Raw genomic sequence first — 72,089 nt, 5'->3', positions numbered from 1 at the left:
AGACGTTGACTTCGGTTGACCGTGTTAAATGGTTAATTACTAAAATAAATGTAACTTTACTAACAATGACCTAACGAGTCCTTAACCTTAGATACCGATCCAATGGCTGAACTTAGATCTCCCCTTACCTAAAGATCTGTGGCTAAGATATATTTTTTCTTTAGATATTTTGAACCGGAATGAGTTGACCCATCTGCTACCTTTCCTCTCGTCTTCCTCTACCAGACCAATGTAGTCAATTTCGCTCGTACCGGCCGATATATTGGCGATATTACCGGTACCGGTGGTTGAGCGATACAGAAACCATAATATCGCGATACGATATTTTGCTGATAATATCGGCCGGTACGGGAAAAACGATACACCGATTTTTATGCGATATTTGATATTGTCAGCGATATTTGACATTTACTGTAATTTATCAAGGTAGTTTCGGAATTCTAGGTGAAGGGAAGAGATGAAATCCCTAAATCCCATCGATACGCAGCCAGGAACTCTTGTTTGCAGGTGAAAAAACTTCTTTGCAGCCGAAAAACTCTTCTTCTCGATCTTAATGGCGAGATTCAATTGATTCTATCTTAACAAGAGGTTGGTTTTGATCATTAATCTCTTCTTTTGCTGATTTTGATGTTTCGATTCTTATACTGTAATCTTTTGAAGGTATATCAGTTTTATGCTTTTGATATACGAAGTTGAAGATAAATCTGGAAAGCATGTTTATGAGATGCAGTAAAATTATGATTCTATTTCAACTATTTCAAATCGATTATGTCAATCTTTGTTCATATTTTGGTATATTTTGGGGTTTTGAGAAAAAGATTCGAATGTGATTTGGTTTAGGATAAAATGTTTGTTTATGATTATGGGGTTTGTGAGGTTTAATCTGCTGTATTTAAGATTGAATTTGGAGATGGAAATGGTGAGTTCAAAAAATTTAATGAAATGGTGAGTTCATGTATTACTTGTCTTTGCTATTGACTGAACTGTAAATTTTTTCAAATAAGGGTACAGTTATTCTGTTTTTTCGTTTGAACAAGGAACATGAGATGCTTGTAAACCTCTGTCTTCTTATCACAACAAGCAGCAAAGCATGAAACCGTTGGTTTATCTATTTATCTTTTGTCTTTGATGATCCGAAAGCTAAAGATCCTATTTTTCTGGATGAACGTGATGACAATGATGAATGGCGACTCTTATGTTTTGAATGAACTTGTTTTGTTTTTGATGAATTTTTATCTTGTCTAATTTCGTGTGAAACAATATAAATTATAGATATAAATTTAGAACCGATATTGAACCGATATTTGAAACCGAGATCTCCCCGATACAATGTTGTACCAGTGTACCGGTCTTTGGCCGAGACAAACCGGTATCCGATATTAATTACATTGTACCAGACTACCTTCTTGAATCGGCACCATCGAGAAAACACAAATCAAAACCCTGACTGATGCAATCCCATTGTTTCTCTGCCATCTTCAACCTAATTTATTACCGTGTCACAACAACAACAACCAAACCATATATCAAACCCCACTTCTTCTCTCGATCTGATTCTAACTCAACGACAACAGCAGCTCAATTGCATCAACAACAATCTTTCTTCCTTGTTAAATTCTCGATTCATACCTCTATGACATCAAGAACATCTCTAATTTGTTCACTGCTGATCTTAACAGAAGCTTCATCATCTCTTTTCTAATTTCCGTCAACAGCACTCCCATATTCAATCAGATCGAACCCCAAATTCCACTCTGCTGCCAAACTAAATCTTCTTCATGTTCTCTGATAGAATCATCTTCAAACCCTAGTTCGTCACTATCTGAGTTCATCATTAGCTTTATCTCTTCTCTACATCTGTCGGATTTTAGCAGTGACAACCGCTGCTTTCCTCTCTCAACTTTTGTGTCTCAATTTCAGACAATTATTGAAATAGAATGAATGAAATGAACTCTCGATTCTAGAGTTAGCGTAGCTTGGGGTTGTATACAAGAAGGTATTTCTGGGGATGATTTAGTAAAAACATGAAGTTATAGAAAGGGAAAAACACGAAAAGTAAAATTCGTTCTTTGTCGCTCAAATGTTGTTTGAAGAAAGTCCAGTACGGGAGACATCGGAGTTAATGTCACTGTTGGATTAGTTCTATTTTGGCCTTGGATAAAAAAATGTTAGGTGTGTGCCACTCATGTGCTAACATCACTGTTAACTTCGTTAAATAATTAGCTTTTTTTTTAATAATTACTTAACGGAAGTCAAGATTTAACATGGTCAACCGAAGTCAACGTCATTTCCAAGTACCAAACACCAAGCTGGACAAATGTTAGACCAAACTCAAAAGTTGGACAAAACCTGAGTACCAAAAACAAAATAATCCTTATTATAATAAAGTAAAATACACAAACGTTAACTCCGATATACTTGATAGTGATCCTATAGAGTTTGGTTAAGTTTGAACCTATTATCAAGTATCACACTTTGGTAGTCGTATTGTCTCGATCTCGTATCCATAGACAATCACACAAAGTGTGAATACCGAAGTTGTTGTACTGTCTCGACTTTGTCCATAGACGATCACACTTGGTAAGAGGACTTATAGGTTGAAACTAAAAGATTGTGGTGTATTTGGGTACCCTCGTCTTTTCAATTGGTATCAGAGCAGGCAAACACAAAAAGAACTAACAATCTGTGTTTGGCGCGATCCAACCTATAAGAAATGAGTCTGCAAAGAGGTAAGGCAAAGCTGAAAATAGACTCAGTTAACGTATCACAAGATTTGGGAAAATCTCTCTATGGATTTAATTTAGCAAATGTTTAAAAGGGGCTTCTTCCATAAGTTCTACTTGCTCTTCTGAAAATATGCATGTATGTTCTCAAGAAGAGGTTAAGTTAGGCCTTGTATTCACAATCAATGATTCAGATTCTGAAAAATCTCTTCATAATGATAAAGAAGATATTGATTGTGTGAATATAAAAACATCTCATCTAAATGAACTAAGTAAAGAATTTATCTCATGTGCAACTAAACTCACTCTTGCACCAAGAAGAGAAGGAAAGCTTCTTGAAGACTTGTGTCATATGAAAGCTGAAAATGATCAACTCAGTCTTGATTTAACTACCCTGAAAGATGATTTAGACTCTCTCAAGATCATATCTTCCTCAAAGATCCAATCCTTGTAAGCGAAGCTAAGGAAAAGCATTGATCAAGAAAAGAGGACCGGGATCTTAAGAAAAACTGTAGCGGATGAATACAATGCATTAAATATCTCATATGATTATGAGATAAAGACAGTTTCCGAACATGTCAATAGGAAAAAATATGAAATACGTTCATTAATGTCAGAAAGTCAATTGGTTACATCCTCCCCGGATAAATCAATAAAATCTGATTCGATCTTTTCCTCGAAAAGAAAGAAGGATGACATCGAACGCCCTCGAAAGGAATTTTCATCTTCTAAAAAGGCATTTGTATTCTCTGGGAATAGAAAAATGAGTTATTTACATCAGAGTCTTTCATATCATCAGCATTATTACAGACGATGTTTTCATTGTGGAATTAAAGGTCATGTTGTAAGAAATTATCAACATTCTCCTAGTTCAAGCTCTGGAAGAACAACTTCTAGTCAAGGTTGTAACATGAGATCATTTTCGAAAGAAATCATGCATAAGTCTGATTTTCTTAGATCAAAGAATTCTCACACGAATTCTCAAAAGGGTTCTCAAAAGGTAGTTCATCACAAATGGAAAGAGGATCAAAAGACTAATAACTCATGGAAATGGATACCAAAGAATACCATGGAACCAAACAAAAAGAAATATGGCAAATTCTCCAGTTCATCAATACATAAGGTAATACCTAAATATCTTGATGATACTCATTTTTATGATAAGTTTGGTTTGTCTTACAAGAGGAGTAAGATCCCTAAGAGAACAAATAAAGGAAGATTCTCTACAACTCTTAAAGAGAATAATTTGTCTTAACTAGATACTTAGTATCTTGTTTGAATACACTGACTTATGAAGTGCCCAAACTATGTTTGATGAATTCAGTGTATATAGCGCAATAGTCTTAAAAACTTGCGAGATCTGTGGAAATATTCACAAGAAGGCACTTTCTTAAAACCTTTAATATTGAAAATTTCGGTTCTTTTATATTAAAGGAGAATATTTTTGATTTCCATAATCGGTGACCAAGTTTTTGGAAACTATTGGTATATATGTTTCGGTAATCTGTGTCTCTCAAAGGAAAAAAATCTTGTCTACGCCTCTGGAGCAAGAATTACGTACAATACAGATTATCATGCAAAGCTCTCTGCAAGGATTTCAGAAAGATGGCTGAAAAAATGGCGCGTGATTCTTCCAGGTTTTATAACTCCAATGGATTTGGAACCAACTCTTGCAATCATATCAATCCCTCATATCATGTGATTGATTATGAGAAAGAGTTTCATAAAATGGCACGAACTTGTGCAGAAACAAAATCAAAGGTTTTGATGTTGAAGCGTTCTCTTGAAAAATCTTTACTTGTTCAAGATCATCTTGTCAAGCAACAAGAATTACTTCTGAAAAGAGTAAATGAAGGAGAACCTAACATACTCAAGGTTGAGGAATTATTCTTCGATCAAGGATCTCTTCAAGGAATTCGGAGAATTATTCTTATCAAGCGAAAGAGATCTCAACATCATTAAGAGATTTGATAGGCATCAATGTTTTGATTTACTACAACTATTGTATAAGGTATGTTTTGAATAAAACTCTCATTATTTATGAATAAAATTATTATTTTATAATTTTTCTTGTGATAGTTACCGATTACATAGCTTGTGAATGAATGTTTATATTTTTGCTATGTGTATTCGGTTTATGGGATGTCTGATTTCGGTTTTCATTAACCTTAATATTCGATCTCATATGATGTTACCATTATGGTTTGCGTGGATTTTTGATTTAGCGGGATTCAGTTCTAGCCCATGCTGGTAGGCTTTATCAAAGGATCATAAGGTATTCCAATTGAAACTCATATGTGAAAAATCACAATATGTTGAATCAATTTATGTTTACATGAGTTGTATTTAGCATAACATCTCTACGGATGCAACTTTAAGAAATGATACTTCTGGGACCTCTGAGTGATAGTGAGAGATCCTTCATACTGAGTTGTATTTCTGGTTATTTCATTAGCTTTACCACATGATGATCGAATAGTGAGATCTCGAATCAATGTAGACTCCATGGAAATGGAAGAAAGTCTACGGGAGCGGAGAACCCAGCAGTAAGGAGTACAGGATGACGTGCAGTCCCCGGCCGTTTCTTTGGTGAGTTGTTAGCGCTCCTTGTGTCATGAATTTTCCTTTCCCGTGCAATTAGGATCACGAGACCAAGGTTTGTTATTTATTTTCAGACTTTTTCTCCATGACGGTCTTCAACTTGTTCCCGGACAAACAATTCAGGAATCCAGCACAAATGAAGAAATCGATGTAAGCATCTCTTTCGTGCAGGTGATCATGGCATCTCATTGAATGAAATAATAATAATTGTTGTCGATGTACCCAGGAGGAAATCATTGTAGATAATCAGCATGTTGACGAAAAGTTCTCTTCTTTGGGACATGAGAATATGGATAATTCCCGAAATCCCGAACCGAATGGAGATAGCGACGTTGCCGATGGAGATTTCGGCGTTGCTAAGCCTTCAAATGATTTAGAGACTCCCCCAGTAAGTATATCTTCTGTAATATCTTTATATAAGTATGAACTTGCTGATTTGTGAATGAATGAATGAGAATCCATGTGAGCGTACGAGTAATTTTGCTGAAATACGTCACCAGAAAATTTCAGATTTTAGCCTTTTAGTAAACACACTGTATAATCTTCGTCCGGAGTTGGATTTTCGCGATCTGCATATGTATCTTCAATCCCATAAAATTTCCAAGCTTTAACACAGAAGCTCTTTGAGTTTTGAGCATGTTTAGGGCCTGAAAAAGGCGAAACAGTAACTTCCAGGAGACTTTCAGAACTTTTTCAGATTGTATGTTGTCCAATGTTTTGGCCACATCTATTTGCTCGTTTCTCCGATTGCTGTAAATTTTGTATATGTTGTAGAGGACATTCATACTAAGAGAATGGTATATGAACCATCCCTAGATTCTTCACCAATTTCTCCCAGTTCGTCGTCTTATACAGGGCAGCGTAAAACTATCTCAGACGGGCTTGTTGTAAAACACTCTTGTTGTGTCTTTAGACCATTCACTTGTGTATTGAACGGTTGGTGAAGGATTTTGATGTCATTGATTCATTTGAGATCAGGACCCATTGATTGATACATGAGCATGGTGCTTGCAGCGCCATCTTGTTTCTGTCAGTCGTAGAAACATCACTTTCGAAACCCTGGTCACGGGACCATCACTGAGGTTGCTCTCAAGAGGGGGTGATGTAATGACCATGGTTTCATGTCCCGGTGGTATCATTACTTTTATGATGAATGATCAGCACATGAGAGTCTGGTGCCACGGGTCTTGGACTGTGAAACTAATCGCCATGATCAGTGGACTGTCAGTCCCCAGAATTTTGTCAAATCTCTCATTTTCGTTTTCCCTTCTTCTGGCGAGACCTAGATAGAGGAACCAGGTAGAAAAATTGATGTAAAGACCTAGGTGGTCGAAGTTGGAGGTACCTTGACGAAGTATTTAGCGGAAGGACCTGGTGGACATCGATCGACTGTGGAGGTTATGAATCCCGTCTAAGAATTGCTGCTTGCATGTTGTATGCTCTGGAAGCTGTATGAACCTCATACGACGTCGGAATTCGATGCTTGACCACAACTTTTGAAGCTAAGAGACTGAGTTATCACATGAGAAAAGAATCACTCAATTTGGAGTTGCACAGTTCATACAACGAAGCGTGCACATTTATAATTTGTAATCCCGTACAAATTTTTCAGATTTCGTAGACCTGACGGTAAAGACCATATCTTTCAGCTAGTATGCCCGATTGATGCGCCCTTTTGGTATGTTGTAGAAGAGACATAGACGAACATCTTTTTTTGAGGAGGAATTGTCCCATTCCTCACTCATTGGTACGTTTTCGTAAACCCATAGCCTAAAATGTGTTGTATCTCTTTTGTGGAAGCGATGAGAGCATCTTGTAGAAGGCTTTGGTTTGTGCCCGTCTGTCTTGTAAGCTTTGGGAAGACGTTCATGTTACCATGTTTTCAGGTCTACACATCTTGATATGAATCATTAGGGCTTGAAGAAGTACAATCCATAGAGAATGGATAGTTGATGAAGCCGGATGTTGCGCTCGAGACTGATGCTGAGATTACAACTGGAAGTTCTCCATAGATTCTTGTTGATGCTGAGACCATGAATAGAATTCCTCCACATGCTGATGCCGATACTATGATTGGAGTTGACACAGAGACCGAAGATGATAGTCTTTGCTCTTCCATCTAGTGGGCATGCACAAACTAATTGGTGAGTTGAGCATTCCTAAGATGAAGGTGTATTAGGATTTCAACTCAAATTCTCATGATATGACTTTACTGTGAAGTGGCTTCGTCATGGAATCAATGTTGTTGCGCGGTAGATAGCAGCGACAGTCTTCATTCTGGATATGATTGGTGAAGAGAGGAAGTTCCCCAGTCGTGCAGGGGATTTTGATGTAGAGTGGTTCCGTTTGACGACGTTTCATGGAATCACATCAGGTTTCCATGACTTGTTATGTGGATAACATTTATTGAAATATGTTGAATTGATATTTCCAATAAAATCAAGTCCCAAGTGCATCCCTCATTCACTTAGCAGAGTTGAAGGAGTTTGTAGCATCAATTGATGAATGATGTTGCATCTGCTTTAGAAGTCTTATCATGGGATAGTGAAGGCTTATCGATTGTAATTCAACTATACTTTGATCGTGTTGGTGTTGAACCAGTGTGTCACGTTGAGATATTGTGCTTAAGCTAGAGGCACTATTATCGAAGGTGTACTCTTTGATTGGGAGTACAATTCGAAGGCTTCTTATATGCTTGAGCACTGAAGTGTCGAATGTCTTAGGCTTGATCGTCTCGGCCCGTGTATCTTCTGTTGATTCGGAATTCCGCTGCGATAGCGGGATTCAACACTTGTGCAGACATCAGAGATTTCTGATACCCGTGGACATTCCTACAAGTCTATGGAGAAATGCCCAAAGTGTTCTTTTCCATGCTTATATCATCTATCAGTAGTGAATGCCTCAGTGAGATGCTCGATTCGAAGCGATGTCAGATTCAACCACTTGGTGAAATACTAATGCGGTGAATCTACCATTTATAATGTATTGCTGAGTTGCTAGCAGAATTGAGTCCCCATGCTAGGATAGCATGTGAGGAAATAAATGACATAGACATGGAAGGAATGAGACTTGCCTAAGTGAGGAACCTCTTGATGAATGTCTATGCATCTTTTGCAGGTTCTTGCTTCAACCTCGTCAGAGTTCGAAATTTCTCCAAGTGTTTTGATGATGGGTTGACGAGTAGCTTCTTTTTGAGTGATGCCTACGGCTCTGAGGGTTTTCAGTGGAATAGTGTTGATAGAAGTGACATCATCGATCAACGTTCTCTCAAATTCATTTCCTTGGAGATTGACTGCGGTAAGTAGTCCCCAGTCGTACATCTCTTTGTATGTGTCTAAAGGCTCAGAAAGTATTTCCGGAATGGATTTGATGACACGATGTGATTCAGAGCTGTGAGCATGTCTTTCTTTTGATCTCTTGATAGATAAAGAAATTCGCAGATGTGCTCGATCAATGACTGAACTGCTTCGTCGGAAGGTTGCTCGGAGAGATTAAAGTTCTATGATTCTCCATTTCTTCTTCGGTCGGCTCTCTCCTTGTGAATGAAAATTTGGTTGCATCATCTTGAATCTAGACTTCTAGTAACTCGATCACTTCTTTGGTGAGAAGAGAGAAGTTTGAGTATGTCTGATCATTTCCCCATTTGTCGATGTAGGGTTGAAGTTTGTGCATTTCAGGATTGTTCATCCTCTCTTTGCGCTTCTGAAGGAACCTGAGAGATTTGAGAAGCATGCTTGTGTTGTGGTGGCTCGGCTTTCCTTTTGCTCCGTCCAGCAACAACGTTCATGGAAGGTTGGAGATTTTACTGATTTTTGACTAGGCGTCAGATGCTTCGAGATTCCTCGACCTTGCAGACTTTGCGCTTTCCAGTAAAGCGGGTGCAGTAGTTGTTGATCGCTTGGCTGCTTCATGGAGTTCTGAGAAAGTATGGAACCTGAGATTTTCCAGCAAAGCTTTGTAGACTGGGATCATCCAGTTTATGCACAAATACACCAGTTGTTGTTCAGTAACGTTGGCATCATGGCAATCCAAAGCCTGAATTCTGAACCTCTTCACATAGTCATTGGGATTTTCAGCGTTCTTCTGTGCCATCCTTCCTAAGTCAGAAAGAGTAATCTGCTCAGAGACGAAGAAGTATTTCCTGTAGAAAGCGTTGACCATTGCTCCCCAATTGGTGATGCTTCCTTTTGCGATGTTGTTGTACCAGGTATATGCTCGGCCCATCAGAGATTTTGAAAATTATTTCAAACGGACAACATGATTGTGCTCATGTTCGCCTAGCGATTATAGGAATTGAGAGACATCTTCCCTAGCGTTCCTGGTTCCTTTGTACAGTGTGAACGTTGGGAAAGTGTATCTTTTCGGGAGAGGGATTCTCTGTGTGGCAGCAGGGTACGGAGGTTGATGACGATGGACAGATGGTGTTTTTCCTTTTCCTCGATCCTCCATGAAACGCTCCAGATCTTCACGAGTGATGAAATCGGCAAGCTCCTTTGCTGGCGGGTTTTCTGCAGTTTTGTGTACTTCATCATCGTCAACTACGTGGACTGGAACAACTTTAGGGTCAACAGTTGAAGACGTTTCTTTAACTTTTCCATTCTCCCGAGCCTTTTTTGACATATTGTCAGTGAGAGTTTTGAGATAATTGCACAACTCTTTCTGAGTGTTGGACATGTCAATTTGATTCTTTGCAAGAGTTTCTTGCACCTTCATGAGATCACCTATGGTAGGTGGATTCTCCCTGATTTCTTCGGGAGACCGGCCGAAGAGAGGATTGTCTCCAATGTTGGTTTGCGGAGGAGTGATATTACCAGTACCGATGTTGGAAGCAGGAATAGTTTCTGGAGTACCACCGGTGTTGCTAGTGCTAGCATTGTTCGGGTTAGGATTTGTAATTGAACCTGACCTAAGATCAACCATTTTGTGAAAATGCGAGATTGCAACCGAGAATTAATCTCCCACTGTGGTCGGCAATCTGTGGATGAGGAAAAACGATTTGCTGGTTTTTTAGGGAAGTGAAGAGACGAGCGTGTTGTCGAGACTCCTCAACCGAGCAAACTGCTTAACCTCACAAAGATGCACTGCAAAGGGAGTGCTTAGATTCGAGAGATCAATCTGTAGTACTCCGGACTAAACCAAGTCAATGGTCGTTCCAGAGTTAATTCGGTCGCAAAGAGGGATATGGGTTGATCTGTAGGAGGGAAGCTGAGAATTGTGTGGGATCAGTGATGATCAAAGATTGTGGATGTGTTGAAAGTTTCTGCAATTTTCAGTGAACTGATGAGTTCGAATAAGTTCTGAGAGATTGATGAATTCTTGAGAGTAGTTACTCGAGAAATTCGACAATTGCTGATAGCTAGTGATCATTCGTTGTCTTCAATCATGGATTCAGAGACTTATTTATATTATCAGAGTCGTGAACACCTTGATCCCTGTAAGTGTGACGTTTCTTGAGTGAAAGAGTGGGAAAATGGAAGATCGTGGTAAAGTCAGTTCCATGTCGTGTGGAGACTTGAATGATCGTGCACCCACAACTTTTCTAACTCCTTCAACTGTTGGCACGACTTACACACATTTCTCGTTGTGGATGAATCCACATGATGTAGGCCGCCAGACCAAAACCCTAATTGATATCCCCCAATTTGACGTGATTGATGTCTCACGAATCTTGGAGTCTGCATGACAGACGTGTATTAATTAGTCAGTTGTTGACTGATTAGACAGTGAGTCTAGGTTTTGTTGAATCGAGAATGAGTGATGAATGCTCAGCGATTCATGGATCGAACATGTAGTTCTCTGAAATGATGTCAATATTGTAGATTCAGTGATGAATTATTGACCAGTATTTGAGCGACTGAACAAGTATTGCTCGATTCAGCGATTTATTGAATATAGAGAATTTGACGAGCAACTGAGCAAGTATTGCTCAATTCGACAAATTAATGATTATTAATAATTTGATGTGCAATTCAGCAATTTTTGCACAATTCGACAAAATACTGAACATTGATAATTTGACGTGCAACTGAGCAAGTATTGCTCAATTCGACAAATTACTAATATTACTAAATATTGATAGCTGGATCAATATTTGAGCAACTGAGTAAGTATTTCTCAATTCGACGAAATATTTATTGGTGACCTGACCCAATAAAATATTAAAATATTGTTAGATTACCAAAATTATATGATTAATTAAGACGTTAGTTGCTGAATCCATCATAAATTCATTAGTGTTTGAATCTCGCTCCGAATAATGATTCGTAGAACATTTATTTGAAACCTAATTTCATATCAATTATTTGTTAACTGATGAATCGCTGAAAATAGGTCATGAGTGACAGAGGGACCGACCACATGAGATATGGCGTCCATGTGGTGCTCAGTGCTCGAGTGAGCATGCACCAGGGTTCTCAGTTGGAGAGTTGGTGAAAGAACGATGATTAAATGCCGGATTCATCATTTATTGAAATATTGCTGGGTTCAACATTTGATAAAACCTAAGTATGAAAGATGGGAGACCGACCAAGAGGGCATGGGGCCGACTCTTGGTGATCACGAGACCAGATGTTGGTCGTTTAAACAATCCCCAGGTTGGTTAGAGAGAATTTGGGCCCAATATGAGCAATTGAGCAAATTAGGTCAGAAATATGAAAACGTGTGGGACCGACTTTGTGCAAGCCCTAGGGATGACTCTAGTCGGTCAAGAAGGCATGTACGTGTTGCCGTGGTGTCCGTGTCTCCATACTGAGAGTTTCAATATTTTCTGATGTGCGTTCGGGCAACATTTTGAATTTTCAGAAGAGTTTCATCTTGACTGAAATTCTTGATTTTTGTTGGAATGAGCATGTATGCTCAATTGATCAACATTTGGTAAATATTAAAATAAGAGTACTTTAACATTTAAAATTTCCATGAGAGGCTAGTCGGTCGTGTGACCATGTTGGCTTTTGGTTTTTCATGATTTGAGCAAAATTTGAGAGATTATGACGAAATCAAGATTTTTGCTCAAACCAAGGAGTTTCATGATTTGAGGAAAATAATAATTATAAAAGACTAGGGATTGCAAGGTGTGGGACCGGCCACAACTAAGGCATGACCGGACGGCTATGATGCCCGGTCCCACAACACTTTTCCTAATTTTATATTAATATTTTTCATGAAATCGTGATGTTATGGAGAAACCATGAGTTTTCATTGAAACGGAGGAGTTTCGTGAAATTGAGGGATAATAATTATAAAAGGCTAAGGATTGTAAGGTGTGGGACCGGCCACGACTTGAGCATGGCCGGCCGACTAGGTTTCCCGGTCCCGCACACCTTTTCCTATTTTATAATATTATTTTTCATGAATCCATGAAGTTATGGAGAATTCATGAGTTTTGCAAAAACAAGGAAAGTTGCTAAAACCAAGGAGTTTTCATGAGTTCATGAAATAACAAAAATAAGGAAAATAATGGGAGAGGCATGGGACCGGCCACGGCTAGGGCATGGCCGGCCGGCTGGTGGGACCGGCCCCATGAGCACCTCCTCATCTGTCCATATTTTTGGATGCTCGTTTGTGCATCCGGGTGATCAGTCGTGCATCATTCCCGAGTACACTTGCACCATTTTTGTGGGGCTTACTCAGCGATGATCCAGATGCCCGATTGTTGAGTATTTATTGCTAATTTATGAAATTCAATGGAGAATGATTCATGAAACTGAGTAATAAAAGTGAGTAGTTGTTTATTATCAATCCATAGGATCAGCCGTGGATTCGACCATGAATTCGGAATAATAGAGTCGAATATTACATTCCATGGGATCATGGATTCGGCCATAGAATCAGAGTAATTAAATATTACTATTTCATGAGATCAACCGTGGATTCGATCATGAAATCGGAGTAATAAAATTATCTATTATCATTCCATGAGATTAGCCGTGAATTCGATCATGAAATCGGAATAATGAGATGATACAATTGTTTATTGCCATTCCATGGGATCAGGTCGTGTATTCGACCATGGAATAGGAGAAATTGTTATCGCCATTCCATGGGATCAAGCCGTGGATTCGACCATGGAATAGGAGCAATTGTTATCGCCATTCCATGGGATCAGGCCGTGGATTCGACCGTGGAATAGGAGCAATTGTTATCGCCATTCCATGGGATCAGGCCGTGGATTCGACCGTGGAATAGGAGCAATTTTTATTTCCATTCCATGGGATCAGGCCGTGGATTCGACCATAGAATAGGAGCAATTGTTATTGCCATTCCATGGGATCAGGCCGTGGATTCGACCATGGAATAGGAACAATAATAGACCATCATGGGAATTCAATGGTAAATGTCATGGCATAATTAATCTATTACAGAAGAGATATTAGCCAGTTAAAGCGTCACATTCATTCTAAAATGCTGCATAGTCAGGGAGTCACGGGTGTTGTTTACGACCTGAAGACGTTGTTGAAAAAGCGTGGGTCTAACAACACCACCCAATAATTCGATTAGCAATCTGTATTGTCTAACTCCGAAATTCTTTGCTAGAGAACCAACTAGACATTCAGACTCAATCTAGATAGAAAGTATCTCAAGGAGTTAATATCTCTATCTCTTGATTTAATCTTACTCAAGCAAACTGCGAGTCTCGATTAAAGAGAGATAACTTGGACGGTACCAAAGAACAATGTCCAAGGATCAATCAATATCAATCAACAACCAAAGGTTGGATTTCCAATTGATGATCTTAACGCACAACCTGTATTATTTAAATTATATAAAATATAATGCGAAAAAGAAATAACACAGACACCAGAAGTTTTGTTAACGAGGAAACCGCAAATGCGAAAAAACCCCGGGACCTAGTCCAGATTGAATACACACTGTATTAAGCCGCTAAAGATACTAGCCTACTGCAAACTAACTTCGGACCGGAGTATAGTTGAACCCCAATCAGTCTCCCACCGATCCAAGGTACATTTGTAATCCTACGCCTCTGATCCCAGCAGGATACTGTGCACTTGATTCCCTTAGCTGATCTCACCCACAACCAAGAGTTGCTGCAACCCAAAATCGCAGACTTGATAATAAAAAGATCTGTCCCACACAGAAAAGTCTATCAAAGGATAAATATGTCTCCCGCAGATAAACCCTAGGTTTTGTTCCGTCTTTTGATATAAAGTCAAGGTGAACATGAACCAATTGATAATCCAGTCTTATATTCCCGAAGAACAGCCTAGATTAATCAATCACCTCTCTACAATCCTTCCTGACTACACAAGAGGATTGTCGAGGAATCGCAAACAGTGAGACGAAGATGTTTGTGACTTCTTTATCTTTCCTATCGGAGAACTCCCACGATCTCAAGCCAATCAACCGATTGTACTCGTACGATAGAAGATGCAAGATCAGATCACACAACTACGATAAAGTAGTATCGGTCTGGTTTCACAATCCAAATGAAGTATTTAAGTAGTTAACCTGATTTTAGAGAAGAAAATCAAAGGTTAATGGAGATCGACTCTAGCGGGCCCACTAGTAGCACACAGACGTGTTGGGATTAGTTTTGCACAATGCTAGATGTCTCCTTTATATAACCTTCAAATCAGGATTTTGCCTTAGGTACAAAGCAATCCTTATTCACCGTTAGATGAAATTCTGATTTAGATTCAAGCTAATATTTCTCAACTGTTAGATCGAAAACTTAGCTTGTCACACACACTTGGGTAAAATTTTACTGGGTTTGTGAAAACCATGCCCAAACGTGTACTTGTATGTTGGTTCAACATAGTAACCCAAAAAGGTTAACCATATGAGCATTTCATATTAACCTTGTTCTTCTTCACCATAACTAGTTCAATTGACTCAAATGAACTAGTTAAAGAGTTGTTCAATTACTATGAGATCTTATGTAACTACACAAGACACAATCGAAACAAAGATGATTCGATTCAATTGAATCGGTCATGAAATTTATAGCCCCGGTTTTCATAAAGCATTCCTTAGTCATTTAAGTTTCATGTTCAGAGCACATCTTTAGATCATAACCTCTTAAGTTCACAAACAAGTTTGCGGACTTAAGTTAATCGGTTGAGTTTTCCAAACTCAGCAGAAATTCTCGGAAAGAGAACTTCCGCCAGTTCGCGGATTGAGTTCGCGGACTTAGCACACAAACGAGTTTTGGAAAATCCAGCAGAAATTCTCGGTCGAGAACTTCCGTCAGTTCGCGTACCGAGTCTGCGGACTGGGTTTGCGGACTTGGCAAGCCAATTCCACAATCCTCCCGATTTCTCTTGATCAACAAAGTTCGAAAAATTCGGTTCAAGGAATACATGGTTATGTAGTCTAAACTCTCATTTCAATCATTGAGGCATTCTCAGAGGACGCTATGTAGCCGTTATTCACATACCGATTCACGTCAGAGCAATTCTCAAAGTGATTGAAACTTTTCATGACTTTCGTCACTAGGTGAAGATAAACTTGATCAAAGCGAAACGCTTTACCAACACATGATTTCGAGATATAGATACGCAAGATATACTCAACTCGAAATATCAAATGTGTATGATCTAGTCTATATAGCACACGACTTTTGTCTCATAATAAGTAGGAGATATAAGAGATAGACTTTTGAGTGATAGATAAGTTCAAGTCTCCACATACCTTTTTGTTGATGAAGTTCCACGGTTCCTTGTATAGATTTTCGTCGTTGTATGATGAATCTCCATGAAGTCCTTGAGCTCAACTACACTTTTCTATTCTAGTCAGAGACTTATCTATGTAGGCTAGAAATCAAGACTTATAGTTTTGATCACTAACATTGACAAACATACTTGAGATAGCAACACATGCGAGGTTAACCGAGCTATGCTCTAACAATCTCCCCCTTTGTCAATTTTAGTGACAAAACTATTAATATATATGGAATACAAAAAAGATAAACTTTAGTGGCTCCTATTCCATAGTCTAATCTTCAACGTTCCTTGAAATCTTCGTCCTTCCAAGTACTCCAATGATCCCAAAGGTTGTAAGTTTAGCACCATCGTTGTTGAAGATCCGTAGCTATAACAATGAGAGAAATCGAGATTCTCGATCATTATTATACAATGTCATTGTATTATTATGTAACATCAAAGTCCAAATGTATCACGACTTTAACAATAATACTATGGTGATATGTATCACTCCCCCTTAGTCAATACTTCATCTCGATCATGGAAACCACTCCCCCTTACACAATGATCCGAAAACCATATGTATTTGTAGTGTGAACTAAAATATTTCTCTCCCTTTTTGTCAATATAATTGGCAAAGGTACAAGAATGGGATCATAATGAAATTTCAACAAGAGACATTTCATGACCAAAAGAAAAATACATACCAACTTAATTTAAATGCAATCTAATAGCCGAAGCTAACAACATTCATCAAGGAGTTTTAAGATACACGATAACCCCTATAAAATTCTACCTCCGCACACCCCGCAAGATATTACCATTAAGCACAAGTTCAAAAGAACTCTCCCCCATTTGATGTCATTCCCGAAAGAACAACAAGAGCGACCTTAATTTCGAAAGAAAAGAAGGATTTTTTAATTGGACACCAAAAACCATAGGAATGATTTTCTATATCCAAAGCTCAACCAAATTAATCACAAGTAAACCCATGATTAATTCAATTGAAAACGCAACTAAATCAAACCACAAAAGTGATCAATTTAATTGAAAGTGCTCAACATAAGTAAACTTACGGAGCTACGACTAGGTAATCATACGGAGATGACTAACTTAATCGTGCACATTCTCAACATAAGGAAAACCTTACAGAATATACGACTACATTAACCAATAGAACATGATTAGTATAGCCGTTCATATACTCAACACAAGAATTTGTGGAATATATAAACACTCAACTAGATTAATCACAAGAGAACCTATAATTAATCTAATTGGAATACAAACAACCAAACTAATCACCGAAGTAATCAATTTAATTATTTTGGGCTCAACATAAGAGAACTTATGGAACCCCGACTAAGTTCATCATAGAATATGACAACCTTAACCGTACATGTACTCGACATAAGAAAGAAAACTTATGGAGTACAAACTAAATAACCAAACTGGTTGATTAATTTAGTTCCTAATGCTCGACATATAGCACCTTATGGAACAACCAACAAAGCCAAGGTAAATCGACTTAGTTGTAAGGTGCGCAACATAAGACACACAATGGAGCCTTCACGGTAAAACATAATAGAATGGATCAATGAAGATCAATACTGTGGATAACATACAAGGATCTATTCTATTTTCCATCATAACGACATAATAGACTTTATCCTTGTCGAACAAAAGATTTTATCTTATTTTCCATCAAATACATGACTGCATAGGCATAACTTTTGTATATGTCAAAAGTCCATTCGTCCTTTCATAAATACGAATACCGATTCATGAACGACTTTAATTTTGACCGCAATATGGGACCTTCAAGTTCACGGACGCAAACAATACATATCCCATAAAAATATTGCAATATCACAAACCATTAAAATACTGCAATAAACATCATCCTCCAAATATTTTTAGAATTTAAAACAATAAACCTAAAAAATAACACGAAGATGAAAACGTAGGACATAGATATGTGAAATCACAATAATGTCTATTCCAAACTCTAGTAATCCTTCTAAAAAACAAGAATAAATTCTCATAAGAAGTTTCCTAGGCATCAAGACAAACTCGTAATGCACGTGTAAGATGATTTGTCCTTAGAGGGTAGAATCAATATTTTTCGCCCGAATTTATACCAAGAATAGCTACCAAAGGCGTATAAAAAGATTTTATTAACAAATAAGATCATACAAAGTCACTAACAACCATGCACCATAGTTCACATAAAATCATTGTGAACATTCAAGAATTTCATAATAAAGCGTACTACTGCCCATTCTTGAACTTCCTTCTTTGTGATTCACCAACAACATTCTTGTAAAAGATACAATGAGCTTAGAATAATAGTACTCCAAGAATCCAAGTGCCCAAGTTCAAGAGAGGTGGAACAAGTGCAACGAAACAGAGCAAAATACTCAAAAACAAGAGTCAGGACAAATACCAATCTTAACTCATCCAAATTTCAAGTTTTATCATATCCATTTTAAAGATAATTTAAAAATAAAGAGAATGCAAAAATAATGAGGTCATTCCGAGTTCGGACGAAGAAATTAAGGCCAAAACAAGCTTATCGAATATCGACGTCTACAGGAAAATATGCATACGGATTTGCACATGAATTTTTCAAGTCTGCGAACTTGAGCCAAAGTTTGAGAACTTAAACCCATGGATTTTGATTTTAAAATATGTTATGCATACTTGGTATGTCTACCATGAAGTCCAAACATCCCGAACTATTATTTTCAAACCTACACATAAAAGAACCTTAAACACATATCAAGTTAGGTAGAAATGAACAATAATCAAGGTACATGGATCATTATAAGTACTCAAACAAGTAATAAAAACATAAAACTTTCTCAAGTTTATATACATACCTTTTTAGAAGAATCCATTTGAATTCTACAGCCTTTCCGAACATAATCTGTGCGCCCCAGTTGTTGTGCTTCCCTCACCGTATACATAGCAGCGCATTTCTAGGTGAGGATGCATTTTCAACACAAACAAGTTGTGTTGAGGTGAACAATGTCTTGCTCACCATGGCACCAAGAAAGAGTTTCTTTCCAACAACTCTTAAATCTTGTAGTGTTGAGAAGCACCCAAGGAACTGTTTTTATAAGTCTATCAAAGAACTTCAAGAGAACCCAAAAAGATTTGTGTTTCTGATTTCTTGTTTTCCAACTTATAAAAAATAATTTCTGCAGGTAGTTTTTAGTACTGCGAAGGGAAACTCTTTTGATAAAAAGAGACGTCCTAGATTCTTCATAAAAGAAGACAATACTACTATCTTGATGAAGTATCAGGAATTGAGCAACAAATCAATTCATGCTTTGAGGTGATACACTCAGATGACTGAGATTTAAAATCCTCTTGTAATTCGTTTAGTTTATCACAACTAATTGGATTACGCAGAGGAGGAGCATTGCTCTCACTGATTAGTAAATCAATATCAACCTCAACATGAATATTATTCATCATAACTTGATTTAGCCTGTCAAGAGATTCTTGCTCTTTCTGGAGGTATAACTTAACATCAAGATATAAGCTCTCAAGCTTCTTTTCAAGCACTCAAAAACACTTCAAGGGATTTTAAACCCGGTGGAGGTTTAGATAGAATTTCTTGTACAGATTTTATTAAATCAGTCATGGAAGAGAATTCTGAAATCCCTGGATCTGGTGGTGCATTTATTGAGATAACACTACTGTCCATAGAGTCAGATCACTACAAACACAGACTTGTAAGGTCTTGAGCGTGTTTGCCCGCGCTGATACCAATTGAAAAAGCTGGGGTCTAACAACACCACCTAATAATTCGATTAACAATCTGTATGGACTAACTCCTAAATACTTTGCTAGAGAATCAACTAGACAGTTAGACTCAATCTAGATAGAAAGTATCTCAAGGAGTTAATATCTCAATCTCTTGATTTAATCTTACTCAAGCAAACTGCGAGTCTCGATTAAAGAGAGATAACTTGGACGGTACCAAACACCAATGTCCAAGGATCGATCAATATCAATCAACAACCAAAGGTTGGATTTTCAATTGATGATCTTAATGCACAACCTGTATTATTTCAATTATATAAAATATAATGCGGAAAAGAAATAACACAGACACCAGAAGTTTTGTTAACGAGGAAACCGCAAATGCAGAAAAACCCCGGGACCTAGTCCAGATTGAATACACATTGTATTAAGCTGCTACAGACACTAGCCTACTGCAAACTAACTTCGGACCGGAGTATAGTTGAACCCCAATCAGTCTCCCACTGATCCAAGGTACAGTTGTACTCCTACGCCTCTGATCCCAGCAGGATACTGCGCACTTGATTCCCTTAGCTGATCTCACCCACAACTAAGAGTTGTTGCAACCCAAAATCGCAGAATTGATAATAAACAGATCTGTCTCACACAGAAAATTCTATCAAAGGATAAATTTGTCTCCCACAGATAAACCCTAGGTTTTGTTCCGTCTTTTGATATAAAGTCAAGGTGAACAGGAACCAATTGATAATCCGGTCTTATATTCCCGAAGAACAGCCTAGATTAATCAATCACCTCTCTACAATCCTTCCTGACTACACAAGAGGATTGTCGAGGAATCGCAAACAGTGAGACGAATATGTTTGTGACTTCTTTATCTTGCCTATCGGAGAACTCTCACGATCTCAAGCCAATCAATCGATTGTACTCGTACGATAGAAGATGCAAGATCAGATCACACAACTACGATGAACTTCACAATCCCAATGAAGTCTTTAAGTTGTTAACCTGATTTTAGAGAAGAAAATAAAAGGTTAATGGAGATCGACTCTAGCGGGCGCACTAGTAGCACACAGACGTGTGGGGATTAGTTTTGCACAATGCTAGATGTCTCCTTTATATAGCCTTCAAATCAGGGTTTTGCCTTAGGTACAAAGAAATCCTTATTCACTGTTAGATGAAAACCTGATTTAGATTCAAGCTAATATTTCTCAACCGTTAGATCGAAAACTTAACTTGTCACGCACACTTGGGTAAACGTTTACTAGGTTTGTGAAAATAATGCCCAAACGTGTAGTTGTATGTTGGTTCAACATAGTAACCCAAAAAGGTTAACGATATGAGCATTTCATATTAACCTTGTTTTTCTTCACCATAACTAGTTCAATTGACTCAAATGAACTAGCTAAAGAGTTGTTCAATTGCTATGAGATCTTATGTAACTACACAAGACACAATTGAAACAAAGATGATTCGATTCGATTGAATCGGCTCATGAACTTTATATCCACGGTTTGCATAAAGCATTCCTTAGTAATTTAAGTTTCATGTTCAGAGCACATTTTTAGATCATAACCTCTTAAGTTCACAAACAAGTTCGCGGACTTAATTTAATCGGTTGAGTTTTCCAAACTCAACAGAAATTATCGGAAAGAGAACTTCCGCCAGTTCGCGGACCTAGCACACAAACGAGTTTTGGAAAATCCAGCAGAAATTCTCGGTTGAGAACTTTCGTCAGTTCGGGGACTGAGTCTGCGGACTGGGTTCACGGACTTGGCAAGCCAATTCCACAATCCTGCCGATTTCTCTTAATCAACAAATTTCAAAAACTTCGGTTCAAGGAATACATGGTTATGTAGTCTAAACTCTCATTTCAATCATTGAGACATTCTCAGAGGACGCTATGTAGCCGTTATTCACAGACCGATTCACGTCAAAGCAATTCTCAAAGTGATTGAAACTTTTCATGACTTTCGTCACTAGGTGAAGATAAACTTGATCAAAGCGAAACGCTTTACCAACACATGATTTCGAGATATAGATAGGCGAGATATACTCGGCTCGAAATATCAAATGTGTATGATCTAGTCTATATAGCATACGACTTTTGTCTCATAAGAAGTAGGAGATAGAAGAGATAAACTTTTGAGTGATAGATAAGTTCAAGTCTCCACATACCTTTTTGTCGATGAAGTTCCACGATTCCTTGTATAGATCTTCGTCGTTGTATGATGAATCGACATGCATTCCTTGAGCTCAACTAGACTTTTATATCCTAGTCCGAGATTTAGCTATGTAGGCTAGAAAACAAGACTTATAGTTTTGATCACTAACATTGACAAACATGCTTGAGATAGCAACGCATGCGAGGTTGACCGAGCTATGCTCTAACAGTTGTTGCTCTCAATCTACAAAGAACCGCCTGGATCTATATACGGTCTTTCTACATAGTCAGGGAACAGTGAGTGTCACTGACGTCCTAAAGGCATTGTTTCTCTCAATCTACGGAGAACTGCCCAATTGTTCTTCTATGTAGAGGCGGGTCTCTCTCATGTAGTCAGGGAACAGTGAGTGTCACCGACGGCCTGAAGGATTGTTGCTCTCAATCTTACGGAGAACCGCCCAATTACGTTATTCTACATAGAGGGCATGATAAAATGCGTGGTACTGAACGCTCAGTTAGTGGAGGCCTTTCAGGAAATATATTCATCATGGCTTCGTAAAATATGAATCGTCACATGCCTGAATCCAACTCAGAAGCATGCAATATCATGATTTTACAGTTTCGTCCTTTGTTGAAAATCCACCATCAACAATCCTGTGCTGAGATAAATTAAGACTCTTTTAATTAAGGTTTCTGGTTTTATATGCTTTAATTACCAGCAATTGAATGCATATCTCTAGAGAATACAAATTAGTAATGTGCATTTTCTAATTGGAGATTTTCTATTGAGAGATTTCGGAAATATTGAACAATCATTTATTGGAATTAGGAAAACCGAATCTTGACATTCATTAGATATCTTGATAATTTTTTCGGTTTTGGAAATTCCTTGATGTCCAAACATCCTTGGTCTATAATACCTAAGTTTTCATTTGAACCAAACTATCCTAAGAGCCAGGCAAACTTCATTTCTTGTTGTTTCTGGTGGAGTTGTCTAATCAGAGAAGAAGTATCCTAATTAGGTGAAATCTCTTACGATCGCTCGTTTAAAGACTTCTGTGGGATCAAGAAGCTCTACGAGTACCGTAATATGGTAAATATCCTGGTAACTTGTGTGAACGATCACAAGTATTTCCATATTGAGGTATAACGGATCATAGTGATTGGTAGAACCGATTGGACCCATGTGTGTGATTTGATATTTGATCAATCACATAGTTATCTTGGAATACAGGTCAACCAATTCTAAACTTGTTTGGAAGTGCAGTATAACCGATTCCAAGAATGTAAATCCATGTAAATATGGAGGATTTACAGCAAAGAGATGTCAACATACTTTGAACATGTACAATAACTCTTATCATTTATTGTTCAATGACATTTCTTATTACTCAAGGAGATCATGTGCAGAGATAAATTAAGAATCTTTTAATTAAGGTTTTTAGTTTTATATGCTTTAATTACCAGCAATTAAATACATATCTCTAGAGAATAAAAAATAGAAATGTGCATTTACTAATTAGATATTTTCTATTGAGAGATTTTGGGAATATTGGACAAGCATTTATTGGAATTGGGAAAACTGAATCTTTCCATTCATTGCATATCTTGAGAATATGTTCGGTTTTGGAAATTCTTTGATATCCAAACATCCTTGGTTTATAATACCTAAGTTTGCATTTCTAGCAAACCATCCTAAGAGCCAGACAAACTTTATTTCTTGTTGTTTATGGTGGAGACGTATAATCAGAGAGGAAAGTATCCTAATTAGGTAAAATCTCTTACGACCGGTTGTTTAAAGACTTCTGTGGGATCAAGAAGCTCTACGAGTACCGTTGGTGGGGAACTAGATAGTTGCAGTGTTATTAGTTTTCGATTGATTTGATTGACTACCGGTTGTTGAAACTTTGATTGCACCTAGTTTGTTTATTCTTGAGAATTTCCTCTTCTGATATAAGATTCACTCAAACTAGATCGAAGTATCGACGAGATATTTAGAACTGTTGTTAGATCTAAATACATCTTGTGATATTCCATTATTATCATATTCCATTCTGTGTGTGATTGATCACAAGAGATTCAAGTGGTGTTGTCCAGGTTATTTTTGAAGATTAAAGAAGATTTGAAGACAAAAAAGATTTCTTATTAGTTCTCATATATTTGTGTGTGCACAAACCTTGATCGGCTGGGATCCAACTAGAATCGGATTTATTCGATTGATTAGTTTCCTGAGATCGGCATCACTTTATAGTTTATCATTGAGATTTATATTGATTGATTGTGAATCTAAACTTAATTGATTTGGTAGTTATTGGATAGATTGATCTAACCAGGCAAATGAGTTTATTAGATTAAACGGAAGAGCCTTTGCGTATGACTTGAGATATCTTTATCTTGAAAGAACCAAAAGAGTTGTTACCAAACAGATTTGTTGTTCCTTTACTGTTTGGAATACGATCCAAAATAATTGTACCAGTGCGTGAACTTCGAAGTCGGAAGCGCATGGATACTGAGGAAACTAAGTGAACTAGGGGTAGTTGCTTGGTCACAACTACACGAAGTTGGTGTAGATTTTTTATAGCGGCTTAATTCTTAGAGTATTCAATTCTGGACTAGGTCCCGGGGTTTTTCTACATTTGCAGTTTCCTCGTTAACAAAATCTTGCTGTGTCTTTTACTTTGATTTCCGCATTATAACTGTTTATTATAATAAAGTAAAATACACAAACGTTAACTCCGATATACTTGATAGTGATCCTATAGAGTTTGGTTAAGTCTGAACCTATTATGATCAAGTATTACACTTTGGTAGTTGTATTGTCTCAATCCCGTATCCATAGACAATCACACAAAGTGTGAATACCGAAATTGTTATATTGTCTCGACTTTGTCCATAGACGATCACACTTGGTAAGAGGACTTATAGGTTGAAACTAAAAGATTGTGGTGTATTTGGGTACCCTCGTTTTTTCACTTTTTAGTCCCACATCGGGGAGATCATCTTCTTAAGTTGTATTATTCCATTATATAAACAAATTTCTCTACTTTTGGAAAATTGAATGGGAAAGGGGTTTCTTTATATTTTAGAGAGACCCCCAAGGGAAAATATTTTATATTTTCTTTAGCGTTCGCGATTTTCCTTAAAGGTTTTTTCGGAGTTTCCAAGCTCAAGTTGAGCATCTACTACATATGCTAGTAGTAGGTGTAGTAGGGTGTTTTATCTTGGACATATCCGTCCTGTGAGGGCTATAGCATCACTCTTGAGTGTAGCCGGGCGCTAATGTCTTAATGACAACGTGTAAAACACGTGACTCACTATGTTTTTCCAAAGTATTGCCTTGTTTTTGTTGCGGAGATTTGGGGAGCTTGTCTGTTTCGTTAAATCGATCACTTCCATTATAAATGAGCTAAGTATCAATAACTTTTGCTTATTTGATTTGTCTTTGATTTTGATTATTGCACCCAACATAACCTCACAACCAAACTTTAACTAAATATTACTGATATTAACCATTATCAAAATATTCACTTCCCACAAGATAACATCAGCTATTTAAAAAAAATAGCTCTTACCAGCAAGTTTTTCAAAAAAAAAAAAATCACTAAGTTAGACTAAAATATTTTTCATCTCCAACAAAAACAAGAGTCGAAAGCCTTTAACCTTACTTGCGATATGGATATGATTGTTAATCACCATCACCATCATTTTGAGAGGCAGTTCCATAACCATGCATCCCAATAACAGTGTCGTTGTTTGTATAGTCGTCCGTCTCATCTTCATCAGACCAACTTCCCCTTCCCCTCACATTAATCCTCCTCTTTTTTCTTAGAATAACCCAAAGAGTATCTGTCATTATTCTTGTAAACACTCGACGATCGGCTTTCTCTATTAAATGGTTTTCGTATTCATCGGGCACATTTATTAGTTTATCTACGTCGGGACTAGCAACCAAAACCAACTCGTGTTGCAGGTCCATAGGCCAAGCCTAATGCGTATATGCCGAGGAACTTTCGCAAGAGATGCATAAGATTGTACATTATTGATGTCACTTTGTAGGAAACATGCAATATCTTATCCGGGACATGAAAATGGGTGTCACATTTGCCTTTCCTTTTAAATGCATCAAAATGATGCATTCTTGGTTTAACAATGTAATAACAATGACACCTATGCATCACTAAGCCTTCTCGAGTAAACAAAACGGTATAATGATGCTTTCACATCAAATATGCTTTATCGGCTAAGATTTGTAGCTTAGAGATGCATTTCTTCTTGATGTACCTTCAACCAACACCCCTTCCGTTATGTCTTACTGATATTTCTACAAATAAGAATTTGGGAGGTGTTGGACATGTACCTAGTCCCACCCTTTTTGCGACATACGAAAGCCAAGTAGATGCATATCTCGTGCTTGGCCAATGCTCAACTTGAAAAATGCACCATTTCTTTATCCAGTGTCCCCTCCCTATATAAGTCTTATTCACATTTCTACACTTCGTAATTTGGGAGTCGCCAGACACCCATGACCACCCAATTCTGTTAGGGGATAATATTCGACGAAATCAGCATTATTAATGCTTCATTCGATACGCATCATAGAGAAATGTTGCATTTTAGGTAAGGAACAAGCATAATGATATCGTAGCATCAATATTCCCAGTTGATGCATCACTTTTGTGAAGTGTGCTTAACAAGTTTGAGTTGATGTATATTTCTCTAAGCAACACATCGCACACTACGTACCATTACCAAATAGTAAATTCTGCAATAAGATAGTGTGCATCACAAGTTCGGGGTGATGCATCATTATTCTCAGTGACGCGTCATAAGGGACACACCATTGTAAATGGTGAACTTCGGAGAAAATGCATCACTTTACCAAGTGAGCATCACAAGGTTGAAAGGACGATTTAATGATGGGTCCCAAAGTATGAAACACAAGTTTGTGATGAAGCTTCATCTCTTTTAATGACCCATCCCAGAGTATATGTCATGCGAAAAGTGAGGGTGTTACAAGTTTTATTCATTAGGTTCACAAACTTACCCTTTTAGATTTGTGAACTCAATGTTAAAAAAGTCTTAGAGAAAATTCTCTTTAATAGGTTCGCGAACTCAACGTATTAGGTTTGCAAACTTAAGTGACTTATTAACTTTATATTTGAGATTTAAAAGCCATAGGTTTACAAACTCAATTCTTAGGTTTGTGAACTCAAATGATTGTAAAAAAAAATAGCAATAAACTACTAAAACAAAACCTTACAGACTCGAGAATGATTTACAAGCCTTGAGTGACACTCATCCTTCTCTCTCAAGCTTAGTTTCAAGTTCTAGACAAGCAACTGCTTAAAAGTCCAAATATCACTAGACTTAGCAGAAGCTAATCCGTGATAAAACCTTCTTTTATTACGATCATTTACTAAAGTCTTCGAGTTTTTCTACGATGGATAGATATATAGATAGATAAATGGAAACGAGTTCGAAAGGAAATACTATTCTTCGTTACTTAGAAGTTCTTAAAATTGATGTCCTCGTTTAATATTCAATTCTTCGTCCGTCTTGAGTAACTAGGAAAATACTAAGACTTTATCGCATAATCAATTCCAAACCGAAGCTTAACAATATGGTAAGATAAATCAAGAAATTATTTTGGCATCTAAACTTGACAACATACTTGACATACCAAGTGTATATGACAAAATATATCATCTACCAAAGAACTGACAACTAAGAGTTGAGACACAACTCAACGTCGGTTGTCAAAAACTCAAATCACAGGTCGGAAACTGGAGAAGAAACATGAAAATAGACACGAAGACCTGAGTATAAAACCAAAAGGCTGAGAAGAAACTTGACGTTTGCAGTTGAACTAAGACCAGAAAGCCTAATCGTTCAAAGGAGGGATGTCCCAGGTCCAAATAAGCACAAGGCAGGAAAAATAATTGGATCCCTGACGTCACATGCTCATGAGTGGATACTTGAGATATAAGTTACTCACACGAAAATCCATATATTCGCATAATATATACAGCCAGAAAGGCTCATAATACAAACAAGATTATTCATTAATAAAAATACACTCTGGACGTTGTTTCTCTCTCTTCTGATTCTCTCCAAGTTATTATTCATTAATCGACTTAAGAAGGATTACAAGGGTTTACGACTGCATTTGCTAAGATTATCCATCATAATACGAATAATGTTGCATAAATGTGGACCTTATGAGATGGTATGTGTTTGGCCTTAGATTGTGGTGTTTGAAAGCTTATTGTCGCGAGTAACTCTTAATCTTCCATTGTTGTGTTTAAGAATGCACACTAGTCTAAAGTCTTGTGACATCTTGCTTAGAAATATTTGTTCTTTTATCTATTCGTTTTGATCTATGGATCTTTTAACATCACTAAAAGGGAATTTTGTAGCAGATATTTTTTCAAGAAAATATATTTGTGAATGAATATATATATTGAATATATTGGCTTACACTCTCCCTAATTTTTGCACAGTGTTTCGTTTACTGATGTATCAGAGAGAGCTTTCTCCAAATCTGTAAGGCTCGTTTAGCATTTGGTTGAATATATCCGGTTCACCAAAAAATCACAATTTTTTTTTGTTTCCTTACCAATGTCGTTAAGTCCATCAGGAAAAGCTTTCCCCCAATACATAAGGCTAGTTTATTGTTTGGCTGAATATATCAGGTTCACCAAATAAATAAATAAAAGGGGGAATTAATAAAATGCCCATGTGAAGAAATGCATTTACTAAAATGCCCACGTTTTTTTCACTTTTTAGTCCCATTTTATTGGAAAAACGTCTAACGGACGTTAGAGGACAAACGACCTTTAATAGGTCATGTTAAAAGACACCGTAGCGACCGAGCTGGATCAACAAGTTAGTCTGAACTCAACCGAGTCCTCCGAGTTAGTCTGGACTCAACTTGACACAGTACATGCATCTTGTGACTCGCTATAAACCAGCATTGTTCATCTTCTTCCCTAATATCCCATTATTCATTAATCAACCCATTGTAGGGCTCCAATGAGCGGTGGAGCATTATCTTAGTGATTTCATTTTCTCTTTTAATCTCTCACCAATCAACACAAAATTATAAAGAAAAACATCACCACAATCAGAACCATAAACCTTACTATGAACCCTAATTTCCGAAATTATAAACTCCAAACAACAAATTTCATCAATTAAAAATCATGAATAACCGGTAAAATTACAACTACCCAATTAATAAATTAGCAAAAGAAGTTGATATAGATCAAATCCCCAAAAAATTTCAAGCAACTAAACCAAATTAACAGATCTTACAATTAAATTTCATCTCGACTTTTCTCAAAAATTAACCCACCCAAACAATCCAGTCTTTAAAAATATAGTAACTGAATTCAAGACCAATATACGATGCATTATTATTACTTCTGTTTGGAAATTAAAGACCTCTTCCACTGCTTCCGTTGTATCCAATTTTTTGTTCAATCTTGTAGATGGGGAAAAACGATTTGCTGGTTTTTAGAGAAGTGAAGAGACGAGCGTGCGAACGAGACTCCTCAACCGAGCAAACAACTTAACCTCACACAGATGCACTGCAAAGGGAGTGCTTGAATTCGAGAGATCAATCTGTAGGACTCCGGCCTAAACCAAGTCAATGGCCGTTCCAGAGTCAATTCGGTCACAAAGAGGGAGATGGGTTGATCTGTAGGAGGGAAGCTGAGAATTGTGTGGGATCAATGATGATCAAGGATTGTGGATGTGTTGTGGGTTTCTGCAAGATTGATGAACTGCTGAGTGTTGAGTTATGTGAATAAGTTTTAATTGAGTTGTTGTGTAGAAGAATGTTGTCCTTTGTCCTCGATTTTGGACTTACTTATATTGCCATAATAATGAACACATTGATCCCTATAAGTGTGACGGTTTATTGAGTGAAAGAGTGGGAAAGTGGGAGATCGTGGTGAAACCAGTTCCAGGTCGTGTGGAGACTTGGTTAACTGTCCACCCACTACTTTGCTAACTCCTTCAACCGTTTGCACGACTTACTCATTTCTCATCGTGGATGAATCCACGTGCCGTAGGCCGCCATACCAAAACCCTAATTGATATCCCCCCATGTGACGTGATTGATGTCTCATGAATCTTGGAGTCTGCAAGACAGACGTGTATTTAATTAGTCAGTTGTTGACTGACTAGACAATGAGTCTAGGTTTTTTTGAATTGAGCATGATTGATGAATGCTCAATGATTCATGGATTGAACATGTTAGACGTACAATTCTTAGATATTGCTCGTTTGAGCAAATATTGTAAATTCGAGCAACTGAGAAAATATTGCTCAGTTCGACGAATTACTAAATATTGATAGTTGGGTCAATATTCGAGCAACTGAGCAAGTATTTCTCAGTTCGATGAGTTATTGATAAATTTCTGAATATTGATAGTTGGATCAATATTCGAGCAACTGAGCAAGTATTGCTCAATTCGACGAATTATTTATTGGTAACGTGATCCAATAAAATATTAATTAAAATATTGGTAGACTACCAAATATTATATAATTAATCTAAATGTTGATTACTAAATCAACATAAATTTATTAATGTTTGAACTTGCTCAGAATGATGATTTGTGGAGCGTTTGTTCGAAACCCTAATTTTTGATCAATCGTTCGTCAATTGATGAATTGCTGAAAACAGTTCATGAGTGAGGGAGGGACCGACCACATGGGATAATGGACGACCATGTGATGACCAATTTCTAGAGTGAGCGTGCACCAGGGTCCTGAGTTGACCGGTTGGTGAAAGAATGATGATTAAATGCCGGTTTCATCATTTATTCAAATAGTGCTTGTCTGAGCATTAGGTAATAAAACCTAATTTATGGAGAGGTGAGGGACCGACCAAGAGGGCATGAAACCAACCATTGGTGGTCGTGGGACCAACTGATGGTCGTTTGAGAAAATTCCAAGTTGGTTGGAAAGAGTTTAGACCCAATATGAGCAATCGAGCAAATCATGTCAAAATTATAAGAATGTGTGGGACCGGCTCCTTGCAAGCCTTAGGGACGGCCTTGGTCGGTCAAGGAAGCATGCGTGTCACCATAATGTTCGTGTCTCAGTCCTGAGAGCTTCGATATTTTCTGATGTACGTTTGAGCAATATCTTGAAGTTTCAGAAGAGTTCGATCTTTTGACTGAAATTCTTGATTTTGCTCGAATGAGCAAGTAGAACTTTGCTCGTTTAATCAAAATTTGGAAAATATTAAAATAATAATATTTTATTATTTGGCGTGGGTAGCCTAGTCGGTCATGTGACTATTTGACTTTATGGCCTTTTCATGGTTTAAGCAATATTTGAGAAAATATGAAGAAACCATGATTTTTGCTCAAACGGAGGAGTTTCATGAGATGGGAAAAATAATAATTACGAAAACAAGGGATTTCAAGGTGTGGGACCGTCCACTGCTAGGGCATGTCCGGCTGGCTAGGTAGCCCGGTCCCGCAACACCTTTCCTTATTTTATTATTTTTCATGAAACCGTGAAAATATGGAGAAACCGTGAGTTTTGCTCGAACAAGGAAAGTTGCTTGAATGAAGGAGTTTTCATGAGTTCATGAAAATAAGAAAATAATAATAAAAAACAAAGGGAAGAGGCGTGGGGGACAGGCCATGGTGGCATGACCGGTCGGCCGGTGGGCCCGGTCCCTAGGCGCCTCTTTATTATTTTTATATTATTTTCTCTCTCCTATTTTGTGTAGGATTCCTCATTTGTCCATATTTTCGAATGCTCGTTCGTGTATCATTGTTGAGTACACTTGCACCATTTTATGGGGCTTACTCAATGGTATTCCAGATGCCCGGTTGTTGAGTATTTATTACTAATTTATGAAATTCAGTGGAGAATGATTCATGAAACTGAGTAATAAAGGTGAGTAGATATTTATTATCAATCCATAAGATCATCCGTGGATCGACCATGGATTCAGAATAATAGAATTATTTATTACTATTCCATGAGATCAGTCGTGGATTCGATCATGAAATCAGAGTAATGAGATTATATATTACCATTCCATGAGATCAGCCGTGGATTCGATCATGAAATCGGAGTAATAAGATAACATAGACTATTTTCTACGAATTCATTGGCGAATGTCACGGTAGAATTAATCTATTGTAGAATCGAGATATGAGATAATTGAAGCATCATACTCATTATGAAAGGTGTATAGTCAGGGAACAACGTGCGGCGTGCAACGTCGATGTCCTGAAGGCGTTTAGCCCCCTCAACAAACAATTATGTAGGAGAGATGCCTGAATCTATACACGGTCTCTCTACATAGTCAGGGAACAGTGAGTGTCACCGACGTCCTGAAAGCGTTAAGCCCTCTCAACAAACAATTATGTAGGAGGACCTCCCAATCATTCTTCTATGTAGAGGTGGGTCTCTCTATGTAGTCAAGGAACAGTGAGTGTCACCGACGTCCTGAAGGCGTTAAGCCCTCTCAACAAACAATTATGTAGGAGGACCGCCCAATCATGTTATTCTACATAGAGGTTATGATGAAATGCACGACATCGAACTGTCAGCTAGTGGAAGCCTTTCGATAAACATATTCATCGTGGCTCTGAGAGGAATGTTCACTCAGTCAGAGATCTCGTAAAACACGAATCGTCACATGCGTTCCTGAAGCCGGGTCAGAAACATGCAATATCATGATTTTACGATTTTGACCTTTATCGAAAATCCACCATCAACAAATCTAAAACAGAATTGCATGCTCTTGCAGAGTCTTTCAACAAAACATCTCAGTTGCAAGAGATTATTGTCAAGCAACAAGGTTATCTTCTTGAGGAAATTCACAAGCTAAAGATTGAGAATAAAAATCCACCTTCATCAAGTGCTGAAGATATGAAGGATTAACTTGCTCAAAAAGATGAATAAGATTCACTTCTTATTAGAATAGACTAATCAATTGTTGATTTATTTCAATGGTTGTGTAAAGTATATTCAAAACTCTCAACAATATGAATGATTAAGCTTTTATTTAATTCCTTTGAGTCATTCTTTTTGATGGCTTCGATTGCATTGCTGATGTGAATTAATATCTTTTATAATTTGCTTTCGGTATGAGATGTTATTTCGATCTACACTAACCCTAATTTCCGATCTCATATTTTGGTGATCTCTTATGATTGGTGTGACTTTTTAATATAGCAGAATTAAGTTCTAACTTTTTTAGATAGGCTTTATCAAAGGATCATGAAGAGAGACTGTTGAAACCTCACGCGTGAAAGTCACAATGATGCTATTATCGATTATTTATGGCCTCCCTGATAATAATATATGCTTATATGCAAGTGCGGGTGGTTTTCTTCCTTGTCAAATTTATTTTGATACGTAAGGTTGAAGATATGATTCTCATGGAACAATTAACAAAAGAGAAGATAATAGTGAAAGAACGGAGAGAAAAAAAAAGGCAGTGTTGGTTTAGTTCCGTTACGATTCTCTAGGAATTCAGTTTCTTGTTAATACTACCATGAATATAACTCCAAATAAACGGTGGATGATCATTATCCTTAAGCACCCAACTTGTGAGTCGTTCATTAGTGGTGGGCTAATTTGTAATTGCGCCCATTAAAATATCATCTACACATAAGAAACTAACGTTGTCTACGAGATTTTAGCGTAATGGTGGGTCCGGATGGAATTTCTAACAACATGGACATTAAATAAATTAAGGAAAAATGTGGATGTTTTTTTAAATGCCTTTCTCCACATGGACACTTTTTTGAAATTTCCTAGTTGCCAACGCCGTTTAGTCATTGATATTCTCATTCTGACGAATTAGATGTCGTCGAATCAGTTGGACTCTCCTGAGGGAGTCACTTGAAGTATGCAGTCCTGACCACATCACAGCCGCACCGCATACCAATACCAGGCTTTTTTTCAGGTCATCAGATTTCGTCCCATAGCCCTTTGTCCTTACTATCCCCCGACGGTTCTGCGGCTATATATAGGGCGTTCTTAAACACCAGATTTTTCTTCTACAAACGAGAAAGGGAAAAGCGGGTGTAAACTCTCTGAATTCTTGATAACTAGCGCAACCTTCTCAATCTAATAGTCGTCTCACCGTAGAGGGAGAGAGAGACAGAGATAGAGAAATGGCTGCAACAGGAGATGCTCAATCAGCTAATAAATCAATGAAGAGAAGTTCTTCAGTGACGAGAGAAGCAGGGGATCAACTAATAATTACCCCATTGGGTGCTGGTAATGAAGTTGGTCGTTCTTGTGTTTACATGTCTTACAAAGGAAAAACTGTTCTGGTATGCTTCTTCCTGCTTATTTTTCAAACTTCTAGGTTTAAAAGTTAGGGTTTAGGGTTTCTTATTTAGGGTTTTAAATTGTTCTGATTTGTTTTTTGTTGTTGTTGTTTTTGTTTGGCAGTTTGATTGTGGAATTCATCCAGCTTATTCAGGAATGGCTGCTTTGCCTTACTTTGATGAGATCGATCCTTCAACCATTGATGTTCTTCTTGTTACCCAGTATGTTTGAACTTTAACTTACATTCTAAGTTTTCACTTCTGTCTTGAAATTTGTTGTTTTCTGAATTCGGGGTGTTTATATCGTTACACTTAGCTTATTTGATGCCCAATTTTTTTTTAAAGTAGTACGGCATTGGAAACAATGAAAAGCATTTAGCTTGAATTGTACATCAAAATCATCAATCTAATGAATCTGCAAATGCAAAGCATATTACCTATTCAGAGATTATCCTCTTAAAATGTGCAACATTTTTTTCTAAGCAGCTCTTGGTTTCAGTTTGTCTTGAGTCTTATGTATGGTAGTTCGTGCAAAAGAAATGCTTTAGTCTGGTTTCTTTCTGCAACATTATTTCCCTGTTTCAGTCATCAATTTAACAAAAAAAAAGTCCTGCTTAGTTTGAGATATGAACTTACTTCTTTCTACTTTATGTAACATTTACGCTGTATTGCGCTCCTTAATTTTCCTAGTGTTCCCCCTACTTGTGAAGCACAAAAAATATAAGAATTATGAGAAAAATTAACTGAAGATGCTCTTTATGGTGCAGCTTTCACTTGGATCATGCGGCGTCACTTCCATATTTTCTAGAGAAGGTCAGTATTCCTTATTTATGAAGTAAAACCCCACCTTGCTCCTTGCTTGTAAACTGATACGTGCTAATTTGTGTATCAGACCACCTTCAAAGGACGCGTTTATATGACTCATGCAACAAAGGCTATCTACAAGTTGCTTTTATCAGATTATGTGAAAGTTAGCAAGGTTTCAGTTGAAGATATGTTGTTTGATGAACAAGACATTATCAAGTCCATGGACAAAATAGAGGTACATTCTCAATAACCATGATAATAGACATAGCTTTCGTGTGGGTTGTAAGTTATGTGAAATTCAGTCACTCAGATGTAGTTGATTTCTTAAATGTAGTTAAACTGTTACACACTAGGAGAGCGTGGGTTTTTGGATGTCACCGTCTGGAACTGGCTCTGATGTTTTAAATTTTGCTATCTGGCCTATTTTTTCTTATTTCTCAAATCTTTGTCGATGATCTCTGTAGGATGTGTTTCATTCTTGCAATTTACAAATTGTTGGATACAGAACCTTGCACATTTTCAGTACCCATATATAACATACAAAACTAAAATTCTTGAATGTTGTGCTTTATATATTCCATGGTTAATGAAAAGAAAACAACCAAATAAGAAATAACAGTTGCCGACTGTTTTGTTTGTCCTTTTTTTAGTGAATACAGATGAGAGGGCTTAACTCTCATTTTTGCCATTCATCTGTACTTCAGTAAAAAATAAAATAAACATTTCAAAAGTGTGTTGCTCCACTCTGCAATAGTTGCTTACAAATAAAAGAAATTGATTGTTAGATTTTCAAGGTTCCCAAAATCTTCTTGTTTTTCATGTTACTATCGACTCTGTGCAGGTTATTGACTTCCACCAAACTCTAGAAGTGAATGGAATTCGCTTCTGGTGCTACACTGCTGGGCATGTCCTTGGTGCTGCCATGTTCATGGTTGACATTGCTGGAGTTCGGGTACTCTACACAGGGGACTACTCACGCGAGGAAGATCGCCACCTTCGTGCTGCCGAAACTCCTACATTCTCTCCTGATATCTGCATTATTGAGTCAACCTACGGTGTCCAGCTCCATCAGTCACGGATTGTACGGGAAAAACGATTCACTGAAGTAATTCACTCAACGATCGCCCAGGGTGGCCGTGTCCTCATACCAGCATTTGCCCTCGGTCGTGCACAGGAACTGCTTCTTATTCTTGATGAGTACTGGTCGAATCACCCTGAACTCCACAATATTCCAATATACTATGCATCCCCTCTTGCCAAGAGATGCATGGCTGTGTACCAAACCTACATCAACTCTATGAATGACAGGATCAGGACTCAGTTTGCTAACTCAAACCCCTTCGACTTCAAGCACATATCGCCATTAAAGAGTATTGAGAATTTTCAAGATGTGGGACCATCAGTGGTGATGGCAAGTCCTGGGGGTCTACAGAGTGGTTTATCGAGACAGTTATTTGATCTGTGGTGCTCTGACAAGAAGAATTCTTGTGTCATACCTGGGTATGTAGTCGAAGGGACCCTTGCAAAGACCATAATCAACGAGCCCAAGGAGGTCACCCTCATGAATGGTCTCACTGCGCCGCTCAACATGCAAGTGCATTACATTTCTTTCTCAGCCCATGCTGATTTTGCACAAACAAGTACGTTCCTGAAGGAGTTGATGCCCCCTAATATTATTCTTGTCCATGGAGAAGCAAACGAGATGGGTAGGCTCAAACAAAAGCTCATCACACAATTTGCTGATAAAAACACTAAAATCATATCTCCAAAGAATTGCCAGTCTGTTGAAATGTACTTCAACTCTGAGAAAATGGCCAAGACAATCGGAAAACTAGCTGAGAAAACCCCAGAACCAGGCGAAACAGTTAGTGGCCTGCTAGTAAAGAAAGGGTTTACTTATCAGATAATGGCTCCAGATGATCTTCATGTATTCTCACAGTTATCCACAGCAAATATCATTCAGAGGATTTCAGTCCCTTACACTGGTGCCTTCGGTGTGATAAAGCATAGGCTGAAGCAGATCTATGAGAGTGTTGAATCACCACCAGATGAAGAGTCCGAGGTCCCTAGTTTGCTAGTGCATGAAAGGGTTACGGTGAAGCAGGAAACAGAGAAGCATGTTTCTGTGCAGTGGACGTCAGATCCAATCAGTGATATGGTCTCAGATTCGATTGTTGCTCTGGTTTTGAACATAAGTAGAGAAATGCCGAAAGTTACAACAGTGGCTGAAACGGCTAAAACAGAGGAAGAAACAGGGAAAACAACAGAAAAGGTGATTCACTCTCTGTTGGTATCACTATTTGGCAATGTCAAGATTGGCGAGCAGGGGAAATTGGTAATTACGGTCGATGGGAATGTGGCCCATCTTGGTATGACAACTGGGGATGTTGAATGTGAAAATGAAAGTCTTAAAGAGAGGGTTAAGACAGCTTTCCGGCGGATCCATAGTGCCATGAGACCCATCCCACTCTCTGCATCTCAGACTGCAGTTTCTCTATAGCATCCGCAGCTCTGGATTGCGGTTTCCGGTTCGTAGTTCCTAACTGGCTCTGTAGATTATAATTCTGATCATCAAATTGAGGTGCGACTTACCTTTTGTATTATGCAGAACCTTTCAGTGTGTCTGTGTATTTAACTTTAAGTGCCTCGGATGCACTGTGAAGGAAATTCATCTCTTGTGCTTTCATTACCCACATCTGTTTAAGTAGACATCCTTGGGTTATTATTATTGTTAAGAGTCCAGGGTTTCGGTATCACTGGTAAATGTGTTTCCTGGTTAGGGATAAAACATTACCTTGTTCTGAATGGTGGAATTTGTTTAATTTAGTTTGTTCTTATATTTGTCCAGAATTATAACACATTTGGCCTGTAACGCCGAACTGGTAGCTCTTTAAAAGATTTCTTATATTTGTCCAGAATTACATTTTGTCCAGAATTTGTTTAATTTAGATATCTCTGTTCCTACAGATAACCCAGTTGAATTATGGATAAAAGAGGAATTATCAATTATGAAATGGTGAACAGCAATTAAACATAAATTCGATTGTTCTGCATAAGAGGATTCACAAATTCTAGCACAGCAAACAACTGTAGCTTTCATTCATAGAAACAGAAACACACTGAGCTTGAGCTTTAAACACGATTACCCTAAAATCATTCCAACTCAACCTTACCAAATTCATAAAGCGCATGAATTTTAAACACGACTACTCCATAAACACTCCAATCCAACCTTAGCTTGCCTCAGGCAAGTTTCAATTTCTTTTGGTGGGTTCATACCCAAATTCTTAGCTCGTTCCCAACGAGCCAATCTGGTCATTCCGATGCACGGTCCATACTTCATGTTCATGTCAAATTGCCTCAATATCTCTTCATTTTCATTGTGATCATCTACAAAACAAACAACAACTAGATTATTTCACAACTCTTCCTACAAAAACAAATCAATTAATTTTTCCATTTAAAAACTCATTCTCAAATACATTCGTCAGACTCATGCAGATAACTTTCAAAACCCTAGATTCTTAATAGCACCCTTTCAGCACCTCCAGATCTAAAATCATTATAGTAAAACATCAAAAATACCCCTTCTAATAAAACTGATTACTTTTTATTTTCTGCTTCTGTTTCAGAAATTAGGGTTTTTCAGGAAAAAAGAAGAAGAAAGGAAACAGACTTTCTTATCTAAGAAGAATCTACCAAATCTACAAAAAGGACCCTTTATTCATCACTTAAATAAATTAAGAACCCTAATGAAAGGTCAGTTTTTCATTGAGAGAGATTACCTTTGAGGTCGAGGGAGCCATGAGAGATGAGAGCAGATGGTTGTGTTTGGTCAGAGCCAAGAGTTGTTGCAGCTTTCTTGGAGAAAGATGAAGAAGATTTGGTAGTTTTGTTATTTGGTTTGGTAACTCCACTACTCTTCTTCTGCCTGAAAAATCCCTTGATATCACCTTTCGACCCCATTTTTCTTGCTGGTTTTCTCTTTCAAAATTTCAAATTGTTTTATGTCTGTGGGACTATAGAGTATAGACTACAGGAGGGCTTATGTTGTCGTTATCAATGTAGTTAATATCGGAAATCGGTTCATCTCGGCGGGGACCGATACACTGGTACGATTTTGTATCGGGGATATTATCGTTGAAATATCGGTATAATATCGGTTCTAGATTTAGAGACTATAATTTTATATTAAACATTTTCTCCACACATTTTCGGATAAGATATAATAGATAACATCAATTTTATCAAAAAAACAAAAGAGTAACTTTAGTAACTTGCTTCGAGAGCTACATGCACCTCTACTACCACCTGGAAGACTTTCTTCGCCAAAATTACCCTTAAACTTTATAGAAAACGACCAATACCGTCTCATATCGGGAAATGTAGAAAAATTTCGTATTGACCGATACGGCCGATATTTGACCGAAACGGCCGATATTCGACCGATACGGCCGATATTATCGGGCGAATATCGTATCCCCGATATCCTTCTTATCGTATCGTTCTGGGCTGATATCCGAAATATCCCCGATATATCGGCCGATACGGCCGATATTGACTACATTGGTTATTATATAATCACACGCCCCAAACATCCCCCAAGTCGGAAGAGATTCAAATTTAACCACGTGTAATTTTTACCGAGGTTAGTGTGGACCCGGAGATGGGGTTTGTGATCTTTTTCCAGCAAACAACTTGACCGGTTTGTGATCTTTTTCCAGCGTACAACTTAACACGCCATGTGATTCTTAGATCAGTTACTATGGTAACGTAAACTCAAAATTTTGTTGAGCCACCTGATGGTCAAACGTGTTTCTCCACTATGGAAAAGCAGGACAAAATGAACAAATTTGATTTTTTAGGACCTCAATAGTATTTTTTTTTAATATAAAATGTTTTGTATGATAAAGATGAAAATAAAATAAAAAATTTAAGTGAGATAAAATAGGATGAAGTGAGATAAATTATGATGAAGTGAGATAAAATAGGATAAAGTGAGATAAAATAAGGTTAAAAAGTAGTAAAATAATCAGGGATTGTACTTGGCGTCAATCCAAGAGTCGCGGGCGTCAATCCAAGTGTCGCTGGCGTTTTTTGCATGAACGCGCGTCATTTCTTCTGACGCTAGCGCTAGTAGGGATGGCGCGCGTCCTTACAATAGACGCGCGCCTGATGTTTCGACTCGATGTTCAAATGAACAGATCTGTTCATTTGAACATCCATTTTCTGTGTTTGTTCATTTCATAGTGGAAGCAAAATGAACAAACTCCATCGGAATTGCCCTTAGGCCGGTTCTTATATACCTTGCAAATGTAAGGATTTGGCACTTTTGTGCCCATTATGAATATGGCAAGGTGGCAAATATTACTAATTAAGTGATAAACATGTCACCCAGCCAGTCGCGATATAGTCTCTGGCGAGCGATTGAAACTTCATCACTTCATGTCACTATATCGCTCGGTTAAGTTTTTATCGCTAGTGGCTTTATCTTCATCGCCTGGTACTATGTAGTTCACTCAGTGGTTCATCATTCAACGGCTAAAAACTAATCCTCTATAAATATTCGAACTCATACAATTCAACTTATACCTTCTCTACACCGAAATGGTTGGTGCTTTCTCGTCACTCGAGAAGAATATGTTGCTCTTATTCGATCCTGGATATCAGTTGAAAGTGACGGAGTTTAACCATTTTTAATTTATGGGACAATGTGTTTTAAAGGTTTAATGAAAATTCAAGAAAAACCAATGAGAGCCTTCAAAATAGATTTTCCTTTATCAATAAGGATATGAGAAATTATGAGAAAATTTTATGGATGATTATCCATCAGTGAACAAGTGAGTATCTTAATAACTTTTTACTTTTTTTTAATGATTCAGTTTTATTTATTTAAAATTATATTAACTTATTATTTATCTGTTTTTTTTAAATTACAACTCATTCCAAATTTGTTGAAGCAAACAGAATACGGTTTAAACATGATGAATGATATGAACTTTATAAGATTCATGTGCATGGATTTAATGTTGATTAAGTGCTGCAATAATATTGTTATGTTATTCGATTGCATTTTTTTAATTAAATGTTAGGTCTAATTAAAACTTAATGAAATGTAAAACCCCGTTTGGATTTGAACATTAATTTTAAGATAATTTTCATAAATAAAAAGAAAACAACTACATCAAGCACTTGAAATTAAATTACATTCATAAACTACAGATTTTCCTGACCGTTAAAGATCCATCCCGTCAGCTTTTCCGGATCAAGTGTAGTGTTTAACCTAACAAATAACTCACCGGTTTGAGTCTCACTTGGTGGTTGAGTCTCATCAAGAGAATCATCTCCAAAACCTTGAAGTAATCTGAGGGGGATTATTCGTGCGGAGGAGAATACGATAGAAATCTTGAAATGGTTGAGCTTGAAATAAGTGAAATCCTGATATGGTTGAGAGAATTGTGGTATAAAGAGGAGATAACTCACTGATTTGAGTCTCACTTGGTGGTTGAGTCTCATTAGGAGAATCATTTCCAAAACCTTGAAGTAATCTGAGGGGGATCGTTCGTGCGAAGAGAATATAATAGAAATTTTGAAATGGGTGAGCTTGAAATGTGTGAAATCTTGATGTGGTTGGGGCAATTGTGGTATAAAGAGGAGATTTCCTAGGTGCTTCAATGTTCAACCCACCACTAGGAGTCAAAGTTTCGGTTAGAAATTAATTAAACAAACCTTCATGAGTTGTTTCCATGTCAACGATTTCATCACCTGCTACAAGTTGAGTATCTACCACTACATTTGGAGTATAACGAAGACTTTAATGAATTCCACGACTTCTCAAACTTCTCCAACTTCCACCACTAGGACTTGAACTTACGGTACCACGACTTGAACGTACACCACCAAGACTCGAACCTACACCACCATGAGTTGAACCTACACCATCACTACTTGAACTTACACCACCACAAATGGAATACCCCAGAGTAAATATGTCATATATCATGCTATCCCTAAGTATTTGCATCTCATGGAATCTCTGAAAATCCCTTTTGAGACCTTCATTACTAATTGGAACAATAATACTATCTCCCTACAAAGATATAGTCTTTTGTTCCAGAGAAAATGGCTGCCCAGTCGACGATGAACCCATTTGATTATTGGGATACCAAAATACGCCGATTTTCTATGGTGGAGGTTGGGAAGGAAGATAATCTTCACCAAGGTGTTGATGGTGGATTTTAGTTCAGGGCTAAAATTATAAAACCAGATTTAGTGTGCCGACATCCTGCAAGGGTAAGGCCATTTGACAAACGATGAGCGCATAAACCCTCTCGTTCTATTTATTTGAAGCAATTCAATAGATATACAAAATTCACTCAGAATAGTGCATGTAGCAACATTCCTAAATATTCTGTGTATTTATAGCATTATTAATTAATGCATGAGTTGCCTTGTATTTCCTGTGCTGTTCTCAGCAGGACTCTCATTATTGGTGCGGCATGACGACTGAGTGTTTACTCTTAGCAGAGTAACACGAATCTCCAAGTGTCAATAGTGAGGTATGCACGAAATACCCTCAGGCCATACCACTATTAACCAAAGAGAACCCTGTGTCGGTGCGCTTATGCTAGCCCGATCGAGCATGTTTAATTCCCTAAGGGAAATATGTACTGTCCATGCCAGTCTCAGAAATGATCACGGCCACGCAAGTTGGCCGCATAATTTAACTAGCCTAGACGAACCCTAACAAGAGCAAGCAATCACCGTGATGTTCACCGGAGGGGCCGCCTATGCCGTAACCGTTCGAACACCATGCTATACCCTTAACGCCTGTCAAATGACGTCCCCAAAGAGGGATGGCCGCGTTGCTTTGGGGAAGGCTCAAACGAGCAAGACCGCTCAAAGCAGTCTTAAAATCATCATGACCGTCCAACTTCACCAGCCTGGTTGGACGGATTAGATCATCCCACAATTGATCAGTGAATTACTAATGCACACATTAGCGGGCCCACTCCTCATCCACCTGATCGGTTTTCTCACGAACGATCCCTAGGGCAATGAACGCTTGCTCTAAGTGTGGCTGACGTGATGCTTAAAGGGTCGCGGAAATCCCACTAGCGTCTTAAACCGATCAGAACCATCCAACTTCGCCAACATGTTTGGATGGCTTAGATCGCGCCTAGAATCATCAAGGAGGTGCACATACGTTCACCGTCAGCCCAACGTGGGCCCCACACAATCGACCTCTCCAAAGGAGAAACATATCTTGCCAAACCGATTGGCCAAAGTCACGCGTGCGTGACCGTTTTAAAACCCTAATTAGGGTTTGCGGCACTGCATAACAGTTCGATCGCGTCCATCCATCTTCGCCAGCCTAAGCGAAAGGTGTAGATGTAGACTTAAGAGGTACCAAGAGTATCAACGTGATCAGCGTAGGCCCACCTATGCGTGTGACCGGTTGGCCTAGGCCGAGAGCCTCGAAGCGCACGCCCAAAGGAGGCATGTCACGCAGTTCCCAAATCCTTTGCGGCAAAGGATTTCTATCGCAAATCGATCACGACCACTCACCTTTGCCAGACAAATTGAGTGGCCTAGATCGCACCTCCGCGAGACAGAGTGGCGTGGACTTGTACATCGGCAAGCCGTCTACATGCATGCCCGGTCGGTCCCACCAGAAACTTTTTCCATGCTTGATTTCGGTCAAGATAAAGAGTGATGCTTGCGCACCTCTTTAAAACCCTAAAATCTATCAACGGTCGCAAACGTGTGCCGCAGATCATCTCGTCCTTCCAACTTTGCCAGCTTGGTCAGACAACCTAGGCTAAGAGTTAAACGACCAATGAGGCACCTTGGTGATCATCGTCCGTCACTCTACCATATGGAGTGATCGGTCAAGGGATGGCCCGCCCATGCGGCCTTCAAACGATCACTCGAAGATGGTTGGGCATGCAGCTATTTTAATACGCTTAATCCACGACTTACTCCGTTAAGATTTAAAACAGCGATGCTTCATACATATTGATTGTATTCGATGCATTACATGCATAAAGTATACACGATATTTCATGAATATCGATTTCTTAAAAAGCTCAATTATTTAACCTAGCACCGTATGCTGCTTCCTGTGGGTCCCACGATCCACTCATTCGAGACATCAAGCATGTCACAAACTAGGGGATACTTACTGGGGTATTGGTATGGCGGTTTACAGTGTGCGGCGTGCAACGTTCCCATTTACAAGAACGTGTCAGGAGGCATGGACGGTTAAGGTGATGAGGGAAGTGGGCCAAGACGTGATCGTATAACCACCTACATGACCCCACTACTCCATCACTCAACTTCCTCCACTTCTTACGAGATGAAGGTTTGCGTTCAACGACTTGTATAAATAGGTCCTTCACCTATTTTAAAAGAAAGAGAAACCAAGTGTTGTCACGATATCCAGAAAACACCCAGAACTGATAGCTTATATTGTGCAAGCCAGTTCAACATTTTGATACAAGTCATAAACAACCAACACCTTCACAATTTCAACACCTTCTTCACTTCCCTCCCTAAGATCAACCCCATCTCCTTCACTTTGTGACCGAAGCAAGTATGGAACAGCCATTTCTTGGTTTAGGCCAGAATTGTATAGATTGATCTCTCGAATCAAAAAGCACTCCCGTGCAGTGCATTTTTTTAGGGTTTAGATTCATTTCTCATCCACACACACCCAAAATTACCAAAACCAGCAGAAATAATTTTTACCCATAAACAATTGGCGACCACAGTGGGAGATTAATCTCTCGGTTGCAAGATCAATTTTCAATTTCATTTCAATTTATTCAAATTGCAAGATGGTAGAACTTAGGTCAGGATCATCGATCAATTCCGATGGAACTAGCGCCGACAACACTCTTGGTGTCGATATCCCTGTCAGTGGAGCTGCCGCGCAGAATGTGATCAATACATCTCGTGGACCTGTCTCCTCTACCACCAACACCAGCGGAGCAGGAAATATTCCAGCGGGTGTGAGGCCTCCTATCACTAGAGCCAGAGCAACCACAAACCCCAGCATTTCTTCAAGTATAACGCCTCTAGTCGTCACTAGAACGGCTGCCACTCCCCCATCAGGGTGAGGGACTGGAGGAACAAGAGCAGGACAACCCCCTATTACCATTGTGGATTTGATGGAAAGGCAGGAGGTTCTTGCTAAAACTCAGACGGACATGGCTACAACTCAGAGAGAGGTACTCACTTTTCTCAAGACATTGACTGAGCGATTTCCACAGGAGTCATGACATCCCCCGGAGCCAACAAGGAGCGCAGTCAATACACTTGGAGCTGGCACTTCAGCACGGGCCTACCTGGACGAAGAAACTCGTGTTGCTCCTGAGCGCTCAAGGGAAAGGGACCAGTCATCCAGCTTCATTGCGCGTGAGGACCTGGAGCGACTCCTTCAAAGACGGGGCAAAGGAAATTCGATGGACATGCACCATCATCATCCTTCATACCCTCAAGATGTGCAACGGATTCCCCTTCCAAGAGGCTACACCTCTCATCAATTCTCCCTTTATGATGGTACTGGTAACGCTCGTAAATATATCTCTCGATTTTTAGAATCTTTAGGGGAACATGAATATAATCATGTTCTTCGCCAGAAAGAGTTCTTGAAGTCACTTACCGGAAGAGTGTACACCTGGTACAACAACATCGCACCTAACAACGTATCCAATTGGAGTGAGATGGTCAGTGCCTTCTACAGGAAGTATTTCTTCGTGTCTGAGCAGATCACCTTTTCAGACTTGGGAAGAATCTTTCAACGGAACAACGAACATCCAAATGACTTCGTTAAGAGGTTCAAGATTCAAGCGTTGGATTGTCATGATCCTAATGTCACCGAACGCCATTTGGTGGAGTTATACATTAATAGAATGGTTCCCATATACCGTGCTTTGTTAGAGAATCTGGGCTTTCAAACATTTTCTGAGCTCCATGAAGCCGCTGAGCGATCGGCCACAACAATCCCAGCATTATTGAAAAGAACCAGAGTTGTTCGAAAGGAAGATACACGTGAGAATCGAGGAAGCAGGCGGCTCATCAACAAGAAATATAATACTGGTCCTTCTTTGAGCGTGGTGGGCGAAGGAGGAAAACGGAAAGCCTCAGCAACAGAGCAACAACCCAAGTGTGCAGCTCCAACGCAAACAACTTCATCTCGAAAGGGAGCGGGAAAAACTCATGTGCAAGAAGCTGATGATACCATCCCGGACTTCCCGTTTCCCATGAATGAAGTCATAGAACTCTTAGAGGTGTGGATTCAAGATAACGCGATCAAGCTACCTCCTATTAGACGACTGCCGACCGAGGAAGAGATGGCAAATCCCAAATATTGTCGTTACCATAGGTTCGTCCATGACCCGACTAAGGATTGCAACAAGTTGAAACACATTTTAAAAGAAAAGGTGGAGGCAGAAGAGCTCCAGTTAGGAAACAAAGGTGTTCATAGGGACCCTCTCCCTATTAGGAGCTGCATGATCTCCGGGGATTCTGTTCACAAGACTGTACAATCTATGATGTAACATTTGTGTGAAATCCTGTATTTCTCCAAGGCACAACGTCAAGACATATTTGCATCCCTCAACCGCATTGTGTCAGGCAGGCGTTTGTACCCAGTAAGGGGAACTGGGGACTCTTGACCGTCACTCGTTTGAAGGATGCCGAGTTCAACAACACATTGATTGATGCAGCCTCCGAATTCAACATCATCACCGTCAAGACTCTGAGAGCCGCAAAGATTTCAAAACAGGAAGCTATTCGCAGCCCAACCGTGATCAGGGGGTCAGAAGGAGAATTCAGAAACACCTATGGATGCATTGACCTTGAAGTTAAAATAGGCGATGCTCTAACACAGGCTAAATTTTACATAATAAAAGAATATCCGAATTACGACATGGTCCTGGGACGCCCGTGGATACACGACAACAAAACAGCACTGGGAGTGTGTCCTCTGCCGATTTCAATACCTGAAAGAATCTCCAATGAACCGTCAAATCCTGAAAATTATTTGTTGTTGTATCAACACCTTACAAATGTGACACAACTTCATGGAGAAAGCCCGAACTCATACCTTAAAAGGTTCCGAGCCCAAGTAAGTCTCATCGAACAACCTTTTTTACAAACAGTAAAACCTCTTCCTGCTGAGGCTCGGGTACTTGTTTCGATCAACAACCTAACCGCCACTAAGAGATGTGAATGGGTGCCGGTCCTTTCAAGCGTTTTGCTAAGAGCCTGGAAGCAGTCAGAGACAACGTGTCCCAGAATCAAGGTGTTGTGCCGATCCCAAATCCGTTTCAAATAGAAGATATGGTAACAAAGATGACCACGTTTCGAGTTGGAAACGTGGTGGTGAAGTTGACTACCCAATCTGATTTTCCAGTAACGAAGGAGGATGAACCGTATTTGGTAACAGATGTCATCCTAGGCGGCTATTGCAAGATCATCAACGCTGACAAGCTTGAGGGCGTGACGATTCACTCACGATGGCTTAAGCCCTACAATACCTAGAAGCGTTGTACTACCCCTTTTCTCCAGTATTCTCCGTAGTAGTTCCTCCAACAATTTCCCTCTAATGCAGTGTTTGTAATTCCTCCAAAATGATTGCACTATTTGCATTCATAATTATTAGGGTTTCAATTTTCAATTAATCAAAGTACTGTTCCCTTTTACGAATTTCTTTGCCTCTTAAAACATGACACAGAATTCCGAGTCAACCTAAACCATCATTACCCACTAGATTAAACTAGAAAGAAAACCCTAAAAGAAACATTTCGTATCCTTTAGAAAACGTTGGTGGAATAGAAATATGTACAGAGGAGAAGAAGGAAAAGCGCTTTGAGTAGTCTACTCCGACGGAAATCAGGCAGACCTCATGTCAGGAGCACAGGCATGTTCGCGGTGTTTCATTATAGCATTATTTTTCATCACAAGAATAACGTGCAATCACATGAACCTAAGAAGGATTTGATACACCCATATTGGAATATTTATATCAAAACAATATGGAACCCTTATTCAATTAAGTAAATCTCCACTGAGTACAAGGAGAAAGTGTTCACAAATTACGAGAAAGTACTCGTCCAAAAAAAGGGGGGAACATGGAATAAGGAGGTTTAATCATCAAGGAGATCAAACATGCCTTCAACATTGCCGGAGTCTTCTTCAACACCGTTGTCATCGGCCGCAATTCCTTCTTCCGGATCTACCTCTGCTTCTCTCTCTGATATTTCTGCGAAGTCAGCAACGTTCTCCGCTTCAACGTCCTCAATAGGAACAACTTACGTATCTTCTTTAAAGACCAATGCAGCATGGGAGATTGTGCTGACAACCTTTGGACGCGCGGGTTCATCTATATCAGAATCAAGGATTATCACACCATCACGAATCACATAATCGCGCTTATCCTCACCCGGCCATTCATATTCAACTCGTCGCCTCATTAGCCGCGCTGCAAACCTCTCAGCTCTCGTGCTTACCGGTGGTTGCGAAGCCTCATCATGTCTCCATTTCTCCTCTCTATCGATTGAAGTCAAAAGGTTTTGAGCGCGTTCTCGAGCAATGTGCAAATGCAAAATCGACATGCCCCGTATAGCGCGATCAACCTCGCGAAGCGGAACATCAATTTTATCCATCACCTCCTCGAACACATTATCAACCTCAGGTTTGTTGGCTTCGAAACTTGTTTCTGGAGAGGTACCAGATTAGTCATTACCAGCAGCCTCCATGAGATCTTGCGGGAAGAGGTTATGATTATGATTATATTAAAAAAAAAACATGATCAATCGGAAGATCAAGTTGTGTAATAGACATGGAGCAATACCTGGGATAAGGAAAGAAACAATTCTGCGATGGAAGAAGAACTCAGGTTCTTCTTTATATTTCACAAGTTAACAAGGTCCCGGGAAGAAAAGGAGTCTCCACTTGTCGTCTGCAAAAGCTACAAATGCGGGATAGCGATCAGTGGATGTTTATCGAATATTTGAGGGTTGTTGCCGTGCAATAAGAAGAAACGCATCTCGCCCAAAGAACGAGCCAGACTCCATCTTGGTAACACACGCTGAAACCTTTCCTGTGAATTTATTTTTATTTGTCACCATCTAATGCCTACCCCACAATAGTGTAACTATTACGTGCTAGGCAGGGGACTTAATGTTGATGGTGGATTTTAGTTCAAGGCTAAAATTGTAAAACCATATTTAGTGTGCCGACATCCTGCAAAGGGTAAGGCCATTTGACAAACGATGAGCGCATAAATCCTCTCGTTCTATTTATTTGAAGCAATTAAATAGATATAAAAAATTCACTCAGAATAGTGCATGTAGCAACACTCCCAAATATTCGGTGTATTTATAACATTATCAATTAATGCACGAGTTGCCTTGTATTACCCATGTTATTCTCAGCAGGACTCTCATTATTGGTGCGGCATGATGACTAAGTGTTTACTCTCAGCAGAGTAACACGAATCTCCAAGTGTCAATAGTGAGGTATGCACGAAATCCCCGCAGGCCATACCATTCTCTAACCAAAGAGAACCCTATGTCGGTGCGCTTATGTTAGCCCGATCGAGCATGTTTAAATCCCTAAGGGAAATATGGACTGCCCATGTCAGTCTCAGAAACGATCATGGCCATGCAAGTTGGCCGCATAATTTAACTAGCCTAGACGAACCCTAACAGGGGCAGGCAATCACCGTGATGTTCACCGACGGGCCCGCCTATGCCCTAGCCGGTCGAACACCACGCTATACCCCTAACGCATGTTAAATGTCGGCCCCAAAGAGGGATGGCCGCGTTGCTTTGGGGAAGGCTCAAACGAGCAAGACCGCTCATAGCAGTCTTAAAATCATCATGACCGTCCAACTTCACCAGCCGGGTTGGACGGATTATATCATCCCCGATTGATCAGTGAAGTACTAATGAACACATTAGTGTGCCCACTCCTCATCCACCTGATCGGTTTTATCACGACCTAGCCCTAGAGCGATGAACGCTTGCTCGAAGTGTGGCTGACGTGATGCTTAAAGGGTCGCGGAAATCCCACTAGCGTCTTAAATCGATTACAACCATCCAACTTCGCCAGCATGTTTGGATGGCTTAGATCGCACCAAGGATCATCAGGGAGGTGCACATATGTTCACCGTCAGCCCAACGTGGGCCCTACATAATCGACCTCTCCAAAGGAGAAACATAGCTTGCCAAACCGATTGGCCAAAGTCACGCGTGCGTGACCGTTTTAAAACCCTAATTAGGGTTTGCGGCGCGGCATAACAGTTTGATCGCGTCCATCCATCTTCGCCAGCCTAAAAAGAGGGTGTAGATATACACTTATGAGGTACCAAGAGCATCAACGTGATCAGCGTAGGCCCACCTATGCGTATGACCGATCGGCCTAGGCCAACCACGGCCGAACGCCTCGAAACGCACGCCCAAAGGAGGCATGTCACGCAGTTCCCAAATCCTTTGTGGCAAAGGATTTCTATCGCAAATCGATCACGGCCACTCACCTTTTCCAGAAAAATTGAGTGGCCTAAACCGCACCTCCGCGAGACAGAGTGGCGTGGACTTGTACACCGGCAAGCCTGTACACACATTCCCGGTCGGTCCCACCAGAAACTTTGTCCATGCTTGATTTCGGTCAAGCTAAAGAGTGATGCTTACGCACCTCTTTAAAACCCTAAAATCCATCAACGGTCGCAAACGTGTGCCGCAGATCATCTCGTCCGTCCAACTTTGCCAGCTTGGTCAGACAACCTAGGCTAAGAGTTAAACGGCCAATGAGGCACCTTGGTGATCACCGTCCGTCACTCTACCACAAGGAGTGATCGGTCAAGGGATGGCCCGCCCATGCGGCCTTCAAACGATCACTCGAAGATGGTTGGACATGCAGCTATTTTAAGACGCTTAATCCGCGACTTACTCCGTTAAGCTTTAAAATTGCGATGCTTCATACATATTGATTGTATTCGATGCATTACATGCATTATACGCAATATTTCATGAATATTGTTTTCTTAAAAAGCTCAATTATTTAACCTAGCACCGTATGCTATTCCCGTGGATCCTACGATCCACTTATTCGAGACATCAAGCATGTCACAAACTGGGGGATACTTACTGGGGTATTGGTCTGGCGGTTTATAGCGTGCGCCGTGCAGCGCTCCCATTTACAAGAACGTGTCAGGAGGCATGGACGGTTAAGGTGATGAGGGAAGTGGGCTAAGACGTGATCGTATAACCACCTACACGACCCCACACTCCATCACTCAACTTCCTCCACTTCCTACGAGATGAAGGTTTGCGCTCAATGACTTGTATAAATAGGTCCTTCACATATTTTAAAAGACAGAGAAACCAAGTGTTGTCACAGTATCCAGAAAACACCCAGAACTGATAGCTTACATTGTGCAAGCCAGTTCAACATTCTGATACAAGTCATAAATAGCCAACACCTTCACAATCTCAACACCTTCTTCGCTTCCCTCCCTAAGATCAACCCCATCTTCTTGACTTTGTGACCGAAGCAAGTCTGGAACGGCCATTTCTTGGTTTAGCCAAGTTGGTATTTTTTTGTGGTGTTGTTGCTTCATTGTTATCAATTACATCATGGACGATGATCCTCTTCAGTAAACAAAGTCAAAATTGGCATTGATTATATTATTTTGGGAATATTACTTCCTTTACATGGAAGCATTTAACATAGTACTTTCTTTTCTGTTTTCTAATGATGTAATTGATATTGGTGTTACTGATTCCAATTGGTGGAATGCTTATTCTCCACCACTATGTATCCTTCAAACCTCAATTTTAATGAGGTAATTTAATAATTTCGGGTTGTTAAAACCCATATTTCCTTCAAAAAAAAAAAGTTACTTCCGTATGACAAAAAAATAGTGTTATCGTGAAGATAAGGTTCACAAATAAGGAAGTAAGTATACCACAAATACTAAAAATAATGTCATTGTTGATTTAATACATTCACCATTTCAAAATTTATAATGAAACGATGGAAATATATTGTGGTTCTTACCTTCAATACTCCTAAAAACCATTTAAGCTTTCTTTGGAACACGAGCATCCACCGAGAGTTATGTAAAGTTCTGATAAAATTGCAGACCTGAAGTCATATGTTCGTGTATCCACAACACAAATACACGTTCGCGCTCCTCATAACGTTCAGGGAACAAATAGGTTTTTTCCGTTATCCTATTTCCATTCATTTGTTCTGCATAACGGTTTAAAAAACTCTTCAACTCAAACACTCTTAATCCAAGAAATTTTGATTTTCAATAATTTAGATTTCCTTCTGCCTCATTTGAGTATAATTGAAGTCGGTCTTTCCATCTTCCTTCCAACTACCACTTTGATTTGTCAAATGGAAGTAAATCTCCCTCGCATTCAGTGTAATACCCCGATATTCTGTAGTGGTTGGCCAGATGGAGTATAAGTAATGGTTTGTCATTTCCTAACACCGAGGCCCGATGGGTTCACTTGATTGAGATGTGAGAAAAACTTCTCAGTTAAGCGTTCTCGGCCAGGAGTAGTCACAGGATGAGTGACCTCTCGGGAAGCTACTACTGGATGACCGCAGTAGCGTCGTTAAAAATCTCACACTGCTGGATAACCGCAGTGGATATGTGGGAAGTTGGGCGGTTATGCCAGATACTGGTCTCATAAGAGGCAAGGAACGTCTACATTATACTGAGGCCTTTTCAGCACAAATGGCTCCAGAGTTGGCATCAAACTCTGCAGTTAAGCGTGCTCGGGCGGGAGTAATTCTGGGATGGGTAACCTCCCGGGAAGCTGCTGATGGATAACCGCAACAATGCCCGTAGAAAACCCCACACTAACGGATAACCGCAGTGGCCAAGTGGGGACAATATCGGTGAAGAGACGTGTCATTACATTTAGTTTCTGTAAACAAGTAAAAACCTATTAGTGTAATTCTTATAAACGACATTTTCATAATACAAGTTTGTGTATGTCAATATCTCACATATACCTCGATTGAATGTAAATGAAACTAAAAACTACATATAAAAATACGAATTACAAAAAGTAACAAGTTTATCAAATTTGAAATCCTTGAAAAGAACGTATTTGTAGTCTTCCACTATCGTTCCAATATAACTTGAGTATTTTGAGTCATATATTTTTTAGGTTTTATAAAAATATAAACGCCACCAAGGATATCTTTGGACTCTATCTATAACAAAAATGGGAATGTACTCAAACACCATTCAGAACTCAAACCACCCACCTCTTAGAACGAATGAATTACTCCGCTATGAGAAATCCATATTTGAACCTAGTAAAAAGCAGTTGCAACAAAATGCCAGTTGTTATATTTCTATTCGTCCCACATGCTCGATATCGATTTATTGCCCACATCAAAAATTTATCCATTTATCCATTGCAAACATCAAAGAAATGGGAATTGCTGGATTCCGATGGATATTTAGCAATTTTATCTTTCCTATGGTATCAAGTTCCATATTTTGAAATTGTTCCACTTTACTTTGAGTATCGTAGGACACTTAAAGTTAGTGTGAATGCGCACCCGACTTGTTAGTTATATCATCAGTCCTCGTAGTGACGGAATCGATCTTGAAATTAATTTCTTTTCATAAGAAAGTATCCATAATTTCATTCCAAGGTAAATGATTATCTTGTCGAGCTTAAAAGTCACTTTTTTTTTGAGATTTATTTGCATATTTTTTATTTTATTTTTGGTTGTAACTAATAAAATCCATGGTTGAGTTAAATTTGTATGTCACGGAGGCTACAATACTTTTTTATTGAATGACATAATTTTTATGGCTCTTGAATCACTTTTTACAGTCCAATATGGCGGTAATATTAAAATCCATAAATTCTTATAAGTATATATGTGTAGTTACCTAGAATCTGAGAGAAGCTAGAAGTGAGATTCTAGGGTTTCTGAAAATGAGTTACGGGAGGTTCAGCACGAACAGTCTTCGCCTAAACCACGCACATTGGCCGTTCAAAGGCTGCTTCAGTCACAGGGAAGAAGGATTAGGGCTGGTCTTAGGGAGGAAAGCAGATGAAAAGAGAGATCAGAGAACAAGTTATTGCTCTGAGAGGTTATGAGAAAGATGATCGTAGCTTGGAAAATAGATGACCTATTTATAGCTGGATTCTCTAATCTCAAGTCGGTGAAGATAAGGATTGCTTTCCATGTCGTGCGGAACAATTCTCCCGTCTCTTCAGGAATAGGGATAAACTAGGTTGAGTTTATCTCATTATTCCACCGCATTTATTCTCTTCTACGGTGAGAAATAAGCCGGGTATTTCTCACACGTGCCGTAGACCGCCAGACCAAAACCCTAATTGATAAACCCCATTTGTGTGAAGCTGAGTCATCCTTTGTGATGATGTGTTGAGAGAGAAATATTCTCTTTAGCCGAGTTGGCCAAGATAGAAAGATATTCTTTGATTTGTGAGAATGACTAGGATGAGTCACGTGAAAAGGAATGGAATTCCTTAGGAATCGTGTGCAGAGTTTGAGAGGAGCTGAGGATGATCTCCCTCTTTCCATGGCCGGTCACACATGCCATGTAAAAACCATATTATTGTTTGTAGGTCCCTTTGTTGAGCATGCGGTGCTCAAGAGAGCCTATCCACGTTTTTGGATTCAAACTCAATCTACTAGCCGTGAGTGTATTTAAGAGGCTGATAAATAGGCTTGAGCACTTGGTAAGGCGTGTGCCTATCATGTGAATCTATCCGAGATTTTGAGGAGAGATTCGAATCTCTTCAAGATTTTGTGAAAGGCTCAAAAATCTCTCTGTGATTTTTGCAGAGAGATTTTGAATCTCTCCGAGATTTTTGCGGACAGCTCAAAAATCTCTCTGTGATTTTTGCAGAGAGATTTGAATCTCTCTGAGATTTTTGCGGACGACTCAAAAATCCCTCTGTGAGTTTTGCAGAGAGATTCAAATCTCTCTGAGATTTTTGCGGAAAACTCAAAAATCTCTCTGTGAGTTTTGCAGAGAGATTTGAATCTCTCTGAGATTTTTGCGGACAAATCAAAAATCTCTCCGAAGATTTTCTTAACAGATCCGTATCTCTCTGCGCTCAGATGGGACTCGGCCTGAGGAGAGAGAGAGAGAAAAGGCGCCCGATTTAATGTCTCCGCGAGACTTTGGCTCACTTGTCTTTGACCAGCGTATCTTGCAGAGATGTGTTAGGAATCAACTGTGTGTCCATATGACGAGCCAACAAGACCAGTGTATCTCGAAAGGATGTTCTAGGAGTCTGTCTAAAAGGCTCAGAGGTAGAATAACCAGCGTATCTTGCGGGGATGTCCTATGAGTTATCCGGAAACCTCTGTAAGTCGAGTTAGAGCCTAGAGCAGACATGACCAGTGTATCTCGCGATGATGTACTAGGAATCAGTCTTTGGTCTCAAATAGGGTGAGTCGTGCTTACGGAGATATGCAAATCTCCGCTCTGGGTCATAAGTCCATCGGGGACATATTTATGCATCTACAGAGCCTACATGACCAGCAGCATCTCGTTGAGGACGTATATTAGGAATCATGGCATCACAATCAGCTGGTCTCGCAAAAACATGCTGGAATTGTGGCTATTCTGGTTCATAAGTTTGCCGGGGACGTTTACGCTATACAGAACCTACGTGACCAGCAATATCTCGTTGAGGATGTGCGCTAGGAGTCACGGCATCACGACCAGCAGTGTCTCGCGGGGATGTATACTAAAAATCGTGGCTAAGGATGCCTTGAGAACCAAGGGCTTAATCTCTCCCGTGACAGTTGAATTCTGTCTATAGGGTTGAAATGACGCTTTTTCCAACCCAAATTTCACCATCTACAATATGTCTTCCAATTGATAAGATAATACTTTATGAAACTTGAACTTTTGGCATATGAGATATAATTGTCACGCCCCAAACTCTTACTACTATGTTTACAATTAACATTGAAATACAAAAGAAACTTCACTGATTCAAAACATCTGCGCGGCTACCTATAAATATTACTGCCTTCTTTTTACAACTACTATATATATATTTACATAAGTCTGTATCTACTTAACCCATAGATAATTTGTACGTAAGTTCAGGTCTCACCAAAACATGATTTTACAGGGTACACAAAGGATAGAACAGATGTCACAAAATACTTTTACTTTTCCATTCATCCACTTGGATCTACTCACTCGAGCCAAACGTAGTATTCACCGTCCTCTTCTTTCCCTTCGTGTTTCGCCGCAGTTGTTTCACCTGATACTAAGAAAAACAAAACAATAAGGAAAGCCCAGTGGAGATTTACACTCCATACAAGTGGAAATTACAGATGACAAGGAAGCAAGGTAAAACATAACATAACACATATATACGAACATCACATATAAACGAACGATATTCAATCACTGCCTTATTTAATCATGCTATCCTCATGAAGAGCCCACCCAAGCCATGAGTCTAATAATATTGCAACATAATGAAACAATCAAGTGGAGTATGCGCAGAAATGGATCACCTAAATAGTCGTATATATATTATCGTAACGGAAGAGCATCCGCCCTACTAAGTACTATCAAAACGGAAGAGAATCTGTCCTACTATAATTAATCAGTAATACTATCAAAACGGAAGAACATCTGTCATACTAGGTACTATCAAAACGGAAGAGCATCCGTCCTACTATGTAATATCACAACGGAAGACCATCCGCCCTACTTAACTTAGCAACAAGTTGTGCGGATAGACACATACACTTCTTGCGGGATAACCAGACCTTACATACTACACGGCAATCATCGAATCAAACATTGTTCACACCAAGCAACAGTTCCCTCCAATAATTCACAAGAAAAATATCAAGAATAAACAATTGAAAACAACAATACACCACGGGAAATTCTGTCTAAATCCCACCTCGTTTCTGTAAAGAAATCTTACATCTTCCAGTCCCCTCCTTGAAACCCCAGCCCTTTAATCCTATATAGAAGCTATATTGAAAGGAAAATGAGTAATGATAGTTGAATAGCTCTTAACAACAACTACTGTTTCAAACTAAATCAAAATAGCTAATAAATATATGCCGCCGTGTCTCTATTGCAAGCGATTCCATCTAATCCATCCCTAACTTTAGCCAAAAATCCATATCTAATACTTTGAATTCATAGTTTCCAGGTCGTGATAAATAAAGACCTAAAACTAAAACTCACCTCAAAATCAGATTTAGTTTCACCCTTCTGGTAAGGAGAAATTTTTTGATGGGGGCAAATTAAGACGGAGACATGGGGGACAAGTAAGAAACCGACATGGGGGCAAATTAAGACGGAGACATGGGGGACAAGTAAGAAACCGACATGTGTCGATGAAATTTTGATCGTTTTCGATCGACAAATATTCTAAATTTATATGTCCAGTTTTACCCTTCTTTAAATTCACACAATCTTAGTAACTATATATAAATTGTTTCCTAAATTATTGACAATTTCAACACCGATGGATGAGTATAAAATACCGTTAAAAAGGGAAAAAAATTTATTATGTAATTATCCTCATAAATATATAGAGATTCACTAGCTAAAGAGCTAGCTAGGGTTTGTTTTTGCGATGCAGCAAGTTCTATTAAAGATACAACCACGGATGTGGCAGGTTCTCAATGATGAGAGTCACGAGACCATGGCATCCATGGAAAGGGAGAAAGCAAATTGTGTAGATATTAAAGAAAAGACGAAAAAACAGTAGGATATTTGTTTTTCTTTGTCATACTACGCACAAACTCAAAGGGCCTGAGTAGTTAAAACGGATGATATTGGTACACACCTGCTGGTGGTTAAGATAGAAAACACGTGAAATATCTTTGACTACTGAGTAACATTTCAAATTTATGTTGAAGATGAAAGCCAACATACTCCCGCAATGGAAGATAACAATCCTAAATTTGATGTCATATTATTTTTTATAAAAAAGAACAAAAAGTCACCTTCACATAATCATACAATCTAAGTTGGATTATTAACCAAGATCTAATTAGGTTAAGTTACACCGAAGACTTATAGCATATGACAAAGACATTTTCAATTTTAATTTCCCTACATGTACAATTGACGTTAATATCGGTAAAACACTAAATTAGGTTAGTTATTATACTCTAAAATTTCTGTTAATTTAGGTGCGGGTAGATTCGGTTGTATGAATTCAGAAAATTTATCTGTTAAGAACCATCAAAATATTCTCGACACATGTCCGCTTTTTACTTGTCCTCCACGACCCCATTCAAATTTGCCCCCATCAAAAAATTTCTCTCTAATAAGCTCCTTTTCGTCTTAATCTATATAGTTTCATCAATTGAAAATTCTAACCCCACGATTCAACTATAAGAAGGAAACACGAGTTATCCTCTCATTTTTTTCTTGTCTATCTAATCTGGGTTGAAAGAGCAGTAACTCATAACTTCCTTTCTTTCCCCTTTTCCCTTCTTTTATTTCTCTGCTGTTTTAATTCACTATCTTCCTATTTTGAGCCTGAACCATAGCCATAGGTGTTACCTTTAATGAAGAGACACCAAGACCCTTCACGTGCTAACCCTTATTTTATTGTTATTTAAAATTACAAAATAGAATGAACCATATCCAACACACGACCGGAATTATCTAATTAGCCATCAGAACATTAATCATGATGGTAAAGTTAATTTACATACAACCTAAGTAATACTAGCAAATTGATACGTAAACAATATACTAATATATATTATTCTTTTTTTTATCTTCACAATTCTACCCACCTAATAAGAGTTTTCGTCCACGAAATCACTACAACCATACCTCAAGTGAAGAGTTCTGGATATTGAGCTTGCATATCTGACTCCTTCTCCCGTGTGGCTTCTTCTATGTTGTGTTGAACCCAACGTACCTTCACCAATGGTATCACTTTGTTTTTCAAAATCTTATCTTTACCATCCAAAATTTCTAATGGTCCCTCTTGATATGAAATATCATCTTTTAGTTGCAGGGACTGCCAGTCTATCACATGAGAAGAGTCAGAATCGTAACCTCGAAGCATAGACACATGAAATACATCATGAATCTGGCCTATAGATGTAGGTAATGCAAGCCTATATGCCACTTCACCAACTCTGTCAACTATCTGAAACGGTCCTATAAACCTTGGTGCTAGCTTTCCTTTCAACCCGAACCTGGTAATACCTCTTTTTGGAGATACTCGTAACAAAACATTTTGCCCAACTTCAAGCTGTAAAGGACGTCGTCCATGATCTGCATAACTCTTCTGCCTACTTTTAGCGGTGCAGAGTCGGTCCAGTTAACAAATTATCACCAACCTCTTCCCAACAAATAGGCGATCTACACGAACGACCATATAAAGCTTTGAATGGTGCCGTACCAATGCTGGCTTGGTAACTATTGTTATAAGCGAATTCAGCCAATTATAAATGAGTTATCCAATTACCTTGGAAGTCTAGTACACATGCCCTGAGCATGTCTTCTATTATCTGAATTACCCGCTCTGATTGTCCATCCGTCTGAGGATGAAATGCCGAGCTAAGAGTAATACTAATTCCAAAAGCTTTCTGTAAACTCTTCCAAACCTGAGATGTAAACTGAGCACCCCTATCTGATACTACGGACAATGGACCACCGTATAATCGAACAATACCCGAGATGTATAATTGCGCTAGTTTATCGACTGAATAACTAGTCTTGACTGGTAGAAAATGAGCTGACTTGGTTAATCTATCCCCGAACACCCAGTTAGAATCCACACCATCACTGGTTCTTGGTAAACCGCTAACAAAATTGATACAGGTGTATCCGTACTCCTTTAGGAAACTTAGTTAACCTCAAGCTAAGTTGAGGGAAGAATCCTATTCTAGGCAGTTTAGGCAGAATTCCTAGTTAGGGAAGAGTTTTGTTTTAGGCAATACTCTTAGTTTAGGAAATAGATTCCTAATAGAAGTCCTTGGTCGGCTGAGTACGATGAGGGATATAAATAGATGGATTTGGCTAATAGCTAAACACACAGATGCTAGGCACAGAAAACTTAGCAAACAGTTTAAGGTTGATCCACTTTTTAGAGAAGATTGTGAGCGTAACAAAGAGAGAATTGTAATCGTTTTCTTTTTCATAATCTAGAGAAGATGTTTTCTTCGAATTACTACTTGTGTTATGTGTTATTCTAAGTTTCTCGTCTATTATTATTTTGAATTCCGCCTTTATAGTAATAGTTACCAAGGTATAAAGATCATACGTATCAAGTTGGCATCACGAGCAAGGTTAGTTTCTAGGGTAAATCCCTGTGGTTTATGGTTTTCACTAGATCTCTCTACATAAAGCTTGGTGAGGTACTTGAGAAGCTAGAAGATGTTAAGACAACAAGGGGATCAAGGATGACAAAGTAAGATGATAATCCTAAGGAAGGCGGACCACAAACTATGGAAGAAAAGGTGGCTACGCTTCAAACAGACATGAAGTCTATTCAAGTTACCCTTCAGGAATTGAGTGAATGTATTCATTCTCATACACCTAAGAAGGAGACGAAGAAAAAGGTTACACCTTCACCTGCAGCTTCGGAAAAATATGATTCGGAAGAAGACTAGTCGGAAGAAGAAGATGTGGAAGAAGATGAGGATGAAAAGGAGGAAAGCGAGCTTCCTAAAGGTCCTACAACAACTAAACCTCATTCTAAGAATCTGAAAATTGATTTTCGTGTTGATATTCCACTTTATGATGAGAGTGTCGATGTAGAAAAATTGGATGATTGGATTGAACGTCTAGAGACGTATTTCTCTTTCTTTGAATATGGTTCAAATGAAAAGATAGCTTTCGCGGCATTGAAGCTACAAAAGCATGCTCTAACCTGGTGGAAAGCTTATCAAAGACAAAACCTAGGTAAGAGAGCATTGTCGTGGAAAAGATTCAAGGCAGTTGTAAGGAAACTGTTTTATCCGGTTGGCTACCTTGAGGAGAGATGGTTCAAGTGGTACAACTTGAAGCAGACTTACAACCAAACCGTGCAGGAATATACTAAGAAATTTCAGAATCAAGCTACGGTTTTGGATTTAGACTTGGAAGTTTTAGGATGCTATCTATATGAAGTATATTTCCGGGTTCCATGAGTATATACATAAGGAGTTGAAGATGTTTTCGGTAGATACTATCTCTGAAGCAAGTATTAAAGCTAATGCCATTGAAGGCAGGCTTAAGAAATCTGATTCAAAGGGAAATACTAAGGTGAAATATGGAGGTACCACTGTCAAAGGAGGTGAAAGGAGGAAAGAAGAAGGGAAGTCTAGTGATAAGGAAGGTTTGTCTTGCATCCATTGCAAGCAAACATGTCACGTTGTCGGCAAGTGTTGGGTTAAGAAGCCTCATCTAAATCCCAAAGGGTTGCAGAGGAAAGAAGCCAAGAAGGCAATACTAGTCGCTCAAACTCCAAAGGAAGTCCACGGACTAACGGAACCCAATTCCAAGCTTTCTCTTATGACAGGGGAAAAAGAAAGACCTTCTAAAGATGATCTTAGGGAGCGACTCTTCACAGTAAAGATGCAATTCAAAACAACGCTAATTGATGTTATTATTGACCCCGGAAGTCAGAAGAATTTACTTTCAAATTCTTTGGTGCATAAGTTAGCATTGAAGACTTTCAAACATACAAAACCATACCCTTTAGGATGGATTCAAAAGGAAGGGGGCTTACAAGTTTCATAGCAGTGCACGTTCAAATTTGCTCTAGACGAGTCATATATTGACGAAGTTACATATGACGTAGTTCCTTTGGATGTTTCTCAGGTGGTACTAGGTAGTCCTTACCTATGGGATATAGATGCAACTCTATATAGGAGGGAACAAAAGTACACCTTTACCAAAGATGGAGAAAGTTTTGTGATTCGGGCTATAGACTCTCCTCTTGAGGGAGCAAGCTTAATCACAACCACTCAGGCTAAGTGGTTGGTGAATGCTAGCATGAAGTTCATTCTCCTTGTGATCCGTTCTCTTGAGGAGAAGCCGAGTAGAGTTTGTTTGGCAGCCTTGTCTGCACAACAAGAAGATGACCTAGAAAGGTTGAAGTTGAAGTATAAGGATTTATTTTCTGATGTCACAGGATTACCTCCAAAGAGGAGTGTGGAGCATGAAATCATGTTGATCGAGGAGAGTTCTCTACCTAATGTAGGTCTTTATCGCACGACCGTAGAGGAATCTAATGAGATCAAGAAACAAGTCCAGGAACTTCAAGAATTAGGGATGATAGTGCCAAGTGCTTCACCTTGTGGATCAACGGTGTTGTTGGTTCCAAAGAAAGATGGAGGCTGGCGTATGTGTATTGATTATAGAACATTGAACAAGATCACAATCAAGAATCATTACCCTCTACCTAAAATAGACGACATGATGGATCAGTTGGAAAAAGCTCGAGTCTTTACAAAGTTGGGATTTTAAATTTGGATACCACCAGATGAGAGTTAGAGAAGATGATACATGGAAGACTGCTTTCAAAACCAAACAAGGCTTGTTCGAATGGTTGGTGATGCCTTTTGGTTTGTGTAACGCTCCAGCGATGTTTATGCGTTTGATGAATGATTTGTTACGACCTTTTATAGAAGATTTTGTGATTGTTTATTTGGATGATATCCTAATATACAACAAAACTTGGGAAGAGCATAGCGTTCACGTTGAGAAGGTGTTTAAAGTGTTACATGAAGGCCAGTTGAAGTTGAACGTAAAAAAGTGTGAGTTTGGAAAGGAGGAGTTGGTGTACCTTGGATTCATTGTTGGCGGTGGACAACGAAAGATTGATCCAAAGAAGGTTGAAGTGATTACTAAGTGGCCTAGACCTAGTACTGTAACTGAAATCAGGAGTTTCTTAGGGGCTTGTACCTACTTGCGTAAATTTATCCGGCATTTCTCGAATATTGCAGGACCGTTACATGGTTTGACGGGAGCTAAGGCAAAGTTTGAATGGCAAAAAATACATAAAGACACTTTTCAGTTACTAAAGAAGAAGATTTCAGAAGCACCAGTGTTGGCATTTCCTAAATTACAACGTACTTTTGAAGTTGAGACCGATGCTTCTAACTATGCATTGGGAGGAGTGTTGTTACAAGATGGTAAACCAGTGGAGTACCATTCAGAATTGTTCTCAGGTGCTATTAAGAACTACGCACCTTATGACAAAGAATTTTAATGCTTTATATCAATGTATCAAGCATTAGCGAGTGTATCTCTTAGGTAAAGAAGTAGTGGTACATTTAGATCACAAACCATTTGAGTATCTACATGCACAGACGAAACTACAATAACCCCGGCATATGAAGTGGATGTCTTACTTGATGGCTTTCAATATTCTCATTCGGTACAAGAAGGGAGTAACAAATAGGTTGGCAGATATGTTATCTCGACCTCCAGTTTGAGCATTAATGGTGGCCATGATAATTCAACCAATTGTTCCTCAAGAGTATGCGGAGTCATACACATCCATCAAATACTTCAAGAAAGTCTTATAAGGTTTGAAGAGTAGTTTGAAAGGCGAATTTGAACTTCGAGATGGATTGTTATACAAGGGTCAGTTACTTTGCATTCCAGAAGATGAAGATCGTTTACAATGGTTGAGAGAGGCACACACATCTCGAGTTGCTGGACACTTTGGGATGAATAAAACTCTTCTTAACCTTCGTCGTTATGTCTTTTGGCCAAAGATGCAAGATGATGTGGCTAAGTTAGTTAAAGGGTGTAAGTTGTGTAGCACATCTAAACCTTCCAACAGAAAATGTAGGTTATATCTACCATTACCAGTACCATCAAGGCCTTGGGAGAGTATTTCTATGGATTTTCTTGGTGGGTTACCAAAGACTAAGTCTGGTTATGATTACTTGTTCGTTGTGGTCGACCGATTCAGCAAGATGATTGGATTAATTCCATGTACAAAGACGGTAACGGGAGCCGGTGCAGCAAAGCTCTTCTTTGAGCATGTGTGGAAGCATTTTGGTTTACCTACTTTGATTATTTCTGATAGGGATAGTCGGTTCCTTAGTCATTTTTGGGATTCTTTATGGAAGATGATGGATACTAGGTTGAAGAAGAGTACAACTTTTCATCTACAAACAGACGGGAAAACAGAAGTGGTCAACAGGACTATGGTTCACATGTTAAGGGGATATAATTCTAAGCATTCTAAAACTTGGGATGAGAGTTTACCATATCTACAGTTTTCTTTCAATACAACAGTTCATAGTTCTTCGGAAAAGTCTCCTTTCGAGACGTGCTATGGTTACTTACCACCTAGTCCTTTTGATCTGGTATTTTCTAGTGACACCTCAATTGGGGGGGGGGGAAGGAAGTGAACGACAAAAGGCACAAAAGTTCTTGGAGAAGATATCTCAGATTTATGCAACTGTTAAAGCATAATTAAAGAAGTCACAAGCCAAATATAAAGCAAAACATGACAAGCATCTTGTGCCTTGTAATTTCGGTGTTGGTGACTTGGTATGGTTAAAATTAGGTAAGGAACGACTGAAGGGGGAAGGTAAGAAGTTGAAGCCATTGAGATATGGACCATTTCGTATTCTCGATCAGATTGGTGACAATGCCTTTCGTCTAGATCTGCCACCTTATCTAGGAATGTACTCGGTAATAAATGCCGAATACTTGAAGTTGTTTGAACCTCCATTACTTGATGATGACGGCGACGACACTACGATCTTACCACGAATAGAAGACTTATGGTTTGATAGAGAGGAACCACTCAAGGAAGACTGCATATTGGAGCGAAGAGTGACTACAACACGACAAGGAGAGAAAGAAGCTTTTCTAATTGGATGTCAAGGTCAAGTTCCTAGCAAGACCAAGTGGTTTAACAAGGAAAAAGGGACTCTCGAGTTCCCTAACCTTCATTTTTAACTCTCACAGGAGTTCAAGTTATTAAAAGGGGGACCCATGATACAAGTGTATCCGTACTCCTTTAGGAAACTTAGTTAACCTCAAGCTAAGTTGAGGGAAGAATCCTATTCTAGGCATGAATCCTTGTTTAGGAAAAATTCCTAGTTAGGGAAGAGTTTTGTTTTAGGAAATACTCTTAGTTTAGGAAATATATTCCTAATAAAAGTCCTTGGTCGGCTGAGTACGATGAGGGCTATAAATAGATGGCTTTGGCTAATATATAAACACACAGATGCTAGGCACAGAAAACCTAGCAAACAGTTTAAGGTTGATCCATTGTTTAGAGAAGATTGTGAGCGTAACAAAGAGAGAATTGTAATCGTTTTCTTTTTCATAATATAGAGAAGATATTTTCTTCGGATTACTACTTGTGTTCTGTGTTCTTCTAAGTTTATCGTCTATTATTATTTTGAATTCCGCCTTTATAGTAATAGTCACCAAGGTATAGAGATCATACGTATCAAAAATCCATGGTTATATGTTCCCATTTCCAACCTGGAATTGGTAATGGTTGAAGAAGACATGCTGGATGTTGATGGTCCGCTTTTACTTGTTGACATGTAAGGCATTTCCTCACAAAACTAGCGATATGCTTCTTCATTCATGTCCACCGGAAATTCCTGCGAAGATCTCTGTACATCTTGGTACTACCTGGATGAATGGTGTAATGAGATCGATGAGCTTCATTCAAGATTACCTTTCTCAATTCTACATCAGTATCCTTTGGTATCCATAACTGATTCCTAACCCGGAGACTATTATCAGAATGTAATTTCCAGTATTTGTTCTCCTTGTCGTTAGCCATGTTTATATACTTAGTAAAATCCAGGATTCTAACTTGAGCTTCGGCTATCCTCTCAATCAGGGAAGATTGCATCGTCACTTGAGCTAAATAACCCCTCCAGTTCGCATTATCTTCCGAGTTCTCCGATGTATACCCAGTGACCATATCCAACAACCACCATTCTCTGATCATCAAACGAGCTAAGATTCCCTCTTTCTTGCGACTAAGGGAATCAGCAACCACATTCGCTTTACCCGGATGATAAAGTAATGTATAGTCATAATCACTTAAATATTCTGTCCAACGTCTCTGCCTCATATTCAATTCTTTTTTAGAGAACAAATATTTCAAACTCTTGTGATCTAAATATATTAGAAACTTTTCACCATACAAGTAATGCCTCCAAATCTTCAACGCAAAAACAATTGCCGCCAGCTCCAGATCATGGGTTGGATAGATTTTCTCATGAATTTTTAGCTTCCGAGAAGCATAAGCAATAACCTGTCCATTTTGCATCAACACACAACCAAGTCCAACACTTGATGCATCAGTATAAATAACATAAGTTTCCCCTGGAGTTGGAACTGTTAACATTGGTGATGTAGTTAGAAGGGTTTTTAATTCTTGAAAAGTATATTCACATGTATCCAACCACTCAAATTTAACCCCCTTTTGTGTTAATCGAGTAAGCGGTGAAGAAATACTAGAAAATCCCTCCACAAAACGACGATAATAGCCTGCGATTCCTATGAAACTTTGAAATTCTGTAACTGTTTTTGGTCGAGGCCAATTGAAAACACTATCCACTGATATTCCTTCACTTGAAATAACATGCCCCAGAAAGTTCACTTTTCTCAACCAGAATTCACGCTTACTGAACTTTGCATAAAGGTGATGTTCTCGCAAGGTTTCAAGAACGTTTTCTAAATGTGTTTCATGGTCTTCCAAAGTCTTGGAGTAAATCAATATGTCATCAATAAAAACTATTACATACTGATCCAAATACTTCCAGAATATCATGTGCATCAAACCCATAAAAGCAGCCGGCTCATTAGTTAAACCAAACGGCATAACAAGGTACTCATAATGCATAGCCCAGTTCTAAATGTTGTTTTGGGAATATCCTATTCCTTGATTCGTAACTGATGATAAGCATACCTAAGATCTATCTTTGAGAAGTACTTGGCCTCTTTCAGTTGATCAAATAAATCCTTTATCCTGGGAAGTGGATACTTGTTCTTAATGGTAACCTTATTCAACTTCCTATAGTCGACACATAACCTGAATGACTTGTCCTTCTTCTTGAAAAACAAAACTGGAGCACCCCAAGGTGAAAAACTGGGTCTGATAAATCCTAGACTTGTTAATTATTCTATTTGAGATTTCAACTCTTTCATTTCAACTGGAGTCATTCGGTAAGGAGAAAACGAAATAGGAGAAGTGTCTGGAAGTATATCAATAGAGAAATTTATCTCTCTTTGGTGGTAACCCTGGTAGCGTATCTGGAAACACGTCTCGATAATCTCGGACAACATGTATTGTGTCAACTGACACATAACGTTCTGCAACACAAGCTAATAACCCCACTCCATATAAACCACCAGTCTTTTTCAGCTTCTGAAACTGACTTTGGGGCTTAATGGAACCAACAAAGGTACCCGACATACAAAAATTTACAGACTTTGCAAAGCAATCCACACTTGCATGATGTTTGGCTAACCAATCCATACCTAGTATCAAAACCCCTCATATCTAGTACTACCAAGTCTGCAATCAATTCTTGGTTATCAATCAACATCACACAAGACTTGCATACTTGAAAAGGAAATGTTTTACTCCCTAAAGGTGAAGATAGTGACAATTTCTTATCAATGTCTATCACATCCAACTCTAGTTCCTTCATAATGTCAGAGTTAATAAACGAGAGTGTAGATCCAGGGTCGATAAATACATGGACTAAGTGATAGAATACAGATATTTTACCTTCCACTACTTAATCGGTTGCTGAACCATCTCCCTGCATAACAACATACACTATACCACCCTCTTGTAATCCTTTTTGTGTAGGTGTTTCTTCTTGAGTCACTGAGTAAACCATGCCTTTATGTGAGGAAGAGCCTTCATGTAGTAACAATGGACAATTCATCCTAATGTGCCCAGGTTCACCACAATAGTAACATCCCATCTGACTGATATTTACGGACCCTGAAGGACGCACTTGTTGAAGACGCACATACCTCCCTTGGGGCCGAAAAGCTTGTCCTGGTGATCTGGTAGAATTAGGTCTTACAATACCTGGCCTTAACAGTGCAGATGATGATGGAGGAAGTCGAAATGATGAATCCATTTTCCATGATTGTCCGGATGGACTGAAGAAAGTCTGATTTGGCATGGATGTCATCTGTTGTTTTGGTGAGTCTTGTATTGCTTGAAACTGCGGAGGCACTTGCTTCAACCTTCTTTCTTGTTCTGTAATCCGATTCACCTCTTCTCTTTTAATTCTAAAGCCTCGACTTAATGCTTCTTGAAAAGTCTTAATTTGAAAACCCGCTAGTTGCCTACTGATTTGAGGTTTCAAAGCGCGTATAAATTTTCTAGCATTTACCTCATCATTTGACGTTACCTCTGGAGCATAACGAGATAAACTCCTATACTTATTCACAAACTCAGCAAGAGACATTTCTCCTTGTTCTATACTCATAAACTCTGAACGTTTTCGATCCCTTGATACATCAGTTACAAACTCTAGAAGAAACAAATCCTTGAATTTGTTCCAGGTAATTGGTTCAGCCTCAGTGAGCTCAGCAGACTCCCACCAATCCCGTGCCGCACCTTGTGATTTAAATGTTTCCATGTTTACCCAATCAAAAGTAGTACCCCCAACTCGCTTTAATAATCTTTCTGCATTTCGTACCCAATTCTCTGCGATATCTGGATCCGCTGGTGTTCCAGAAAATTCATACGGTGCAAGTTTAAGATACCTTGTCAATAAGTCATTATCCTGGTCATGTCCACTTCCTTGAACAATATTGCTATGAGATGTCTGATGCAGTTCACGTGGATACCGTAGTGCTACTGGTAGCACTGGAGGAGTTTCTACCCCATGCCATCCTTGTCTTGCAAAAATATATCAAACCTCATCAGTCATCTCCCCCATCCTCTTGGAAATCTCTTCCATGCGTTTCAGATCAATCTCTTTATCGAAAGTATCTTTATTCCACAAATCCAAGTTTGAATTATTGCCACCTTCCATTCTCTGTCTCAACAAGCATACATCTCTTTTAATATCTAAAATTAGTCAAAACCAATAATACACACTACTTACAGAAATCAGCAAAATAGGTATTTTGGGATAAAAACTGATTCTGCTGGTTTTGGTAAATTTGGGTGTGTTGATGAGAAACGAATCCAAACCCTCAAACAAATGCACTGCACGGGAGTACTTTAGATTCGAGAGATAAATCTGTACAATCCTGGACTAAACCAAGAAATGGTCGTTCCAGTCTTGCTTCGGTCACAAAGTGAAGGAGAAGGGTTGATCTTAGGGAGGGAAGAAAAGAAGGTGTTGAGATCAGAGTGGTTAACTCTGAAGGTGTGGCTATTTTATGACTTGTATCAGAATATGGAACTGGCTTGCGGAATGTAAGCTATCATTTCTTTGGTTTTCTGGATACCGTGTTGATAACACTTCTTGTGTTGTTGTTAACCAAAACTTGTTGCCTGGTTGAAATAGGTAAAACCTATTTATACAAGTCATAATTGAACGCACCCTGATTTCGTAGAAAGTGGGAATTATTGAGTGATGGAGAAGTGGGGAAATGTGTAAATTCTAGAAACCACGTTCCCATTATGAAGGAAACGGGTTAGTTTACACCCACTACTTCTTGCAGTCACCAACTTCCATTCTTTCTGACACTTTCTTATAATGGGCGTGTTGCACGCCGCACCTGTAAACCGTCAGACCAATAACCTGATGATTTTCGTGGAAAATGTGTAGCAGATTGCTGAGTGGGTATTGTATGCAAGACCTAGCTATTATATCAATGTGTGGAAAGTCAAAGTCAGCAGACTTACCGCAGGAGAATAGTGTGTGATGCTATTAGGTTAGTCATGGTTGGTCGCCTAAGACTTACCATAGGCCGATAAATTCTTTGGAGAATTTGGACGGCTGAGATTTTAATTCAGAAGAGAGGGTGGTCGTTGATTATGCCCACATTTCGTTGGCACCTGTTAATGGTGCAGTGGCATAGCCGCGACGTAATGGCATAGCCGCGCATGTGGCAATGCAGCGTGTCCAAAGCTAGGATTTGGCGTCGTGGCCAAAGTTATGGATTGGCGGCATGGCCAAGGCTAGGGATTGGCGCCTTGGCCAAAGTTAGGGATTGGCGGCGTGGCCAAGGCTAGGGTTTGGCACCATGGCCAAACTTAGGGCTTGGCGGCGTGGCCAAGGATAGGGTTTGGCGTCGTGGCCAGAGTTAGGGCTTGGCGGCGTGGCCAAGGCTAGGGTTTGGCATTGTGGCCAAAGTTAGGGCTTGGCGGCATGGCCAAGGCTAGGGTTTGACATCGTGGCCAAAGTTAGGGCTTGGAGGCATGGCCAAGGCTAGGGTTTGGCGTCGTGGCCAAATTTAGGGCTTGGCGGCATGGCCAAGGCTAGGGTTTGGCGCCGTGGCCAAAGTTAGGGCTTGGCGGCATGGCCAAGGCTAGGGTTTGGCGCCGTGTCCAAATTTAGGGCTTGGCAGCATGGCCAAGGATAAAGTGGCTCGTGGCATGTTGTGGGCTATGACCAAAAATTAGGGTTTCGGCTAATGCTACTGAAGCAAAAGTCTTGTTTCGATCATAAAAACCTAATTGGAGTCCGTTATGCCATTGGCCACGAATAGAAAGTGGGTTAGCACGTGGTTGCGCCATTTGTGGCACATTGGCATGTTACTGCGGCGGAGTGGCATGTTGGCATGCCGATTAATATGTTGTTGTGGCAGGGCGCGTTTGGCTTGCCAATTAGCATGGTGGTGTGGCAGGGTGCGTTTGGCCTTTCAAAACATGAGGCGGGTTTAAAGCGGCCTGATTGGTCAAAATAGGGGTCGGCCAAACATAGGGCGTGGCCACGTTTCTAGTGCTTGTGATGCATTTAAAATGACCTGATTGGAAAGAGGTGGGACGGTTAAGAAGCATGGTGGCGTGGCCATCTGCAAGCGGCGTCGGCTGGCCTATGGCACGACCACACTCCCTTGTTGCTGCTCTTGTTTCCCGTAGCTCCTCTTTTGTTCCTTGTTTTCTGATTTTGGGTAGGACTTTGCACCTACTAATCCATGGCGGATCAATTGCCTAGTTTGCCTAGGTTTAGTTTCGACCAACATGGTCTGATATACTGCGCGAGGCGCAAAACTCTAAAATTAATTAGGTTGAGATTTGATTTTCGTGAGTTATCACAAAATTGATTGAACTCTGTATGTTGACATAGAGTTCTTCGAATTTATTGCCAGAGAGTAGTATGCTTTTCGATTGAGTACTTTTATGCAAAGACCTTAACCTTGCTATTTCGGGAAATTCATGCTACTCTGCTGCGAGTGAACACTAATTGTCATGCCATATCACTGTTAAGGGTTCATCCTGGGAACATAGCACAGAAAGCATTCAAAGAAACTTACATCAATTGGACAATATATGCATGGTGCTGAAATTTACAGAATATTTTGGGATTGTTGCTACATGCACCATTCTGTATAAAGTTCATGCGAATATATCAAATTTCTCAATAAATGCACCAGTGAAGAGATTGGACACTCAACACTTCTACGTCGCTTTGTCTCTTTGCAGAATGACAACATAGTAAATGCAGGACTTTACAATTTTATCCCTGAACTGAAAACCACCATCAACAACAGGTTCCATAGATGATAGGTTCTATTGACAGCCCATGCAAGATCTACTCATGGGATCAGATACCAATATGTCACGCCCCAAACTCTTACTTATATGTTTACAACTAACATGGAAATACAAAAGAAACTTCACTGATTCAAAACATCTGCGTGGCTACCTATAAATATTACTGCCTTCTTTTTACAACTACTGTATATATATTTACATAAGTCTGTATCTACTTAACCCATAGATAATTTGTACATAGGTTCAGGTCTCACCAAAACATGGTTTTACAGGGTACACAAAGGATAGAACAGATGTCACAAAATACTTTTACTTCTCAATTCATCCACTTGGATCTACTCACTCGAGCCAAACGTAGTATTCACCGTCCTCTTCTTTCCCTT

At 39.1% G+C, this 72,089-nt stretch overlaps 2 protein-coding genes and 1 long non-coding RNA gene across 4 annotated transcripts; 1 reads left to right on the top strand and 2 right to left on the bottom strand.

Moving 5' to 3' along the window:
- Positions 1–33,778: 33,778 nt before the first annotated feature.
- On the top strand, positions 33,779–37,959 carry LOC113297540 (cleavage and polyadenylation specificity factor subunit 3-I-like). Its single transcript, XM_026546034.1, has 5 exons — positions 33,779–34,237; positions 34,359–34,456; positions 35,002–35,047; positions 35,127–35,276; positions 35,883–37,959. Exons 1-5 carry the CDS (start codon positions 34,076–34,078, stop codon positions 37,539–37,541), a joined length of 2,115 nt encoding a protein of 704 aa, XP_026401819.1. The 5' UTR covers positions 33,779–34,075; the 3' UTR covers positions 37,542–37,959.
- A 63-nt stretch (positions 37,960–38,022) lies between these two features.
- LOC113297541 lies at positions 38,023–39,062 on the bottom strand. Of its 2 annotated transcripts, none has more exons than XM_026546036.1 (2): positions 38,827–39,062; positions 38,023–38,410 (listed from the first exon to the last, which is right to left on the bottom strand). In XM_026546036.1, the coding sequence occupies exons 1-2, from the start codon at positions 39,005–39,007 to the stop codon at positions 38,238–38,240; spliced, it is 354 nt and encodes a 117-aa protein (XP_026401821.1). In that variant the 5' UTR covers positions 39,008–39,062; the 3' UTR covers positions 38,023–38,237. The 2 variants fall into 2 exon arrangements, with proteins under 2 accessions (XP_026401821.1, XP_026401820.1); XM_026546035.1 differs by having other exon boundaries at positions 38,056–38,431.
- A 16,935-nt stretch (positions 39,063–55,997) lies between these two features.
- On the bottom strand, positions 55,998–57,336 carry LOC113293170. The gene is made up of 2 exons (XR_003332091.1): positions 57,004–57,336; positions 55,998–56,352 (listed from the first exon to the last, which is right to left on the bottom strand). It is a non-coding gene; the product is annotated as an uncharacterized LOC113293170 (long non-coding RNA).
- Positions 57,337–72,089: the final 14,753 nt, after the last annotated feature.

The sequence above is a fragment of the Papaver somniferum genome, chromosome 7, assembly GCF_003573695.1.
Source record: "Papaver somniferum cultivar HN1 chromosome 7, ASM357369v1, whole genome shotgun sequence".
In the NCBI taxonomy this organism is placed as follows: domain Eukaryota; kingdom Viridiplantae; phylum Streptophyta; class Magnoliopsida; order Ranunculales; family Papaveraceae; genus Papaver; species Papaver somniferum.
This window is presented reverse-complemented; position numbering and strand designations above follow the sequence as displayed.

Bases quoted from the DNA above. Each gene is read 5' to 3' on its own strand.
- LOC113297541 (XM_026546035.1), bottom strand. From the start codon at position 39,007: ATGGGGTCGAAAGGTGATATCAAGGGATTTTTCAGGCAGAAGAAGAGT. The intron at 38,432-38,826 runs GTAATCTCTCTC...TTTGTTTTGTAG, and splicing joins TGGCTCCCTCGACCTCAAAG to ATGATCACAATGAAAATGAA.
- LOC113297540 (XM_026546034.1), top strand. From the start codon at position 34,076: ATGGCTGCAACAGGAGATGCTCAATCAGCTAATAAATCAATGAAGAGA. The intron at 35,048-35,126 runs GTCAGTATTCCT...TTTGTGTATCAG, and splicing joins TTCCATATTTTCTAGAGAAG to ACCACCTTCAAAGGACGCGT. The intron at 35,277-35,882 runs GTACATTCTCAA...GACTCTGTGCAG, and splicing joins AGTCCATGGACAAAATAGAG to GTTATTGACTTCCACCAAAC.